The 60,463-nt window shown below is 41.5% G+C and overlaps 4 protein-coding genes across 5 annotated transcripts in view; all 4 read left to right on the top strand.

The window, feature by feature from the left end:
- Positions 1-4,133, top strand: part of calhm3 (calcium homeostasis modulator 3) — a 6,247-nt gene extending 2,114 nt beyond the window's left edge. The window contains exons 2-3 of the mRNA XM_060924774.1: positions 867-1,122; positions 3,259-4,133. Of these exons, the coding sequence (XP_060780757.1) occupies positions 867-1,122; positions 3,259-3,708 (706 nt within the window). The 3' untranslated portion in view covers positions 3,709-4,133. The remainder of the gene's footprint in view (positions 1-866; positions 1,123-3,258) is intronic.
- Positions 4,134-6,793: 2,660 nt separating this feature from the next.
- On the top strand, positions 6,794-22,696 carry calhm1a (calcium homeostasis modulator 1a). The gene is made up of 3 exons (XM_060924773.1): positions 6,794-6,836; positions 6,983-7,545; positions 22,132-22,696. The coding sequence occupies exons 2-3, from the start codon at positions 6,997-6,999 to the stop codon at positions 22,618-22,620; spliced, it is 1,038 nt and encodes a 345-aa protein (XP_060780756.1). The 5' UTR covers positions 6,794-6,836; positions 6,983-6,996; the 3' UTR covers positions 22,621-22,696.
- Positions 22,697-30,138: 7,442 nt separating this feature from the next.
- Positions 30,139-59,515, top strand: si:dkey-51a16.9 (RING finger protein 122). Of its 2 annotated transcripts, none has more exons than XM_060926101.1 (6): positions 30,139-30,385; positions 45,665-45,815; positions 46,027-46,069; positions 46,561-46,602; positions 46,828-46,910; positions 49,614-59,515. In XM_060926101.1, exons 2-6 carry the CDS (start codon positions 45,706-45,708, stop codon positions 49,732-49,734), a joined length of 399 nt encoding a protein of 132 aa, XP_060782084.1. In that variant the 5' UTR covers positions 30,139-30,385; positions 45,665-45,705; the 3' UTR covers positions 49,735-59,515. The 2 variants fall into 2 exon arrangements, with proteins under 2 accessions (XP_060782084.1, XP_060782083.1); XM_060926100.1 differs by lacking the exon at positions 30,139-30,385 and adding an exon at positions 40,398-41,480.
- LOC132889511 (calcium homeostasis modulator protein 2-like) lies at positions 31,381-36,218 on the top strand. Its single transcript, XM_060926099.1, has 2 exons — positions 31,381-31,926; positions 35,177-36,218. Exons 1-2 carry the CDS (start codon positions 31,381-31,383, stop codon positions 35,585-35,587), a joined length of 957 nt encoding a protein of 318 aa, XP_060782082.1. The 3' UTR covers positions 35,588-36,218.
- Positions 59,516-60,463: the final 948 nt, after the last annotated feature.

Below are 60,463 nucleotides of genomic sequence, written 5' to 3'. Positions count from 1 at the left end.
CAAGAAGGCCCGGGTTCGAGCCCCGTGGCCGGCGAGGGCCTTTCTGTGTGGAGTTTGCATGTCCTCCCCGTGTCCGCGTGGGTTTCCTCTGGGTGCTCCGGTTTCCTCCAAAGACATGCAGGTTAGGTTAACTGGTGACTCTAAATTGACCGTAGGTGTGAATGGTTGTCTGTGTCTATGTGTCAGCCCTGTGATGACCTGGCGACTTGTCCAGGGTGTACCCCACCTTTCACCCGTAGTCAGCTGGGATAGGCTCCAGCTTGCCTGCGAACCTGTAGAACAGGATAAAGCGGCTACAGATAATGAGATGAGACTTCTACGTTATCGAGTCAGCACAATTTTATTTTTAAAGTTCCAATTGTTTGTTTTCCAGCACAAAATTAAATGTTACAGAAAAAAATGTTTGCATCTGAGCAGTGTATTACATCAGAGAGCACTTTTCAGATTAAAAAAGAAAGCATAATGAAGGCTGCTGGGTTTTGGGGCAAAATTAAGAAACAAGTGTGGCACTCAAAGTGTCCAGAAGAACTGTGGCTGGTTCTGTAAGATGCTCAGTAAAACCTACAGCTCATTTCCTTATAAAACTGCACTCATTGTACCTGAGACTACTTTTTTTTTAAAGCAAAGGGTCGTCTCACACCAAATATTGACTTTGTTTCATTTATTATGGCTTACTGCTGTTTATAGTATTTTTTTTTTTTTTAAATGTTGAAATATTTCATTTCATTATTTTTAAGTCATTTTTGGTCATTAGCATTTCTTTACATGTACTTAAGACTTTTGCACAGCACTGTATATGAAACTGTTTTAGTCCGGTAGCCTATTCCCATACCTGTTTTGTTTTTAAACAAGCAACTCTCCTATAGGTATTTGTTTTCAGCTATGATGCAGCGGGCCCTGTTGGCACCCATGGTGTGGATCCTGGTATCCTTACTGGATGGGAAGTGTTTTATTTGTGCCTTCAGCATGAGTGTGGACCCTAAACACTTCAGCGGGTTCCCCAATAACACTGGTCTGGATGTGATCAGGATCATGGCTAAGGTGCCCTGCAAGGAAGACAGCATCTTCAAAGACAGCACTTTCCGGAAAGCTGTCTCACGTTACGTGCGTTGTTACTCTCAAGTAAGTGGATGTTTTCACTTCATTTTCACTGCCTACAAAAACTGCACAGACATAGTCTAAGCATTTTCTTTCCATTACTCTTTGGACTGAACCGAAATGGTCTGATGAAATAGTAATCTATTATAACTTGAAAAAGTTGATATACCACTTGGGGAAAATACAAATGCTTGATTGGAAATATATAGAGGATATCTTCGAGTGGTGAATGTATACATCACGAGTGAGCGAAGTGAACGATACGAATGGTATATTGTATTTTTCATACGAGCTACATCCGGGACATGGAGAACCAAAACCATGATGTAAATCTCTATATGTCACTCATGAGGAAATTGATGAATTGTTTTGATAAATTTTGGTACTTTTTGTTTGTGAATGTGTCTGTATAATAAAAAGAACATCACACGTTGGCTTGAAGATATGAAGTTTATCTTCTCATGTTGAGAAACTCGCATTTTTCATATGAAATACATCGCAGATCTGAGTGACATATTTCCCGGTATTTCACTCCGACGATGTCACTCCCAGTGTTTTCCCGCTGACATGACATGCATTGTCAAAATGGCGAACTGGTTCAAAATTAAAATTCTTCTGATGAACTTGCGTATTTTTTTGTGTGTGGATGTGTCTATATATAATATAAAGAACATTACATGGTTGCATGAAGATATGAAGTTTATCTTCTCGTGCTGAAAATATTTTCACTCATTTGCTTTGCTCACTCGTGAATACTGTATGTTCACCACTCAAAGGTAAACTTTATATCTTCACGCAACTGTGTAATGTTCTTTATATTATACACTCACCAGCCACTTTATCAGGTACACCTGTTCAGCTGCTCGTCACTGCAAATATCTAATCAGCCAATCACATGACAGCAACTCAATGCATTTAGGCATGTAGGCATGGTCAAGATGACCTTCTGAAGTTCAAACCAAGCATCAGAATGAGGAACAAAGGTGATTTAAGTGACTTTGAACGTAGCATGGTTGTTGGTGCCAGGTGGGTTGGTCTGAGTATTTCAGAAACTGTTGATCTACTGGACAACCCTCTCTAGGGTTTATAGAGAATGGTCCAAAATGGAGAAAACATCCAGCGAGCAGCAGTTCTCTGAGCAAAAATGCCTTATTGATGCCAGAGGCCAGAGGAGAATAGCCAGGCTGGTTTGAGATGATAGAAAAGCAACAGTAGCTCAAATAAGCACTTGTTACAACCAAGGCATGCAGTGGACCATCTCTGAACGCACAACACATCGAACCTTGAAGCAGATGGACTACAGCAACAGAAGAACACACCAGGTGGTCTTCCATTATTTTTGAAGGCATCTTTGCTCTGTAGCATTCCTTAGCATGTGCCTAAGACTTTTACACACTACCGTACATGATAGTCAATATGATTTGTCTGTTACTTATTCTTACTTCCGGTCATTATCAAATTGACAGTGGGAAAGACAACGCCATGTTTTTCAATTTTGCATGCATGTTTCTAATTCCTCAACATTGTGAATGTTGGTATCTCGGAGAAGTGTATCAACAAAAGTTGTTTGAGATCTTTTTTTTCCGCTTGACTATCCAAATAATAATTTGATGTGCGGGTGAGGTTTTATCTCTGAATGTGTGCCCTTCATGTTTCAAACACCGCTGCTTGATGATGTTTGATCAAACCTCCGTATAGTTCTTCATCGGTAACTCTATCAGACCAACTCAAATTTGCACAGCATGTGAGTGTATGTTCCATTTAAGGATCTTTCTTCTTGAGCAGTGAGAGACCACAGGGCACTTCCATAAAGCAGAATTGCTTCAGTAGTTGCTCTGAAGAGCTGCAACTTGATTGTTTTAGAGAGGTTGCTCTTCCATATTTTCAACAGATTTGGTAGTGACTTCCAGACAAGTGCTTTCCTTGTATGAATATCTCTATTCTTGTCACACCAGGACCCCAAATACTTGAAATCCTGGTCACCAGAGTCAGTTAATGCTTGCTTAATTTCATTGTCATTTAGAATGTGCAGTGGCTCCATCACCACATTGAAAAACATAGCTTTTGTCTTTTCCATATTTATTATCAGTCCTACTTTCCTGCACTCCATTTGTCTGTATGATGATGTAAATATTAGTCATTGCTTCTGCTTTCTTTCAGGCAATAGGTTGGTCCATCCTTCTCTGCCTCATTTTTCTGGGTGCAGTGGCTCGAATTATTAAACCATGCTTCAATCATGCCACCTTTCTTCAAACACGCTACTGGAGCAATTACTTGGACGTTGAGGCAAAGCTTTTTGATGAGACATGTGTCCATCATGCCAGAGAGTTTGCCAGAAAATGTGTAGTGCATTTCTTTGAGAGTATGGAGGATGATGCTGTTCTCAGGATGCCACTCACCCCGAACCTCAGATTTAACAATATCAATGATGAGACTGAGGAAGAAGATGAGCATCTCCATGGTGTGACCAGGAAGGATCAGGTGGATCACTTGCTCCAAACTTGGTTCCAGTGCAGACCTGAGCTGGATGTGACCAAGATGGTGTATAGACCCACTAAATGTATTACTTGGGAAGACCCTAATGGACATATACTTTACTCAGATGTATGACATGACACTAAAATAACATACTAGTGCATATATGTGAACATGGGCGTCGCCACCATTGAATGTGAAGGGGGCGTGTATATATACATATATAATAATTCTTCATTTGGAAACCCCCCCCCCCCCCAACATAAAATATTAGTTCACCCAGCGCCATTTATTGCTTCGTGAAAGAATCCATTCCACTTGATCGATAAGAGAATACACATACCACTGAAAATCCACTCTGGGTTTTCCGGGCGTTACCTACAACAACTCACCGCACACAAGTGAAGTGAATCTCAGTGCAAGCAGAGACATTTTGGTGCAGCTACTCGAAAGTGGAGGAGGTAACGTCAGCCCCATTGCCACCTCACAATGTCTAGCTTTTGCTAAAACCTTATTCTTTTGTTATATGCCCTCAAAATTAACCCTAGGCCACGTTAAATTAATGTTCAACTAAACAATGAAATAAGCTTAGCCTAATGGGGTATTCTTGGTTGATGATGAATTGTTTGCAATATTTGCTCCCTCCCCAGACACAATGGACATAAGGAAATTCTTTACAAAGAAGAGGAAAGTAAGTCAAAATTTCCCCACAGGACAGGTTTTTTTTTTTTTGTCCCAATGGAAATGTTAGTGCAGTTAGCTGGCTAGTCAATGTTAGGCGATGTATCAGCTAGCTTAATGTTAGCTATCATTTAATTCAAACCCGGTAGGCCTGCCTTACTGTAATGCCAAGAATGAGGTCAAGTCTGCTCTGGTGATATTTATTGATTCCCTGTTGTGATTTGAAGAACTTGTTTTGTCTGGTCTTTGCCAGTTTTCTGGAAAGTAACATGGGAAATCAGTGTATGGGGAAGGAATAGTAGAAAGGAATAGTAGAAAGGAAAGCAATGGAGAGAGATGGATGTTATTCCAGGTGGACTGTGAAGGAAAGGGGGATAAAAGTTATGAAGTGGTAGAAATTGTGGTGGCACCAATGTAAGAAGGAGTTATAGCTATAAATCTATTTGTTATACTAATCTGTAAATGTTACTGTAGTACCACCATTGCATGTAGGTTGACAAAACTGCACTTGTTCATTGTGTGAAGTTATTTTTTTATGTGTCACCGTTGCTTGACATTGTAATTTTGTGTTATGAAGTTTGCATGATGCCATGTCATGCCTGTTCATTGTGTGAAATTATGAATATTCTTATTTTTAAACATACAGTTGAGTGTCGCTATTGCTTGGCACAGTGGCATGTTGTGTTACATCTAAAACTAAATAAAAAAGAAAACACAAAATAGAAAGTAAAATGCACCCATAAAGTCGTTGTTGGTGATAAATTGTGTCACATTCACCTCATTATCTTAGGCATAGCAGTGGGTTTAAAAACAGGCCGATGAATATATGGACTAGTTGAATGAGGACGTATTGTTGAGTCTCTAAAATAGTCATTGAATTAAGTGACTTTTGTAGATAAAATTAGGTGTTTAACAACCTGTTAAAAGTACACCAGAATGCAGTAAATGGCATCTAATTAATTAAAAATGTTCTGGGGGAGAACCCCCAGACCCCCCGCCAGTGTGTCCCCCCCACATTAAAAATGCTTCTGACGCCCCTGTATGTGAAAGACCAAATGTAAAATATAAAGCTTATAAAACTGAAAGAATGTAAACATAAGGAAAACAACTGTATTAGACTTGAAATGGATTTAATTCTTACTTGTGTGCCTCTTGTTCTAAGGGAAATTTCACAGTCATCCCAGACGACCAAGTTCATGTAATAACTTTATCTTAAATAAAATAAGTTTTATATTTCTTTATATTGGGCAGCATGGCAGTGTAGTGGTTAGCACTATTGCCTCACAGCAAGAAGGTCTTGGGTTTGAGCCCAGTGGCCGCCGAGGGCCTTTCTGTGTGGAGTTTACATGCTCTCCCCGTGTCCGCATGGGTTTCCCCCACAGTCCAAAGGTATGCAGGTTAGGTTAATTGGTGGTTCTAAATTGAGTGTGAATGGTTGTCTGTGTCTCTGTGCCAGCCCTGTGATGACCTGGCAACTTGTCCAGGGTGTACCCCGCCTCTTGCCCATAGTCAGCTGGGATAGACTCCAGCTTGCCTGCGACCCTGTAGGACAGGATAAAGCGGCTACATATAATGGATGGATGGATTTCTTTGTATTTTTAAATGTTCCACAAAGCCTCAAGTAAAACAGTTATGCTACCTCTTTATTACAACAGTTGTAAAAAAAAAAAAAACGTTACATATAATAAAGATGTCACATTGCGGGCACTCTTATCCAACATACCCAAAGTGGGGAGCAGTTGGGGGTTAGGTGCATTGCTCAATGGCATTTCAGCCATTCCTGTTGGTCTAGGGAATTGAACCAGCAACCTTGAGGTCATAAAACTGCTTCTTTAATCATTAAGCCATGGTTTCCCTGAAAGCAATATGGATATAGAAACAACAATGAATTTTCTACATCTGACAATTGTATGTACTGGAAGGTTTGCACCAGACTTTTAGCCAGTCATGTAAGAAATCTTGCATGCTGAGATTTGCCTGGGCCAGGACTGGATTTGTTTAGGTTTGCATAGCTCTCCCTACACACATTAGTCAGCAGTGGGATGCATATGAATATGATGCAAATGTAGTAGGGATTCATATGTCAGTATGTACAATAAAGAACGCTTACTGATCTCGATATCAGTGGTTTTCTTGTATTGCATGTAGCAGATGGGCTATTACTGGTTATAAACATGTGCTTGATCGTTTAACTCTCACAATAGCCTATACTGATTTAAGGAAAATCCGAGCTGAGCTCCAAGTACATAGTGCAACATATGTAAAGCTCAAAGTACATAGCTCAACACTGCAAACGTTCACACAATGTTTAAGGAATTCAAGGAGGCGAAAAATTCATCGAGTGCGCAATGACCGGTAAGGAGTGGCCAAAGTTGTACTTCAGCACGGCTCTGTTCCAAACCACATACGAGCCTCCTAAGTAGCATGTCAAATCTGTTGGCCAGCTGACGTAATGTTCTGACATGAGCCTACAGTTCAATGGGGTGGTGCGCTGTTTGGGACGAAGCCCAGGTGTGCGCTCCTGCATGCGCAAAGGCGACTCTTCCGTTGCACGCGTAAAGAGACTCGACTCATCTATTCTGGTAAATAATGCATCTTTTTTTTTTTGAGAAAAATGGTACTGATATCGTAGTTCGTATAAAAAGAATCGCATTTAGGATTAAAAAAAACCAGTTACCGATTTAAAATAATTCTGTGTATCGTTCCCACCTTCCCTTTGTTCCCAAAGGAAATTTTCTCAACATGGATAAGTTTCGGATGATGTTCCAGTTCTTGCAGGCGAACCAGGAGTCCTTTATGAACGGTATATGCGGTATCATGGCTCTGGCGAGCGCACAGCTTTACTCCACGTTTGAGTTCACCTGTCCGTGTCTGCCGGAGTATAATTACGCGTACGGGGTCGGCATTCTGATCGTTCCTCCACTATGGTTCTTCATGCTCGGCTTCGTACTGAATAATAACATCTCGGTGCTGACCGAGGAGTGGAAGAGACCCACGGGTCAGCGGCAGAAGGAGTCCGCTGTGCTGCGCTACATGCTGTGCTCCATGACGCAGCGCGCACTCATCGCTCCTGCCGTGTGGATCGCCGTCACGCTCATGGACGGCAAGAGCTTCTTATGCGCCTACAGCACTAGGATCGATCTGAGCCACTTCCTAAACCGCAGCCACGAGCTTGTGCCCGAGAAAGATATGGAGAGGCTTCTGGCGACAATTCCCTGCAAAACCATCTTCAACGCAGAACATATCATCAACAGAGAGGCAGCATCCAGGTATATTCGGGTTATGTCCCAGGTAATGTTTCCACACATACACACACACACACACGTTAGAGAAGCAGCAGGACCAAAAGGTTTCTGGTTCGATTCCCTAGGCCAGCTGAAGTGTCCTTGAGCAAGGCACAGAACCCCCAATTGCTCCCTGGGCTGTTCTGGGTGTGTTGTATGTCACTCTGGATAAGAATGTCTATATACACAAGACCCAAATATTTATACTTGATCTACTATTAAAATGTTATAGGTTCAATATTATTTTTATTTTTTATTTTGCAAACAAATACACCCATCCATTATCTGTAGCCACTCATCCTGTACAGGGTTGCAGGAGCCTATCCCAGCTGACAAAAGCCAAGAGTACACCCTGGACAAGTCACCACAGGGCTGACACATAGAGACAAACAACCATTCACACCTACAGTCAGTTTAGAACTACCAATTAGCCTAACCTGCATGTCTTTGGGGGAAACCAGAGCAAACCCACACAGAAAGGCCCTCGTTAGCCACTGGGTTCAAACCCAGGACCTTTTGGCTGTGAGACGACAGTGCTAACCACACCACCAAAGATCCTAATTTCAACAAAATGAGATACATGCATATCTAACTAGAGTCTCATTATCTCTAGCCGCTTTATCCTGTTCTACAGGGTTGTAGGCAAGCTGGGGCCTATCCCAGCTGACTATCCCAGCCTATCCCTGTGATGACCTGGTGACTTGTACCCTGCCTTTCCCTGCAGGCGAAAGGCAGGGTACACCCTGGACAAGTCACCAGGTCATCACAGGGCTGACACATAGACACACACAACCATTCACACTCACATTCACACCTACGGTCAATTTAGAGTCACCAGTTAACCTAACCTGCATGTCTTTGGACTGTGGGGGAAACTGAAGCACCCGGAGGAAACCCACGTGGACACGGGGAGAACATGCACAGAAAGGCCCTCGTCGGCCACGGGGCTCGCACCCAGACTTTCTTGCTGTGAGGCGACAGCACTAACCACTACACCACCGTGCCACCCTAACTAGAGTCATCCAACTTTATTTTAAACTTATGTGACTTTTTTCTTTTTTTTGCTAAAATATGAGTAATTCCCATATGAGGAGCTCAAATGTGAGTGTCAGACTTAATATGAATAAATCATACACAAACAACAGTTGCTAACAAGGGTTGAACATTGAGTGGTTGAGGTCTGTATTCATTTATAGTATTCCAGGGGCATGATGCCAAAAAAAAAAAAAATCCCAATAATTACTTGATATACCTTAAAAATAATCATAATCATCTCATACATACCTCATACTATCTAGTAACTATGATAAAAGTGGTCCAATTCTATCCTGGCTAGTCTAGCTAGTTTACTGTTCACCTAACACAATGAAACCACAGTAGAAAATAAGACTTTAATTCAATTATTTGACTCTTGAGGGGTAGAGATGAGAATGGGTTGGGCACAATCAATTCTTAAAAGGGGAAGGGGGAGTGTTGAAAAAAATGTTCATGTTTGGTTACTAATTAAATTAGAAATGAGAAAACCAACCACAACAATTAATATTTTTCATTCATCATGAAGAATGATTATTTGTGGAAGGTGGCGTGGGGATTCTATTGGCTAGCTTTGATTATTCGGAGGGTTAGAACCCCCCAACCCCCTGATAATTTATGCCCATTGTTGCTAGTCAGTAGTCTACCTGTCAGGGCATACTTCACCCACAATCAACCTGCTCCTTGATTTACATCGTTTTGGAGCCAACTGACTGTAGTCTACAATGTAACTGTGGTTAAACATACGGACATACAACATTTCAATCCAGTGTGGTATTACACTAACAAAGACAAGCAGGAGCTACAAGACCATGCTGAATAGCGATGAATACAAAGGCTTTGTGTAAAGCTTACTTAAATCTCAGTAGAGCAAAGATTTAAAATATAGATCTCTCTCTCTCTCTCACACACACACACACACACATGAAACATGAAAAGGTTCACAGGACACATAGATGCGTGGGGCATCTGAAAGAGAAGGCAGCTGACAAAGAATAAAAGAATGCTTTGAAGGTTTCTAATTGGGGAAGCCATAGCCTAGAGGTTAGAGAAGTAGCTTTGGGCCCAAAACGAAATGCCCTTGAGCAAGATACTAAACCCCCAACTGCTTCCCAGGCTGCTCTGGGTATTTTGAATGTTGCTCTGGATAGGAGTGTCTGCTAAATGCCTGTAATATAATGTAATTATTTGTTGGATAATTAAGGGTTCTTAGCTTCAAAAAATGAGTTGTACGTAGATAGGGGCAACTGAAGAACCCCAACAGCTATACTTTGTAAGCATGTAGAAAAAATTAGGAGCAGTTCGAGAAATTTGAGATAGGCTCATAAAGTATTAATTTGTCACGGGTTTACTTAGGTACTGAGAGCTAACGTGGTTTTACTGGCACCTGTGATCTCATCTCATCTCATTATCTCTAGCTGCTTTATCCTGTTCTACAGGGTCGCAGGCAAGCTGGAGCCTATCCCAGCTGACTACGGGCGAAAGGCGGGGTACACCCTGGACAAGTCGCCAGGTCATCACAGGGCTGACACATAGACACAGACAACTATTCACACTCACATTCACACCTACGGTCAATTTAGAGTCACCAGTTAACCTAACCTGCATGTCTTTGGACTGTGGGGGAAACCGGAGCACCCAGAGGAAACCCACGCGGACACGGGGAGAACATGCAAACTTTGCGCAGAAAGGCCCTCGCCGGCCACGGGGCTCAAATCCAGACCTTCTTGCTGTGAGGCGACAGCGCTAACCACTACACCACCGTGCCGCCCCACCTGGTCATCATTTTCAATAATGTCAGCAATTTTGCATGAAAAGCATCCATCCATCACCTGTAGCCACTTATCCTGTTCCACAGGGTCGCAGGCAAGCTGGAGCCTATCCCAGCTGACTATGGGCAAAAGGCAAGGTACACCCTGGACAAGTCACCAGCTTATCACAGGACTGACACAGAGACAAACAACCATTCACACCTACAGTCAATTTAGAGCCACAAATTAACCTAACCTGCATGTCTTTGGGGGAAACCAGACCACCCAAAGGAAACCCATGCAGAACATACAAACTCCATACTAAAAGGCCCTCACCGGCCACTGGGCTCAAACCCAGGACCTTCTTGCTGTGAGGCGACAGTGCTAACCACTACACCACCGTGCCACCACTTGAAAAGCATATACGTTTCAAAACAAAAGCACTGAAATTATGTTAATACAGTAGAGCAAACAGAGTATTAAGATATAATACATATTAATTTAAAAATAAAATAGGCTAAACACAAAAACTGGTACGCTTTGTGCACCTGGTTTCACCTGACCACAACAGAACACATTAGCAGGACTGAGGGATATTACCTGCTGAAACATCCAGCTTGGTCTGACCAACTACCAGCAGTCAATACACACGCCAAGCTGGTCAAACTAGTAGACCATCTTCACTAGCTGGTGCATGCTGGCAGAAAGGAAACTGTTTCTGAATTCCAGATACTAATGCAACACTGCGGACAACAACTTATTTTAAAGAAAATAACACAGCAGTGAGACAGAAGATGTCAAACATTTAGTGTTTAAACCACTTAAGTAATAATGAAGTTGGAAAATGACTTATACAAGCTGGAAAAAATAGTCTACCAGCTTGTGTGTTTTGGTAACTGGTACAGTGGTATGCAAAAGTTTGGGCACCCCTGGTCAAAATTGCTGTTACTGTGACAAGTTAAGCAAGTGAATGATGAAATTATCTCCAAAAGCCATAAAGTTAAAGATGACTCATTCCCTTTATTTTAAGCAAAATTTTTTTTTTTTAATTTTCATCTTTTACATTTTCAAAATTACAAAAAAGGAAAAGGGCCCAAAGCAAAAGTTTGGGCACCCTGCATGGTTAGTACCTATTAACACCCTCTTTGGCAAGTATCACAGCTTGTAAACACTTTTTGTAGCCAGCTAATAATCTTTCAGTTCTTACCTGGGGGATTTTCACACATTCATCCTTGCAAAAGGCTTCCAGTTCTACAAGTTTCTTGGGCTGTCTTGCATGCACTGCTCTTTTGAGATCTATCCACAGATTTTCAATGATGTTTAGGTCAGGGGACTGTGAGGGCCAGGGCAAAACCTTCAGCTTGTGCCTCTTGAGGTATTCCATTGTAGATTTTGAGGTGTGTTTTGGCTCATCGTCTTATTGTAGGACCCATCCTCTTTTTAACTTCAACTTTTTTACAGATGGTGTGATGTTTGCTTCCAGAATTTGCTGGTATTTATTTGAATCCATGCTTCCCTCGACCAATGAAATGTCCCCTGTGCCACTGGCTGCAACACAACCCCAAAGCATGATTGATCCACACCCATGCTTCAGAGTTGGAGAGGTGTTCTTTTCCTGGAATTTGGCACTCTTTTTTCTCCAAACATATCTTTGCACATTGTGGCCAAAAAGTTCTATTTTGATTTCATCAGTCCACAGGACTTGTTTCCAAATTGCATCAGGCTTATTTAGATGTTCATTTGCAAACTTCAGACACTGAATTTTTTGGCTAGGACGCAGGAAAGGTTTTCTTCTGATGACTCTCCCATGAAGGTCATATTTGTTCAGGTGTCGCTGCATAGTAGAACAGTACACCATCACTCCAGGGTCTGCTAAATCTTTCTGAAGGTCTTTTGCAGTCAAACGGGTTTTTATTTGCCTTTCTAGCAATCCAATGAGCAGTTCTTTCAGAAAGTTTTCTTCATCTTCCAGACCTCACCTTGATCTCCACTGTTTGTGTTAACTGCCATTTCTTAATAACATTACAATCTGAGGAAACAGCTACCTGAAAACACTTTGCTACGTTCTTGTAGCCTTCTCCTGCTTTGTGAGTATCAATTATTTTATTATTCAGAATGCGAGGGAGTTGCTTAGAGGAGCCCATGGCTGTTGATTTTAGGGACAAGTTTGAGGAGTCAGAGAATTTATACAGCTTTGAAATCTGCATTATCTGACCTTTCCTAATGAAGAATTTGAACAAACCACAGCTCAATAAGCTAATTAAGGTTGTGACGCCCACCTGTGCCCCCTTCAGGTTTGGCCCTGCCAGTGCACGGGCATGGGCTGAACCTGAGCCTAAGTGCTTTATTGTCTGCACCTATATTTAGGGTGGGGCTATAAAAGGGTTTCTGTCTCTCTCTCAGGAGGACTGGAAGAACTTCTGTTTGGTTCTTGTAGGCACTATTTTTGATATTCTCTCTGATGCAGGCACTTTGACTCCTTTCTCAATCTGTCCCCCTTTACATTTCTTTAGCTCTCACTTTCTCATTTATTTACTTAATATACTGATGCATTCATTCACCCACTCATGCACGACATCGACCATTATCTTTTTCATACCCTTATTTGATTTGATTATTAATACTGGTAATAATAAATTTTTATTATTGATTTGAACCATTTTGTGTCTTGTCCCTCATTATGTGATGGTAAACGGGTCTGCCGTTTACATAATTTGGAGGCTTGTCCGGGAGGCCTGTTGAAAATCCGGATCATAGACTTTCGTGGGTTCAGGTGAGAACGTCTGTTGTTTGCATTGGCTATTAGTTAATTTCGTGCAGTCTCTGGCTAAGGAAGAGTGTTCCAGCTGGGCCTTTCCTTTCCTTTGGAGCACTGTTTATTGTTTTTTTCTTTATTGTTTTAGGTTGTTATTTTGAGACAATCCTGGTCTGAAGTTGTTATAACTTCTGTCAGGGGCACGCTTCGTGCAGCTTGTCTGTACAGTAGCGAGTTCAGCGTTATCCAGTTGCCTCAAGGCCGGCATGTCTCAGAAGAGCTAGCTAGGACAGTTAGCTTCTTTGGTTAGGTATTTAGGATGCCAGTGGACTGCCTTATAGGATACACCAGCAATCAATGGACGATTTCACCTGGATGCATGGGAGTATTTTGGTTCGTGGATGTGGTGAGTGTTCTTTTTTTGTTGTCGTTAGTTTATAAATTAGTTTACTGCTGTCTGCGTTTGCTGTGCAAGTTGTTTAACTTTGTTAAACAAGTGCACATTTGTAGAATGTGAACTGGTCTATTTTTAGACTGATGTTCATTGTGATTTGCGTAGCCTATCTTTGCTATTTTTAGGCTGCGCATGTGAATGGGTATGCAGGTTATTTAAAGTTACTGTGTTATGGAGGTATTATCTCCGTTGGTTTATTTGTTTGCTCTCAGTAAACTTAGCCTTTTGGGAAGCAGTTTAAAACTGAGTGAGTGCTTGTTGCTTGTTTGAACTTTAACGTTCTTGCTGTTTAGCTAAGCTAAATATTGATAAACAATTAGCTGTTTGTAGATTTTTGTCTACTTGGTTCTGGTTAGTTACCAGTTCATTTGTGTGGTGCACTGTGTTGTGTATCAGTTTGTTTGCCATTGTGTGTAGCCTGCATGTGTGAAAGAGAACTAGTGGCCTAGCCTGTAATTTTCTTTGTGCCTCAAATTTTGTTTTTGTAGCTGCTTGTGGCCGCTTGGTAGTTCTTTGCTATGCATGGTATTTTAGCTTGCTTCTTTAAACCCCTATTGTGGCAGAATAGGTAACACATAGCTATACTTTTGTGTGAACTGGGCATAGTGTTTGTACTGGTTTGTGAGTTTGAGTGAGTTAAAATGGCAACCCCTGAAGATTTTATTGCTAAGCCGTTTGAGGAAGTGTTGTCTAGTTTAACCAAGGTGCAACTCTGTGCAGTGGCTGAGCATTATCAACTGGCCTTAACTACTCGAGAAAAGCTTGAGACAATGACTACGTTTACATGCACATCCAAATCGAGCTGCTGTCGGTAATCGAGCTGAAGGTCCCAGCAGGGTGCCAGAGAAATCCAATTCTACATGCACACAATGAAATCGGGCTATTGTGTGAGGTGCATTGTGCACCCGAGCCACAGGTGGCGCAACACGCCCCATCGTGTTGGTACACTTCCGGTTGTCGTCATGAAGAAGAGCTATTCAAGAGTGTAAACAAAGTTATCAGTTCCGTGTTCCCCATTGCGCGTTTTTCTCCCGTCCATGAATTTTAATATATTCAACTCCTTAAGCTGAATGAGCATGAACTCTGTCTCCTCATTGCTCCAGAAGTGCACGTTTCTGCTTGCCTGTGGCAGTGGGGGCGTGGTCAAGCGCTGGTCTGTGACAGGAGGGCGGAGCCAGGGAAGGTGAGTGGCAGAATCACTTCACCTGACGGTAATTAACCTGTGTTTGTGTGTCTTCCCAGTAACCGTGCCCTATTTAAGGAGGCAGAGGGGAGAGCTCATCCCGGGACTAGAACACAGCGCGCGCGTGTGTGTTTTTCTCTCAAGAATAAAAGTAGGCTGTTAAACTGAAAAGTCTGACAATAAAAAGCCTATTAGTACCAGAAGCTTTGTCCTGCCGTCCTCTGTGCTCCACCCACACTTCAGAGAGCTCTACATTGCCATTTTCTCTTCTTCGTTTGTTCCTCCTGACCTCTTCTGCTGCTCGCTACTACTGTTGTCATGCCGACCGAGGCTGTTGTGTTTCCCGCTTGTGGTCTCGTCACTCGTCACTTCCGGAAGTAGCTCGACAACTAGCTCGATAGGGTATACATGCACAAAGTAGCTCGGCAGAAATCGCATAAACTAGGTCGTGTAGCTCGATTCCGAGAAATCAAGTTCAGTTCAATTTCAGCCGAATTAAGGTGTATACATGGCATTTTGAACTTCGATTTCAGTCGAGCAACGGCAGAAATTCGATTCTCTCTATGTGCATGTAAACGTAGTGATTGTTTCAGTCTATAAGGAGCCAGCTTATACTTAAAGGAGTGTTGGAATCAGAGGCTCCTCCTTCAGACCAGTTACAATTTGAGAAATTGAAGGCTGAGAGGGAGGCTAGGGTTCTTAGAGAGAAAGAGATTGACTGACTCAAAGAGGGCTTTAGAGGTTCGCAAACTTGAGCATGAGCTTGAGTTGAAGCGTATGGAGAATGAGGAGCGTGAGCGAGAGTATTCTTTGACCTTGAAGAAGCTTGAGCTTGAACTGAAACAACCCATTCCTCCAGCCCGTCTGCAACCTGGTTTTGACGTCACTAAGAATATTTGCCTTGTTCCACCCTTCATAGAGAAAGATGTTGAAATATTTTTCTCACTTTGAGAGAGTAGCAACCACTCTTAAATGGCCCGAGGAGGTGTGGCCTCTGTTGCTTCAATACGTTTTTATAGGGAAGGCGCAGGAGGTGTTCTCTGCTCCAAGTTTAGAACAGGCTATGAAGTATGAGGATGTGAAAACGGCCATCCTCCACGCTTATGAGCTTGTCCCTGAGGCTTATCGCCAAAGGTTTAGGAAGACCAGGAAGATAGAACAGCAAACGTTTGTAGAATTTGCATGTGAGAAAGAGTATCTGTGTGCTGTTCACAAAAAGCGGATTCCAGGGAAGACCTACAACAACTTGTCCTCATAGAGGATTTCATGAATTGTCTCCCTGAGACTGTGGCTGTCCACCTGTCTGAACAGGAAGTGCAAAAGTTGAACGAGGCTGCTGTTCTTGCTGATAAGTTTGTTCTTGCGCATAAGTGTGTACCTGGTAGTGGCTGGGTAAGACATCAGAACAGAACACGACCCCCTCCTAAAGGCCAATTTATGCTGACAACCCAGTCCTCACAGATGGCGTCTGCAAAGCCCCCCCCCTTCGCAGATGCTCTGCGCGCACCTCCCAAAAATTGTGACCATCGCAGACAAGAGGGCTCTGATTGGTCCACTCTACATCCACTGTACACGCACTTCCGCTTCCCTACTTTCCCGGTTTGGTTTGTTTTCACGACCGCCATTTTTAAAAACACGAGCGAAGATGGAGCAGCACAAAGAGCGGTTGATCGAGGAAGTACGTACATCTATACGACTCCAGTTCTAGTCATTATAAGGACAGCGGAGGATAAACACTTATAGTGGAGGATAAACATTCCACTAACCACACCCACCAACTACTCCTAGCGACTTCGCACCCCCTTGCATTGTGGCGGTGAATAACATCGCGCACACCTATTTACTCCCCGCTCAACGATAAATTACAACTGTCTGCGAAAAGCTATCTGCGAAAGCCTTGTCGCAAGAGCATGCAGAGCTCCTAAGAGTCAGCAACAGTCTGGAGGTGGAAATGATGCTCCGCGCTCATCTCCCCCTGCTAATGCTAACCATCTTACTACTAACCACACAGAGGTCATTTGCAACTATTGCAAGAAGGTAGGCCATATGAAATATGATTGTGTAGAACTTCGTAAGAGGAAAGAGAAGGCCAAGAGTTTTGGCCTGGTGGCTTCCTGTGGAAGCGCCCTGTCTTCTTTAAATAATGCTGAGTGTTGGGCCTATGGTTGCTTCTAAGCAAGATAAATGTGAAGTTGATGCAGAGTACACTCCCTTTGTCACCAAAGGCTCTGTGTCTTTGTCTGATGGGCATTGTAGTGTGCCAGTACATATACTAAGACACTGGGGCAGCTCAGTCTTTTATGCTGTCTGGGGTTTTGCCTTTGTCTGACAGTACTTCCACTGGAACACATGTTCTAGTCAGGGGTTTTGAAATGACTCCTGTTCAGGTGCTGTTACATCGAGTTTGTCTCTCTTCAAAACTGGTCAAAGGTGATGTGGTGGTGGGAGTTTGTCAATGTCTCCCTGTACCAGGTATTTCATTTATCTTGGGCAATGATCTAGCTGGGGGGAAGGTTTGGGGTAACACCGAGGCTGTCTCACCACCTGTTGTCTTTGATTCGGTGCCTGAAGTACCACCAAAGCCTGATCAGTGCTCACGGTGGCATCCTGATGTGTTTCCTAGTTGTGCTGTCACTCGTGCCATGGTAAAACATGGCCTTGATTCTGATTTGGTGTCTCTAAATGACACTTTCCTTACTAAACCTGATGTTGTGTGTAGTTCTTCACAATCACCTGTAGGGGAGCTAGAGACTACCAAGACTAACTTGGATGACTCCACTGGAGGTGGTGATGACCCAGATGTTGAGAGTAAGTCTGTGAAAGTAGCCCCTCCTTTGGGAGTGATTAATGGTGAGTCAGAAGTCACAACTTTTGAGTTTGAATGAGCTTGAGTGCTGTTCTTTGCCTGACTTGTTCAAGGTTTCACGTGAAGATTTGATTAGAGAGCAGTTGATTGACTCTTCTCTTAAACCTTTATTTGTTTTAGCATCTCAAGAGAAACCTGAGGATGAATCCTCCTACTTTGTACAAGATGGCTTGTTGTGTAGAAGGTATGTGTTCCAGAAAGAGACTTTTACCAACTCTTGTACAGGTAGTAGTTCCTTGTAAGTTCAGGAAAGCGGTGCTAGATCTAGCTCACAACGAAGTAGCTGGACACACTGGGGTGCGGAAGACATATGACAGGATTGTGTGTTGGTTTTATTGGCCTAAGTTGAGGAAAGATGTTGCCTCTTATGTAAAATCATGTCATGTGTGCCAGTTAACGGGCAAACCTAATCAACAGATTCCTGTCATGCCATTGCAGCCCATTCCTGCAGTGTCCAATCCTTTTGAACCCCTCATAGTTGATTGTGTGGGTCCATTGCCTTGCTCTAAGGCTGGACATCTTTATCTATTGACAGTGATGTGTCAATCTGTGCGCTATCCTGTAGCATATCCACTTAGGTCAATGATGACTAAGTCTGTGTTGAAGGCTCTTACCAATTTCATGTCAATTTTTGGTATTCCAAAAGTCCTTCAAAGTGACAGAGGGTCTAATTTCATGTCAAAACAGTTTGCTAGGGCATTGTCAATTGAAAGCCAAACAGAACATCTCAAGTGCTTACCATCCCCAAAGTCAGGATGCTCTCGAATGTTTCCATCAGACGCTCAAGTCTCTGTTACGGTCTTACTGTGTAGAACTTGGGTCTGACTGGGAGGAGGGTCTCCCTTGGCTTCTCCTAGTAATTAGGGAGGTTGTTCAGGAGAGCACGGGCTTTAGCCCTAATGAACTAGTATTTGGACATGCTGTGAGAGGGCCAACCGCTGTCTTAGCTGAGGAGTGGTGTACAGCTGAGACACCCATGAACGTGTTGGATTATGTTAGTGGATTTCGCTATCGTTCGTACGAAGCTAGAGCTGCTGCTAGACGTAAACTGGGTAAAACTCAGTCCAAGATGCAATGTCTTTATAACTGCAGGGCGAAACAACGTAGTTTTAACCTTGGGGATAAAGTTTTAGCTTTGTTGCCTCTTTTGAATAGTCCCTTTCAAGCTAAATTCAGTGGCCCGTACGAAATTGTGAAATGTTTCAATTATGTTCTTAGTACACCAGATCGGCGGAAAAAGGTGCAGGTTTGTCATATTAATCTTTTGAAACCTTATTTTTCTCCCTTACCAGTTGTACCTGTTGGATTAATTGCCATTATGCCTCTAGGGACTCTAGTGATCCAGATCATGTGATCTCTTTGGTGGATAATGGTTCTGAAAGTCTTGATTTTGTCAGTGAGGAGTCCAGTGAGGGCGTGAGAGGTCCATCACAGGTGATCGTGGAGGGTCGTCTGCGAAATTCTGAGTTCCTGGCATAGTTAACTTTACATCTTTCCCATTTGAATGATGTGGAGAAAACAGATATCATTGGGTTGACTGAGTCTTTTCCTGCTCTGTTCCCTGATGTTCCGACCCATACATCTGTGATTGAACATGATTTTGATGTTGGTGGAGCTTTGCCAATTAAACAGCATGCTTATCGTGTCAATCCTAGGAAGAGGGAATTGTTGCAGAAAGTAGACTATCTGTTAGCCCATAATCTTGCTGAACCTAGTTTTAGTGCATGGAGTTCACCCTGCTTGTTAGTGAACAAACCAGATGGGACCTTTTGTTTTTGCACTGACTATCGTAGACTGAATTTAGTTACAAAGCCAGACTGTTATCCATTACCCCGATGTGATGATTGCATAGACCATGTTGGCTCAGCCAAATTTGTGAGCAAATTTGACCTTCTAAAAGGATATTGGCAGGTCCCTTTAACAGCCAGGGCTAAAGAATTATCTGCTTTTGTAACATCTGATTATTTCCTGCAGTATCGTGTTATGCCATTTGGGGTCAGAAATGCTCCTGCCACTTTTCAAAGGCTTGTCAACCGGGTCTTGGCAGGGATGCAGGGTTGTGATGCATACCTTGATGTGGTTCTTTATAGTACCAACTGGACTCATCATTTAGACCAGATCAATGAACTTTTTACTCATCTTGCTACCGCTAACCTAACTATAAACCTTGCCAAGTGTGAGTTTGGTAAGGCTAGTGTTACTTATCTTGGTAAGATAGTTGGTGGAGGACAAGTTCGACCTGTAGGAGCGAAGATTGAAGCCATATGTAATTTTACTATACCTGAGAACCGCCAGGAACTCCGGAGGTTTCTTGGTATGGCAGGTTACTATAGGGCCTTCTGTAAGAATTTTTCTTCTGTCGTTACACCTTTGACAAACCTTCTTAGTCCTAAAGTTTGATTTCATTGGTCTTCCAGATGTCAAGAAGCATTTGATAATGTTAAGCTTTTGCTTGTTTCTTCCCCTGTGCTATCTGCTCCAAATCTTGACCGTCCTTTCAGTGTTGTTGTTGATGCCAGTGAGAGTGGCGCCGGAGCAGTTCTGTTACAGGTAGGATTAGATGGGGTAGGACACCCGGTAGGATACTTTTTCAAAGAAATTTAATCGCCATCAGCAAGTCTAATCCACAGTGGAGAGAGAAGCGCTAGCTTTAATCCTTGCGGTACAACATTTTGAGGTCTATTTGGGCTCATCTTTGAGTCCAATAGACATTTTCACTGACCATAACCCATTGGTCTTCATTGATCGTATGCAGAACCATAATCAGCGCATTATGCGTTGGAGCTTAATTTTACAACAATATACGTTAAGTCAGCATATCAGAGGCAAGGACAACATTGTGGCAGATGCGTTGTCCAGAGTCTAAAATTATGTGGGTTTTTTTTTTAATTTTTTTATTTTCACTATGGTTATGTAAAGTTCTGTAGTATGGGTGTTGGTTAGTATGGGTACTGATGTGTTGCATTTCCCTAGTCCTAGGGGGCCCCAGGATTTAAGGTGATGTGGCACAGGAGGTCTTTTTTGTTGTTGTTGTTTTGTTTATTTGCTTGAGGTTTATTTATAGCAAACTTCTTAGGGAGGGAGGTGTGACGCCCACCTGTGCCCCCTTCAGGTTTGGCCCTGCCAGTGCATGGGCATGGACTGAACCTGAGCCCAAGTGCTTTATTGTCTGCACCTGTATTTAGGGTGGGGCTATAAAAGGGTTTCTGTCTCTCTCTCAGGAGGACTGGAAGCGCTTCTTTTTGGTTCTGGTAGGCACTATTTTTGATATTCTCTCTGAAGGCCAATTTATGCTGACAACCCAGTCCTCGAAGATGGCATCGCAGATGGCGTCTGCGAAGCCCCCCCCCTTCGCAGACGCTCTGCGCGCACCTCCCAAAAATTGTGACCACCGCAGACAGCCTCGCAGACAGCGTCGCAGACAAGAGGGCTCTGATTGGTCCACTCTACATCCGCTGTACACGCACTTCCGCTTCCCTACTTTCCCGGTTTGGTTTGTTTTCACGACCGCCATTTTTAAAAACACGAGCGAAGATGGAGCAGCACGAAGAGCGGTTGATCGAGGAAGTGAGGAAGTATGTACATCTATACGACTCCAGTTCTAGTCATTATAAGGACATCTAGGTAAACACTCTATCATAGATAAACACTCCACTAACCACACCCACCAACTACTCCTAGCGATTTTGCGACTTCGTGCCCCCTTGCGTTGTGGCGGTGAATAACATCGCGCACACCTATTACTCCCCGCTCAACGATAAATTACAACTGTCTACGAAAAGCTATCTGCGAAAGCCTTGTCACAAGAGCATGCAGAGGCCCTGACACAGGCACTTTGACTCCTTTCTCAATCTGTCCCCCTTTACATTTCTTTAGCTCTCACTTTCTTATTTATTTACTTAATATACTGATGCATTCATTCACCCACTCATGCACGACATCGACCATTATCTTTTTCATACCCTTATTTGATTAATACTGGTAATAAATTTTTATTATTGATTTGAACCATTTTGTGTCTTGTCCCTCATTGTGATGGTAAACGAGTCTGCCATTACAAGGTCTGGAACCTTGGTAAAAGTTACCTGAGAACTCCAATGTATTAGGGTGCCCAAACTTTCGCATGGTGTTCCTTTTCTTTTTTCACTCTCCAATTGTACAAAACAAAAATAATACACAAATCTTGCAGAAAATGCTGAAAAGAAATGTCATCTTTACCTTTATGCCTTTTGGTGATCAGTTCATCTTCTGCTCACTTAACTATTCACAGTAACAGACGTTTTCAGTAAGGGTGCCCAAACTTTTGCATGCCACTGTAGCTGGTCAAACCAAGCTGGAGTTTTTAATGGCTTGCTAGCTAAAGTTAAATACATTTATGTTGTCTTTAAAAAATTAACCATTAGCCAGTATTTTATGCAAGCAAGCTTTATAATTATTCATGCTAATCCGTATTTTGTGATGCATGTGATCATTTGATTGTAATCAGGATGCCACAACAGGGATATCTGAGCGTGAAAAGAGATTATTTAATATTTTCTGTTTGTTTCCTCAGGCCTGTGGATGGGCATTTCTGATGCTGACAACTTTTGTAGCCTTTCTGATAAGAGCAATCAGACCTTGTTTCACTCAAGCCATCTTCCTCAAAACCAAATACTGGTCCCATTACATTGATACAGAACGGAGGCTCTTCGATGAGACGTGCAAAGAGCATGCCAAAAGTTTTGCCAAGGTCTGCATTCAACAATATTTTGAGAGTATCAGTGGTGAGATGGTGCTTCAAAAACTGCATGTGAAGGAAAGGGATGGAAAAGGCAATGAAGAAGAAACACCCTTGAGTGAAGAAGAGAAACTCCTAGGCATCCGTGAAAAGGAGGACATGAACAAAGTTCTTTGGAACTGGCATACCTGTAAACCTGCACTTAGCATTCATAAATATGGAAAAGATGAAAACACTAAAGAGAACTCAAATACTCCTGTACAGGCTAAGGGTTATCACAGGTCGAAGTCCATGAATGGTGCAGCGTATTATTCCAAGGTCTGACTTTTAAAGAGATTTTTACATGTACAATTATTGCAGCTATTTTAAAGCCATATATGTACCTAAATGTAACCCCAATCTTTACCTCAGTAACCAAAAGGAAACCTTTTGGATTTTTTTTATTTAAAGTGTACCTTCACTCCCAGTTCTGAGCCTAACCTAACTCCACCCACTACATAATTTTGAAAAATGCCAAATATGGGCAAGGGGTGGGCAGAGAGGAATGTTGGGGTGGTGATGGGGGGCTAAGGAGGGGCCTGGGTGGGTAAATAGTCTTGATCAGCATATGTTTGAAAACAAGCATGGTTTCAGACTCCCACTCAAGAGCAGTGGCTGGGAAGGTGGACCATCCACCTCTGATTAGAGGGTGTTAAAATTTTTTGTGATATAAAATTAATGATGTAGATAGGCTAAGTCCCAAACGGTTGTCTCTACATCAGCCTTGCAAGGTTCAGGATGATTTTAACCTGTAGATGGTGTTTTGAACCATTATCATCCCACAGAATGCCAATTTTATCAATCTTAATGTCAGCATTGATGTGTTTCATCACAGTTGTCATCATTGCCAAACCCAATCCAGGTTTGAGGCAAACCATGTTTGGTTGACTTGACCAGAATTGCACTAGTAGGGTGGCCAGTTCTTTGCTGTGTACTCACACACACATTCACACCTAGGGGCAACTTGGAGTAGCCAGTTAACCTAACATGTCTTTGGACTGTGGGGGAAACCGGAGCACCCGGAGGAAACCCACGCTGACACGGGGAGAACATGCAAATTCCACACAGAAAGGTCTCTGTCGGCCACTGGGCTCAAACCCAGAACCTTCTTGCTGTAAGGTGACAGTGCTAACCACTACACCACCGTGCCACCCTTCAGCGCAGTACAGTCATATTTAGTATACAGCTCAAAAACATAAGTATGCAGTACCTCAAAATAAAGGTTACAGTTTTGAATGAATAAATAAATACAATTTTTTTTTTTGCGGTCCGGTTTCCATCAAATCCTGCGCTCTGATTGGCTGGTGAGCGGGTCCGTATCCTACGGTACGGACCCCGGTTACGGACCCCAGTTACAGACCTCTGGCAACTTGCTCGTTCACAACAACAACAAACATAGTAGCAATTTTTGTCAACATTTATTTTAGCATTTCTCAGGAGAATAGCATTAATTTTACATCATGGATAGCGGTAACAACAGTGTTCACAGCGAAAGCGAGTTTTACTGCCCTGAGGAAGAAGAAATAAAAGAAAACATTTCAGGAGAAAGCTAAAAACCTGTAACTGTTGCTAACGCCAAGCAAAAGAATGACTCAATTTTGTATAAATAGGGGACTACATAGGCGGCAAAATGTAGTTTTTTTCCTGCCATGGAAGTGCACTTGTATACCGAGGAGAAAGCAATTTGCATTACAGCCGTGAATGAGGATTCAAAATGGCAGCTCGCCTCAGCTCGGCTTGGTTTTCCCTTTCGGGCGCTCTCGTTTTCTGTTAGAATTTGGTAAAGAAAAAAAAAAATATATTATTTACCAGCTTAAGGTCGGTCCGTATGGTGAAATACCGTGACCTCGGCCCAGAGGGCCTCACTCAGTACTTTCAAGACCTCGGTGACGGTATTTCGCGATACGGACCTCCCAGCTGGCAAATAACATATATATATATTAAAGCCCAGGCAGCTTGTTTGCTAATTGAGAAAATGTCAGTGCAATGTTGTGATGGATCACTGTTAATGGATGTTCTTAATATACCTCTTTTAGACTTTTTTTGGTGGAATATTTACACAGCGGGCGGCACGGTGGTGTAGTGGTTAGCGCTGTCGCCTCACAGCAAGAAGGTCCTGGGTTCGAGCCCTGGGGCCGGCGAGGGCCTTTCTGTGTGGAGTTTGCATGTTCTCCCCGTGTCCGCGTGGGTTTCCTCCGGGTGCTCCGGTTTCCCCCACAGTCCAAAGACATGCAGGTTAGGTTAACTGGTGACTCTAAATTGACCATAGGTGTGAATGTGAGTGTGAATGGTTGTCTGTGTCTATGTGTCAGCCCTGTGATGACCTGGCGACTTGTCCAGGGTGTACCATGCCTTTCGCCCGTAGTCAGCTGGGATAGGCTCCAGCTTGCCTGCGACCCTGTAGAAGGATAAAGCGGCTAGAGATAATGAGATGAGATGAGATTTACACAGCGGCTGGTTGTAGTCTGTTGTGTTTCCAGTGAAATACTGTAGATTACGCTGAATAATCATGGAAGCATGAATAGACATCACAACTCTCCTGGAAGTTCCAGGAGTCTCCTACATATTGATAGCGGCTCCCTGACGCCCACAAATTAGATACAATATTTCGGAACTGAGGGAGAATCCTGATTGCTCTGCCTTGTTCAGTAGACCAATCAGTGTTCTGTGTGGGCTGAGATTCCATTAGTTCAGTGTATCCAGGAGCGTCATGGCAGAGTGCCCCAAAAACAGAAATACAAAACCCACTTCACCTCAGACTACATGAAAGTGTCCCCTTGCCTAATGGGGTAAAAAATAATGACGGTGTTGCGCACTGTGCTGTTTGCAGCAGTGACTTTAGCATTGCCCATAGTGAGGTAAACAACTGTAAAAGACATGTTGAGGTGAGTTTAACAGTGTCATTTTTTCAGGTGCATATTATTTATACTTGCTGGCTAGCTGCCAAGGCTACATGATAAGGCCAAAGTCCTTGAAGACTTATTTAAAGTTGCAATAGAATATAAAAATGATTTAAATAATAGTAATAAGCAGTTTACATAAATAATATAAGTAGTCTACATATTGTCACATTTTCTACATCTAGGCCGATCTAATTTGGTGCTGCCAAATTCGAACTGTGATGTAAAAAGGGCTTTCAGCATGGTGCATCACATCAGGACAGAATTCAGGAGTCAGCTGTCTCACCAAACACTTGTGAATCTGATGTCTTGCACGATGAACAAGTTCATTGACACAAAGTTCCATGAGGTTGAGGTGTCTGGCAAATTGCCCAAATCTGCAAAGCAAGCCACATCACAATACAATGAAAGTTTGCAAAACAAATAGGAACGCTAGTACTTGTGTTGATGGAATACTAATTTCATGAAAGCTATTTGATGTATTTCTGTTCATGTAAATAGTCTCTGGAAAAAAAACACCCCTTTTTGTTCTATTCATGTTTATTTCAGTATCTAATTAAAGTAATTTTCTGTTGTGCAACGTGTCCTGTTCATCCTTGTGTCCGACAGGGGTTGGGACTACCTCCCTGAAATGACTTTTTGCAGGTTGGGATGTCTGTGTGAAGGTTGTATGAAAACAAACAAATGAACAAACAAACAACAAAACCCTTGAAATGAATCTATTTATCACATGGTGAGTGTGACTGTTAAATAAATTTTCACCACGAGGGGTGCTGTTTCACAATGTTAACGGGTTTAAATCATATACAGTCGTGCTTGAAAGTTTGTGAACCCTTTAGAATTTTCTATATTTCTGCATAAATATGCCTAAAACATCATCAAATTTTCACACAAGTCTTAAAAGTAGATAAAGAGAACCCAGTTAAACAAATGAGACAAAAATATTCTACTTGGTCATTTATTTATTGAGGAAAATGATTCAATATTACATATCTGTGAGTGGCAAAAGTATGTGAACCTCTAGTATGAGCAGTTAACATAAAGACTTTAAGTGCACCTACCTCATTAAGGTTCACATCTTACATTTTGACTCCACTTAACTCTACTCCATGTCTTTTCACTCCATTTCGTGGCTGCTCACATGAGAGACAACTGTGATTGCCTAAAGCTTATGTTGTAGAATCAAGGAAAACAAGTAAAGAGGAAAAATATACTGTATGTATATTCAATTTCATATCAAATAATCCAGTGTTCATTTAATGCAATTTTAAATACATTAGATAATGTTCCTTACAGATAAGGCCATCTATTGTTAAGTCCAAAAAACTTGGGACTGGCCTAAATCTGAGTCAACTCAAGTAAAGAAACGTACAGTGGTGCTTGAAAGTTTGTGAACCCTTTAGAATTTTCTATATTTCTCCATAAAGATGACCTAAAACATCATCAGATTTTCACACAAGTCCTAAAAGTAGATAAAGAGAACCCAGTTAAACAAATAAGACAAAAATATTGTACTCGGTCATTTATTTATTGAGGAAAATGATCCAATATTACATATCTGTGAGTGGCAAAAGTATGTGAACCTCTAGGATTAGCAGTTAATTTGAAGGTGAAATTAGACTCAGGTGTTTTCAATCAATGGGATGACAATCAGGTGTGAGTGGGCACCCTGTTTTATTTAAAGAACAGGGATCTGTCAGAGTCTGATCTTCACAACACATGTTTGTGGAAGTGTATCATGGCACGAATAAAGGAGATTTCTGAGGACCTCAGAAAAAGTGTTGCTGATGCTCATCAGGCTGGAAAAGGTTACAAAACCATCTCTAAAGAGTTTGGACTCCACCAATCCAAAGTCAGACAGATTGTGTACAAATGGAGGAAATTCAAGACCATTGTTACCCTCCCCAGGAGTGGTCAACCAACAAAGATCACTCCAAGAGCAAGGCGTGTAATAGTCAGTGAGGTCACAAAGGACCCCAGGGTAGCTTCTAAGGCTACATCCACATGACAACGGCAACGAGATGTTATTTAAAAATATATCGCATCCAAATGGGCAACAATCAGTAAAATATCAGGTCCATATGGCAACGCAACGCTTGCTGAAAACGATGCAATACACATGCCACACCTCTAGGGGCGCTATAAGACGGCCCCTTCGGAGACACCAGAACAATAGAAGAAGTAAGGACGCATGCGCATAAACTATTATGCGCGAGACTTCATATTAGCCACAAAGTCAGGAAAATCTGTTTGTAAAATTACATTATAATGACCAAATACAATGAAAAGTATTTTTCCAGTCTCACCTGTGAAAGGTAATCCCATGTGATCTCGTTTGGACGGCAAACCTGTTGGTACAGTTAAACGCAGCTAATCTTTATTCTCCGCTTTGACCTCTCCAAAATGGCGGCGAGGATGACCTATGATTCTACGCGGAAGCCGGCGTCTTTAATGGTCCGGAATAAATTGAATGATACACGTTGATGGATTAATTTGTTGTTTCTCACCTGTGAAAGGTAATCCCATATGATCTCGTTTGGACGGTAAACCTGTTGGTACAGTTAAACGCAGCACATGAATCTTTATTCTCCGCTTTGACCTATCCAATATGGCGACGAGGATGATGTATGATTCTACGCGGAAGGCGGCGTCTTTAGTGGTCCGGAATAAATTGAATGATACACATTGATGGATTAATTTCTTCTACGCCCTTTTTGAGGAATGTATTGTAGGACTTAAACCCACATCTGAAGAGGTGAGATCGCTCCTTTTTTTTTCCCTATTTTTGCTGGCGGGATTGACTCTGCCCTAAGGGCAGAGTCTCTCTCTCTCTCACTTTGCACCATTACACAATAAATATTCACAGTGAAAATATTTTGTAAGCGCGTTTCATGAACCAAGTTATAGGATTTGTTGACAACTCGCATCGAGTTCGTTACACTTCTACCCGGCGTGAAGCACTCACAGTCATGTGGTTGTGACGTCATCGTAAACAAATCCGTTCTACTCATCCAGACGACTTCGCAACGGCAACGTTGCCAGATCTTTCCACTCTGGAACCCGTTCTCAAAAAGATTGCGTTTTGGGCACCCAAAACGCCGGTGCCGTGTGGACGCCAGGCCTAAACGATAAGCAATTGTATCGGAGTCACCTGAATCCGTTGCCGTGTGGACAGGGCCTAAGTAACTGAAGACCTCTCTCACATTGGCTAATGTTAATGTTCATGAGTCCACCATCAGGAGAACACTGAACAACAATGGTGTGCATGGCAGGGTTGCAAGGAGAAAGCCACTGCTCTCCAAAAAAAACATTGCTGCTCATCTGCAGTTTGCTAAAGATCACATGGACAAGCCAGAAGGCTATTGGAAAAATGTTTTGTAGATGGATGAAACCAAAATAGAACTTTTTGGTTTCAATGAGAAGCGTTATGTTTGGAAGAAGGAAACCACTGCATTCCAGCATAAGAACCTTATCCCATCTGTGAAACATGGTGGTGGTAGTATCATGGTTTGGGCCTGTTTTGCTGCATCTGGGCCAGGACGGCTTGCCATCACTAATGGAACAATGAATTCTGAATTATACCAGCAGATTCTAAAGGAAAATGTCAGGACATCTGTCCATGAACTGAATCTCAAGAGAAGGTGGGTCATGCAGCAAGACAACGACCCGAAGCACACAAGTCGTTCTACCAAAGAATGGTTAAAGAAGAATAAAGTTAATGTTTTGGAATGGCCAAGTCAAAGTCCTGACCTTAATCCAATCGAAATGTTGTGGAAGGACCTAAAGCGAGCAGCTCATGTGAGGAAACCCTCCAACATCCCAGAGTTGAAGCTGTTCTGTACGGAGGAATGGGCTAAAATTCCACCAAGCCGGTGTGCAGGACTGATCAACAGTTACCAGAAACGTTTAGTTGCAGTTATTGCTGCACAAGGGGGTCACACCAGATACTGAAAGCAAAGGTTCACATACTTTTGCCACTCACAGATATGTAATATTGGATCATTTTCCTAAATAAATAAATGACCAAGTATAACATTTTGTCTCATTTGTTTAATTGGGTTCTATTTATCTACTTTTAGGACTTGTGTGAAAATGTGATGATGTTTTAGGTCATATTTATGCAGAAATATAGAAAATTCTAAAGGGTTCACAAACTTTCAAGCACCACTGTAGCTTTATAGTTAGCAACGAGCTCATTGTTACCCCTTTTCCACCAAATCAGTTCCAAGGCTGTTTCGGGGCCAGTGCTGGTGCTGGTTCACAACTCGTTCAACTTGCGAACCAGCTGAGAACCAGTTTGCTTTTCCATAGCTTGGGGTGCTAAGGGGAGCCATGTCATTACGTCACTGTATACATCAGTTACGTCGCTGCGTTTGCATAAACCTTGGCGCGAACATCGAAGCAACAACAACACAGAGAAGAAGAAGAAGCAGCAGCAACAACAACAATAATGGATGACTTCGTGTTTGTACAGCTGCTGCTTCATTCAAAATGGCGCCCTCTCGCAGTCTTGCTATTGTTGTTGGTCTTAACAACACCGCCCCCCCGCTGACGTAAGCAGTTCTTTCCTCTAGCCCAGCAAAGAGCTGGTGCTACCCTGGAACCGGTTTTTCTGGCCCAGAGCCAGTTCTTTGTCAGTGGAAACAGAAAATCCGGTTCCAAACTAAGCACTGGCCCTGAACCAGCCCTGGAACTGATTTGGTGGAAAAGGGCTATGTGTGTGCTATCTGGGTTAGAGAAATCACCAGTTCCTTTTTTTTGTCCTTTCATTATCTTTAATCTGCCCAGTTTTTGCTTTACCAGATTTCTATGCAGCATTCCTGCCTTTCCACACTGATTTAGTGTTAGCACTGTTTCGCCCTCTACTGGTTTTGTTTCCTCTCAGACCATATGTTTTCAATTCTTCAGGCTTTCCACTGGGTTTGAAACCAGGCACCAGTCTGACTCACAGGCTATTTCTGCTAAAGACTGACCTATAAAAGACCTGTTGCTCTCATTTTCTTTTGGGTACTGTTTTATAGAGATGAAAATACGAAATGTGATTTTCTGCTTGTGACTCCTTTTATTTCACGGTTGAGCTTGTTATTATTCTTTTTAAAAATCTTCTCGGATCTTTGGAAAAAATTGCATTCCTTAGCAGTGGAGTGTAGGTTTGTATGACTTTTTCCATTATTAATGCTACTGGGTTGTTGTATTTTTCTTCTACACATGGCTATACAAACTCGTATTGTAACTGTGGTACTTTGACTTTAAACTTTATATGTTATGTGTGTTGTGTTACATAAATCAGACTATGTCTTATTGAAACCTGTGCTGCATACACCAATACTCTGAACAAAGAAATAGTTAAATAATATACATACAAAGTAATACAAATAAAAATGTAGTGTTTATTCTTTTACTTCTGTATTCTTTTTTTTCAGTAATAGTTTTGAAGAGTAACTATCGCCTACACCTTACTCTTTTTCTCAGACACTCCTGATAACATCAGGATTAACCAGATTTTGTCTTGTACCATTTATGTTATCTGTGTCCTTGTTTGCCTTAAAGTTTTCGTGTTGCGATTTGTCTAGTGTGGTTTCCTGGGCATGTCTAAACCATTCCAATTCAACCATATTCCCAATCTGTATTGCTTACATTACAGGAGCCTGCAAAGTTTAGTCCAAAGCTCAGTTTTTAAGGAGATAATCCTTCAAAAACCTTTACCATCAGCACACAACCACCAAGAGGTAGGACCAAACAGGAAGTAGGATTACATCTCATCTCATCTCATTATCTCTAGCCGCTTTATCCTTCTACAGGGTCGCAGGCAAGCTGGAGCCTATCCCAGCTGACTACGGGCGAAAGGCGGGGTACACCCTGGACAAGTCGCCAGGTCATCACAGGGCTGACACATAGACACAGACAACCATTCACACTCACATTCACACCTACGGTCAATTTAGAGTCACCGGTTAACCTAACCTGCATGTCTTTGGACTGTGGGGGAAACCGGAGCACCCGGAGGAAACCCACGCGGACACGGGGAGAACATGCAAACTCCACACAGAAAGGCCCTCGCCGGCCCCGGGGCTCGAACCCAGGACCTTCTTGCTGTGAGGCGACAGCGCTAACCACTACACCACCGTGCCGCCCGTAGGATTACATGGCTGCACTTATTTCTGAAAATTTTAAATTTGCCGCTCTTTTCTTTAAGAGTAAGGATGTAATGATCTTCAATGGGCTGATAGCCCTGGGGACAGTGGCTAGTCAAACAGCATACAACATATTTGCCTTTGATTGCCCATGTTCTACACAGAGAAATTATCTGTATGGGTTAGCTGCTATTGGCGTACCTGCCCTAGTTTTATTTTTAATTGGAGTAATGCTCAACCGTAACACCTGGGACCTTGTTTCGGAGTGTCGCATCAGAAAATGCCGGAAGCTCTCTGGGGCTGCTGCCTTTGCTCTGCTGGGTTCAATAGTGGGCCGTGCATCAGTGGCTCCAGTAACCTGGTCTGTCATCTCACTCCTCAGAGGAGAGGCCTATGTTTGTGCACTTAGTGAATTTGTGGACCCCCAGTCTTTGGAAAACTTTCCTTCCACTACCCTGAGCCCAGTTCAAATGGCCCAATTTCCCTGTAAGGATGTACCTGCAGAGCTGCTACACTTTTGGCAGCACATTGAACGCCAACTCAAGTATGAATCTCAGGTAACAAATCCAAACTACATTGACTATAATAGTGTTTTGTTTTCCTGTAGGAACTCAGATTTACCGTAGGAACTCAGATTTAGGAAAGGCAAAATAATCATTTGATGCATCCTTTTTAGATCTCATCCATTACTGTACCAACTCTAAACATTTAGGGTTTTACTGTTCATATTGTTATTCTGTTAACAGGCCCTTGGATATCTAATTAGCCAATCATGGTAGCAATGCAGTGTCAAACATCATGCAGATAGAGGTCAAGAGCTTCAGTTTAGGTTCAAATCAGACATTTAAAAAAAAAAATATATATATATATATATATATATATATATATATATATATATATACACAGTGGGGCTTGAAAGTTTGTGAACCCTTTCGAATTTTCTATATTTCTGCATAAATATGACCTAAAACATCATCAGATTTTCACACAAGTCCTAAAAGTAGATAAAGAGAACCTGGTTAAACAAATGAGACAAAAATATTATGCTTGGTCATTTATTTATTGAGGAAAATGATCCAATATTACATATCTGTGAGTGGCAAAAGTATGTGAACCTTTGTTTTCAGTATCTGGTGTGACCCCCTTGTGCAGCAATAACTGCAACTAAACGTTTCCGGTAACTGTTGATCAGTCCTGCACACCGGCTTGGAGGAATTTTAGCCCATTCCTCCGTACAGAACAGCTTCAACTCTGGGATGTTGGTGGGTTTCCTCACATGAACTGCTTGCTTCAGGTCCTTCCACAACATTTCAATTGGATTAAGGTCAGGAGTTTGACTTGGCCGTTCCAAAACATTAACTTTATTCTTCTTTAACCATTCTTTGGTAGAACGACTTGTGTGCTTCGGGTCGTTGTCTTGCTGCATGGCCCACCTTCTCTTGAGCTTCAGTTCATGGACAGATGTCCTGACATTTTCCTTTAGAATTCGCTGGTATAATTCAGAATTCATTGTTCCATCAACAATGGCAAGCTGTCCTGGCCCAGATGCAGCAAAACAGGCCCAAACCATGATACTACCACCACCATGTTTCACAGATGGGATAAGGTTCTTATGCTGGAATGCAGTGTTTTATTTTCTCCAAACATAACGCTTCTCATTTAAACCAAAAAGTTCTATTTTGGTCTCATCCATCCACAAAACATTTTTCCAATAGCCTTCTGGCTTCTCCACGTGATCTTTAGCAAACTGCAAACGAGCAGTAATGTTCTTTTTGGAGAGCAGTGGCTTTCTCCTTGCAACCCTGCCATACAAACCATTGTTGTTCAGTGTTCTCCTGATGGTGGACTCATGAACATTAACATTAGCCAATGTGAGAGAGGCCTTCAGTTGCTTAGAAGTTACCCTGGGGTCCTTTGTGACCTCGCCGAGTATTGCATGCCTTGCTTTTGGAGTGATCTTTATTGGTCGACCACTCCTGGGGAGGGTAACAATGGTCTTGAATTTCCTCCATTTGTACTCAATCTGTCTGACTGTGGATTGGTGGAATCCAAACTCTTTAGAGATGGTTTTGTAACCTTTTCCAGCCTGATGAGCATCAACAACGCTTTTTCTGAGGTCCTCAGAAATCTCCTTTGTTCGTGCCATGATACACTTCCACAAACATGTGTTGTGAAGATCAGACTTTGATAGATCCCTGTTCTTTAAATAAAACAGGGTGCCCACTCATACCTGATTGTCATCCCATTGATTGAAAACACCTGACTCTAATTTCACCTTCAAATTAACTGCCAATTCTAGAGGTTCACATACTTTTGCCACTCACAGATATGTAATATTGGATCATTTTCCTCAATAAATAAATGACCAAGTATAATATTTTTGTCTCATTTGCTTCACTGGGTTCTCTTTATCTACTTTTAGGACTTGTGTGAAAATCTGATGATGTTTTAGGTCATATTTATGCAGAAATATAGAAAATCCGAAAGGGTTCACAAACTTTCAAGCACCACTGTATATACACTACCGTTCAAAAGTTTGGGGTCATTTTGAAATTTCCTTATTTTTGAAAGAAAAGCACCGTTCTTTTCAATGAAATTCACTTTAAACTAATAAGAAATCCACTCTATACATTGCTAATGTGGTAAATGACTATTCTAGCTAAATTCTACTAAATGTCTGGTTTTTGGTGCAATATCTCCATAGGTGTATAGAGGCCCATTTCCAGCAACTATCACTCCAGTGTTCTAATGGTACAATGTGTTTGCTCATTGCCTCAGAAGGCTAATGGATGATTAGAAAACCCTTGTACAATCATGTTAGCACAGCTGAAAACAGTTTAGCTCTTTAGAGAAGCTATAAAACTGACCTTCCTTTGAGCAGATTGAGTTTCTGGAGCATCACATTTGTGGGGTCGATTAAATGCTCAAAATGGCCAGAAAAATGTCTTGACTATATTTTCTATTCATTTTACAACTTATGGTGGTAAATAAAAGTGTGACTTTTCATGGAAAACACAAAATTGTCTGGGTGACCCCAAACTTTTGAACGGTAGTGTATATATATCTCAGTGACTTTAACCATGGCATGGTTGATGCCAGATGGGTTTGTTTGAGTATTTCAGAAACTACTGATCTCCTGTGATATTCACACACAACAGTCTGTAGAGTTTACACAAAATGGTGCGAAAAACCAAGCACAGGGTCTGCAGGCTGAAATACTTTGTTGAAAAGAGAGATCAGAGGAGAATGACCAGACTGGTTTGAGCTGACACAAAGTCAGTAGTCAAAACTTATATGATCAATCTTTCCACTCCTGTCAGCCATGAACAAGAATCTGACACTATCATGGGCACAGACTTACTGAACCTGGACAATCAAAGTCTGGAAAAAGACCAGCTGGGGTTTTTTTTGTGTGTGTGTGTCCCCCCAATCTTCAACTGTCCAGTTTGGGTGAACCAGTGTCCAGGATAGCCTCAGATTCCTGTTCTTGGCTGACAGGATTGGAACCCAATGTGCCCTTCTGCTGTTGTAGACCATTCACCTCAAAGTCTGATGTTTTGTGCATGCCAAAATGTTTTTCTGCTCACCGTGGTTGTAAAGAATGATTATGTGAGTTACTATATCCTTCCTGGCAGCTCAAACCCTTTGTTTGTAATTGGCTGTCCATAAAAAGCAATGAACAGCTTTTATCTTATCAACAGCATTATCACTGGCACACCCTCAGTAGTTTCCTTAAGGTAGATGTTTTGGATGTTTTGCCACCGGTGTATTTATAACTTGTATTCTCATTTTGTTGTTTGTCTCAAGCTGCTGGGCTGGATGTTGGTGGCTATCGTCTCTTTCACTGTGTTCCTGGTGATGTGTGGAAAGCGCTGCTGCTCCCCCCTGGGGTACCAGCAGGAGGCATACTGGTCCACCTATCGGGCCAACGAGCGCGAACTTTTCCAGCGTACTGTTGAGGCTCATGCCAAGTTCCGTGCTGCCAACAGCATCAGGACCTTCTTTGGGTTTGTAGCCCTGGAGGAGCAAGATGTGGCACTACTGACAAAATGTCAGGATGCCAAGCTGGCAATTTCCAGTCTGGAGTGGAACCAGATAACAGGAGTTTACTTATACAGAGAGAATAAAGGGACTCCCCTGTACAGTCGCCTCAATAAATGGGCCAATTACACACTTGGGAACAACCCAGAGGCCATTGAGATGGAAATGTTAGGCTAAGATGTGAATGGTCATTGACAGTAATTGACTGCTTTATGGTAATGTCTTGTGGATAAGAGCTGTATTCACTTATAAGGTATAGTGCAGTATGAGGTACTCAAGTTTCTTTTTTTTTGTTAGTTCCTGATGTGCAAATCTGAAGTGTTTGCTTTTTTCCTTTATTTTGCTTAAATATGTCAGTATAATCATTTGTAACTTGAGATGCAAACATATATTTTAAAATCTTTTTTAGCTTGAGGTTGGCATGAATTGTGACATTGTTAGTTCATCAAAAATATATATTAATACATAAATCAGCTTTTTTCCATGCCTAAAGCCATGGAAACTTAAATATATATGGGCTATTTGTAATTGTTTTTTTTTTGTTTGTTTTTTTTACATATGATGATATGTGCTGTATATTGATCTTTTTTAATTATTTATTACTTACTAATGGGGCGGCACGGTGGTGTAGTGGTTAGCGCTGTCGCCTCACAGCAAGAAGGTCCGGGTTTGAGCCCCGTGGCCAGCGAGGGCCTTTCTGTGTGGAGTTTGCACGTTCTCCCCGTGTCCGCGTGGGTTTCCTCCGGGTGCTCCGGTTTCCCCCACAGTCCAAAGACATGCAGGTTAGGTTAACTGGTGACTCTAAATTGACCGTAGGTGTGAATGTGAGTGTGAATGGTTGTCTGTGTCTATGTGTCAGCCCTGTGATGACCTGGCGACTTGTCCAGGGTGTACCCCGCCTTTCGCCCGTAGTCAGCTGGGATAGGCTCCAGCTTGCCTGCGACCCTGTAGAACAGGATAAAGCGGCTACAGATAATGAGATGAGATGAGATGAGATGACTTACTAATTAATAATGCCAACATTTGTTATGATAAGTGAAGATTTAGAAAAAAACAAATTGTACTAAAAATTAAGGAAAAGAGCACAATGTTTCAGTGCCGCTCAGACACCATTATCAAGCGAGTGTTTGTAAGCTACAGTGGTGCTTGAAAGTTTGTGAACCCTTTAGAATTTTCTATATTTCTGCATAAATATGACCTAAAACATCATCAGATTTTCACACAAGTCCTAAAAGTAGATAAAGAGAACCCAGTTAAACAAATGAGACAAAAATATTATACTTGGTCATTTATTTATTGAGGAAAATGATCCAATATTACATATCTGTGAGGGGCAAAAGTATGTGAACCTTTGCTTTCAGTATCTGGTGTGACCCCCTTGTGCAGCAATAACTGCAACTAAACGTTTCCGATAACTGTTGATCAGTCCTGCACACTGGCTTGGAAGAATTTTAGCCCATTCCTCCATACAGAACAGCTTCAACTCTGGGATGTTGGTGGGTTTCCTCACATGAACTGCTCGCTTCAGGTCCTTCGACAACATTTCAATTGGATTAAAGTCAGGACTTTGACTTGGCCATTCCAAAACATTACCTTTATTCATCTTTAACCATTCTTTGGTAGAACGAATTGTGTGCTTCGGGTCGTTGTCTTGCTGCATGACCCACCTTCTTTTGAAATTCAGTTCATGGACAGATGTTCTGACATTTTCCTTTAGAATTCGCTGGTATAATTCAGAATTCATTGCTCCATCAATGATGGCAAGCCGTCCTGGCCCAGATGCAGCAAAACAGGCCCAAACCATGATACTACCACCACCATGTTTCACAGATGGGATGAGGTTCTTATGCTGGAATGCAGTGTTTTCCTTTCTCCAAACATAATGCTTTTCATTTAAACCAAAAAGTTCTATTTTGGTCTCATCCATCCACAAAACATTTTTCCAATAGCCTTCTGGCTTGTCCATGTGATCTTTAGCAAACTGTAGACAAGCAGCAAGTTTTTTAGAGAGCAGTGGCTTTCTCCTTACAACCCTGCCATGCACACCATTGTTGTTCAGTGTTCTCCTGATGGTGGACTCATGAACATTAACGTTAGCCAATGTGAGAGAGGCCTTCAGTTGCTTAGAAGTTACCCTGGGTTCCTTTGTGACCTTGCCGACTGTTACACCCTTGCTCTTGGAATGATCTTTGTTGGTCGACCACTCCTGGGGAGGGTAACAATGGTCTTGAATTTCCTCCATTTGTACACAATCTGTCTGACTGTGGATTGGTGGAGTCCAAACTCTTTTGAGATGGTTTTGTAATGTTTTCCAGCCTGATAAGCATCAACAACACTTTTTTCTGAGGTCCTCAGAAATCTCCTTTGTTTGTGCCATGATACACTTCCACAAATGTGTTGTGAAGATCAGACTTTGATAGATCCCTGTTCTTTAAATAAAACAGGGTGCCCACTCACACCTGATTGTCATTCCATTGATTGAAAACACCTGACTCTAATTACGCCTTCAAATTAACTGCTAATCCTAGAGGTTCACATACTTTTGCCACTCACAGATATGTAATATTGGATTTATTTTCTTCAATAGATAAATGACCAAGTATAATATTTTTGTCTCATTTGTTTAACTGGGTTCTCTTTATCTACTTTTAGGACTTGTGTGAAAATCTGATAATGTTTTGGGTCATATTTATGCAGAAATATAGAAAATTCTAAAGGGTTCACAAACTTTCAAGCACCACTGTAAGTCAATGTCAAAACATATAAAAATAGATTAGCATAATGCTAAACAAAAAGTTTGGCCTGTAAGGAGTCTGACTGCACGTTGAGAGTTGGTCTTCTTTCTCTGATGTAGAGCATTTCATACAACAAGCAGTCGAATTTGTTTTCTTAAGAAAGGGTCAGAGTAAATTTTGACTGCTTGTTGTATGAAATGGTCTACATTAGAGAACGAAAACCAACTCTCAATGTGCAATTGGACTCCTTACAGGCCAAACATTTTTTTTAGCATTATGCTAATCTATTTTTGTATGTTTTGACATTGACTTAGCTTATGAACACTCGCTTGATAATGATGTCTGAGTGACACCGAAACGTCGCACTCTATTCCTTCATTTTTAGTAGAATTTGTTATGATGCCTTATCATTAGTTTCCAAGAATGTATGTTATCTCAGGTGGCCTGCGTGGTGGTACAGTGGGTAGCATTGCTACCTCACAGCTCTAGGGTCCTGGATTCAATCTTGAGCTCAGTATTCACAGTGGTGTTTCTTGTGTTTGCATGGTTTCCTTCCACTATCCCCCAAAAACATGTAGGTAGATGGTTTGGCTACACTCTGTATGTGTGTGTGTGTGTGTGTGTGTGTGTGTGTGTGTGTGTGTGTGTGTGTGTGAGAGAGAGAGAGAGAGAGAGGTGCTCTGTGATGGATTTGCATCTCATCTGTGGTAAATTGTCCTGCCATGTACTCGGTGTTGCAGAGACTGGCTCCAGATTCACCATAAGACTAACCATTATAAAGCCGTTACTGAAGATGAATGAATCAGTGTTATCTCAGGTAGGCCCTGTGTTAGATCATGGTAGTGTGCTGTCCAGACAACTATTGTTAAACATTGTACAATATGTTTATATTACATTATATTTTATTATAATTTTTTGTGCATTTGTTTTTTCTTGGGTTTGGGTTAAGTTTGGGTTTAAAACTGTTAATTAGGTTTTCCATGCACATTGCTAATAGCAGCTCCAGATGGTTCTTGCATTCCCTGTATTAACACTTGCAGGGGCAGCTGTGACAAACATAACATTAGGCTTCTGCTAAAAATAGCGGCCTCACATTAACCTTTAGCTGATACTTTTCAAACATGTAGGCTTCTTGTTTGAATATGTGTATTGGTTTTACTTTGAGGTAAAGCACCTGAGTCAACCTGTAAATTATGTAATACACAATTACACACAAGGACACAGTTTAAGTGTTTGTATGTTGAAGCATCAGCAATAACAACAACAAAAATATGTATTATTATTATTATTATTAGTAGTAGTAGTAGTAGTTCATATATACTGTCTTAAAATGTGAGATAAATTTAACTATATTGTTTGAATCTCAGACAATACATTTCAGCTTATCTCTCCTCTTCTTGGCCATCTTAATTTTTTTTATGATTTTTACCTCCACCAACTTTGTTGGAGGTGGTTATGTTTTTGCCTCCATTTGTTTGTTTGTTTGTTTGTTTGTCTGTTCCCAAGGCAACTCAAAAAGTAGTGAATGGATTTTGATGAAATTTTGAGGAAAGGAGTCATGGGCCAAGGATCAATTGATTACATTTTGACACAAAACCGGATATGTACAGTATGTGGATCCAGGATTGTTCTGTCTGTTCCCAACGTAACTCAAAAATACTGAACAGATTTTGATGAAATTTGGTGTACAGCTTTAGTATTATCCTAGGTTCAAGTGATTTGATTTTGGTGTCGATAATATGTGGCTTGGCGGAGATATGCACTCTACTGAGTGCCCTTCTAATTGCTCTTAATTTCACTGACTACTGAACCTAGCAAGAAATAGTTAAGCTATTTTCTTTTCAGGTTTTGAGTGTTAAACCTCCATGTTAAAACCAATACAATCAGTGGCAGATGGCATTGCAATGATAAAACATTAAATACTATGGTATAATACAATAAAAATATTTTGTCCCACATTATGTGTACAGAACCATTTTACCATCCCACATTCTCTCTCCCACCCTCGTTTCTTTCTGCTTCTTTCAGAGTGTGTCCAAGCTCTGTTTATTTTTCTGTGTAGGTCACTAGAGGAGCTAAATGACTCCCATTCCTCTTAGAACCTTGCAGAATGCAGCCGCCTGGCTGCTGTCACCTCTTAATACCCTGCAGCTGCAGAGGGCAGGAGGCTGAGAGACCATGAGTCAGAGAGAGAGAGAGAGAGAATGAATATGTGCAGCACAGGGAGAAAGGAGGGGGCGGGTGAAAGGAGAGCTGTGATGCAGACGGCAAATCACATGAGCAGAGATCTGTTTACAAACTGAGCAGGCAAGAAGTGTTCGGCACCATTATGAGCACCCAGCACTGGAGGAGAAGATCAGGAAAACGCTGGACCTGAGCATACATACACACACGTATACAAGGTGGACTCCTTTTCCCAAAACTGTCATCTTTGCTGTTCCTCTTCTCTTGCATGCTTATGGAGGGTAGAGAGCAAGACATACTGTATGGTGAAGAGGGAGCGAGCCACCACCAGCACAAAGCCACTCTAAGCTTTTGAAGCAGGTAAATTCACGCAGGAAATCAGACTGACTACGTCTGCTTCTTTGTGATCAGGACAGGAAGACTGTCCTTGGGAAAAGGACAAGAAAAGCAGGTGGAGCATGAGAAAGGTGGGAGAAGGCAACATCTGGACAAATGAATCTTTTGACCGTGTTTTGAAGGTAGACAAAGCAAAGTAGTGCCATAAGTTTAGACTTTGTACATGTGCTCACTCAGAAGAACACTGAGCACTTGGTGTTATTGTATGCGTATTCCAATGAGAAGAACGATAAAAAGCCAACATTAAACATCTCACCTCACACTACAGTCTAACTTGCCTTAAAAAATCGAGCTACCAAAGGGACTGCTTGATGTACCAAAGCTTGATGCTTGGTTTTGGAAAATGACACAGGAGCACAGTGAAAGTGAACTATGTGTTAAGTACCACATTGCATGTTTTTTCCTGGAAGAGAAGAAGTGAACATTTTAATCAGTGCCAATTTTTTAACTGGAAAAGTGTGTGACTCGACTTCAACCAAGAAAACACACTCATCCTGCCTCCATGCAAACGGGCAAGGGAATGTGGTGGGTGCTCATAATGTGTTAACCAGAGAGAGTGAGGATTTCATGAGCTGTTGCTTTGTTGTGGGAGTTTCTGCAAGCCAGAGTCCAGATTGTCGATCCGATTTTTTAAGGGGATAAATCTAACTTCCTGGCTCATTTCAACACTGTCTTTCTGGAACCCATTATTGATTGGCTGGATCAACTGAAACAACCTGGCCTCTTGTTCATGAACCTATTCCAGTGGTATAACAGTAAGTATGAATCATAACAACCCTGTCACCCCATAACACACCCCAATTCCTGTGACTTTATGTATTGTGCTAGCTGTTAGGCAAAGCATGTTATTAACAGCATCTCCAGACATGTGCTTGCTATCAATGATTTACTAACATCCTCTAATATGATTAGAAGTGAAAGCCATTTCTTGTATGACCTGAACTTGTGCACAGACTGCAGAGAGGCTCGTTGTCCCTGTATCACTCTGTGTTTTTTGTATCAAATGAATGAATGTTGTTTGGCAGCCTGTGACCTCTGATGTCAGCCACCATTGTTTCCCAAATGGTGATTCCTGCTCAGGTTGGTGAGTCCCTAAAGTGCACAGCATGCATTGAAAGTGCCCCATGTGTTTTTCTCCTCCTTTCTCCCCCATTAAACAGAGCAGATGGTGGCTTCATGGCAGACGGGGGCTGTGTCTACAGCCACTCGTATTTGCCTTTGTGTATGTACAATTGCCCAGGCTTTATCTAAGCTCTGCCAACTGGCCCACCATTCCTTCCATACATTATACTTAAGAAAAGTATAATCTGTCGCACTCTGTTTCTGTTTGTGATTTTCTTATCAGTATTGCATTCATGTTTTTTTATAAGCCCAGAGGATTTTGCAATTAATTTATGATATATGCTGTAGTGTAAATGAAGTGCTCTTTTGTCAACAGCATGATTTTATTTTTAGCTTTTTGTGTGAAGAAGCTAAAGTGGGGATGTGTAAAAAGTTAGCTTGTTCATCTTTTGTATTTGCATTATAAAAATGGATACACAGATTTGGTTAGAAAATTGATAATACAGTGACACTTCTGTAAGCTTGGTAATATTGGGAGTTAAATACTGTTGGTCTACGGTCTTCCATCTGTTAAAGTCATTTGAACGTTACTAATTGCTCCACATCTTCAACCGTAACAATCTGATCAATCTTAACAAGATTGCTGTACTAGATTGGCCGGGTTAGCGTCCAAGCACATCTAACCTGTGCTTACTGAATTTTGAAACTATAAGCTAAAATTTTAATGTGTTCATTCTCAGCATATCACTGTCCCTGTCAAATGTGTGCTAGGATAACTTCTTAGAGAGAATATACTGTGTGTCAGTAGCAACTAAGAGTCTTTTAAAAGAACTTTGACTGGAACATAAACCATGCACTCTTCATGAACGTACAATAGGATATGTAGAATCTGTAATGGTCATTGTTTTGGGGACAAAGCCAATGTCTCTGCTTCGTCTTTTACAGTCCATTCAGTAGATAATGTGAAACAGTTTATAACACATACTGTATATTGTATAGTAGGAGTCAGGCAGGACTGAGGATTTCATTCTGACTGAATCCTTTATATCTTCCCACAGTAGAGGATTTCTGTTCTGTCTTTGTCCCACCCACATGCAGAATGCATGATATATAGCCAGGGCTGATGTGGACTATTACTATATTCACAATTGGAATTTTACAGTATAGATAGATAGATAGATAGATAGATAGATAGATAGATAGATAGATAGATAGATAGATAGATAGATAGATAGATAGATAGATAGAATTAAATCCAAAGATGGCATGTGCTGATTTCTTTTGTGCTAAAATTTCAATTTTACAGTTAAAAAAATTTATAAGCTCATAAGCTACTCTTCTAAGCACCTTTTCTGTTGTGGTTATTGTACTGTATTTGCACTACTGCTATTTTGTACATTGTTTGATTTTAGAGTGTATTTTTACCCATATTATCTATCTATCTATCTATCTATCTATCTATCTATCTATCTATCTATCTATCTATCTATCCACACACACTACCAGTCAAAAGTTTTAGAACACTCCAAATTTTCCAGTTTTTTATTGAAAACTATTCAGTTTAATGTCTCATTGCACTCTGAAATGAAAGCATAGTACAAATAAGCAATTGGAGTTAAAAAAGAAATCATGGAATCAATTTATAGACCAAAATGTATTCTAAACTTTTGACTCATCAAAGTAGCCACCTTTGGCAGATATAACAGCTGAACACACTCGTGGCATTCTTTCTACAATAGAAATCAAATATTCATCAGAAAGTTCTTCCTAAATCTGTTGCAGAAGTTCCCAGAAATGTGTGGCACTTTGTGTGTGTGTGTGTGTGTGTGTGTGTGTGTGTGTGTGTGTGTGTGTGTGTGTGTGTGTGTGATTTTACACGTAAGGTGAGAGAGAAACGGCATTTCGATTCTCCTATATGTCCTGGATATATAGTGAATTGACAATAAAAATCTTTGACTTTTGAATCTTGAAAAAAAAAACAATACAGCATGCATGGCTTTCTTTTTTTTATATAAATGCTGTGATTGCTGGAGTATTTCAGTGCTGGCTATAATAAAGGCTTTAGGTCACAGTACTGCTGATCTGATTTGCCCACTTTCTACATACATCACACAGGTGATTATGAATTAAATGTATCTAAATAGAAGCTACCTCATATACACAGTGATGTTAGGATCAGTATTACACTTATCAGGACAGATCAACTGTGAAACCATTTTGTTAATGTGCATCAGCATGCCTGAATTCTATGAGTTTCCAAATCCTTAATGTAATAATTACTTGGCTCTATATACTGATGACACTTTGTCCATATGCACCCCACTCTTAATGTCATGCATAGAACCATAGGTTTCTGTGTGGGAACTGCTACAAAATACAAAGAACCCTTTCTTAGAGAGTTCAAGATCCAACCAAAAAAAGTTCAATGTGCCATTAAAGGCTCATTTCTCAGATTGCTTTACAGGCTGCAACTTTTCTTTATATATACAAGGACAGAAGCATTTCTTTTTGGTCTCACTGTATAAATCCACTAACTATAATATGAATGCATTGACATTTATATTTAACAAAGTTTATTTGAAACGAGCAGTAGATATTACATTAATATTCTACCCAAATGGGTATACCCACAGCTTGTTGTTTCCAAACAGGTTTTTCACATGTTGTGCCAGATTCTTCAAAATCTTTTGAATGTGATTTGTTTTCTGAAAATATGACTGTAGCTATGGGTATGAGATTCGAGTTCGAGTTGTGCCCCTAAGATTCAGTGTGTGGCAGTAATTACTTATTACAAGCACAGAATCACATCTTGTATCAACCCATTTAATGATGCTTACTTATACAGTAAATGAGCAAGCAGCTATGGTTGTAACAGGCGGAGCATCAGAATTAGAAAGAATTGCATTGGCCAAATACGATTTCACTTACAAGGAATGTGACTGTGCAGTTGCTCCATTTAGACAGATTAAAACACGTAAAGAGAAAAAAAGGATAAAACCAAAATAATGAAATAAAAATCAAATCAAGATGAGTATATATTTGTACATCTTTAGTGTGTGCAATCTGCAATAAGAGCAGTATATATAGAATAGATCCATAGTTCAGGAATAAAACCTCTGTGAATCCAATGCTTAACCCAAATACTATTGTGTAAAAGGGGCCTTGCTTGCAAAATAATTTGAGAACTGATGGGACAGACAGTTCTGAACATGTCAGTATGTGCAAAGTATGCAGGGTGAACCATTGTCTCAGGAAAGAAAAAAAAGGCTTTTCAATCATGAGTGTCCAGAAAGAAATGCTTACTCATTCAAGCAATTTTTTTTTTTTAGTCACCGTTCAACCAGACTCATTAGGGACACGTCTGTTTTCAGTGTGAGTGTATGTATTACAGTGAAAAGTTCATGCAACTCTCAGAAGTCCAACAGTGAGTTACAGTGTTACAGTGATATGAGAAACACAAGGACACACCGCTCCGCAGTTTATACAATATGCATGTTGGGGCCAGAGTGAACTGTACACATGAGAGCTTCAGTGCTGTGTGTGGTCAGCCAAGGGCCTTGCAGAAGCAAATACATGAGCCGCATAGTACCTATTAGCTCAGAAACAAATACTAATTTGTCATTAATACTCACAGTGAAACTGGCAAAGATTATGAAGTTCTTTTAGAATTAAAGTCTTTAAAGCTCCAATCAGGATCACTGCTAAAGCCACTTGAGTATTAGCCATGAAATTATTAAAAACAGCCAATCGGGTGTCTTTGTTATTCGCCAAAATCTTTGGTAATGCTAAAAACTAGCCGATACTATAAGTTAGTATGAATATTAACTTTAGCTATGAATTGGCTAAAAACAGAATGTGTTTGTTTGTGGCCTTGCAGGATGTTTGTGTGACTGAAGCCTACGCATTTTAGACAGCAAAATGAGCACAGATGTCACATACCCCCTCCCCCTGAACGTCTATATCATCATTCTTGGCATTGGTCTCTTCATCTTTATGTTGAGCCTCATCTTCTGTTGTTATCTGTTCAGGTAATCTTGTAGTGTTTAGTCAGTTTCACCAAATGTTCCACTTTGGCAATATTGTTTTTTCATAGACTTCAGTATAGATAAATTGCTTGCTTGCTTGCTTGTGCGCTATAGCAGGTATTTAATCTCAGTGTATCTTACTCAAGTGTAGAAAATTGCTGTGTATTTTTAAACCTTGTCATGTAATGTAAAAACATACTGTATTTATTCACAGCCTGAGACGACAGGTCACACAGGAGCAGTTTGGATACAATGAGGTACGATTTATTTTTTAGATTAATTCTCATTCTCATCTCATTATCTCTAGCCGCTTTATCCTTCTACAGGGTCGCAGGCAAGCTGGAGCCTATCCCAGCTGACTACGGGCGAAAGGCGGGGTACACCCTGGACAAGTCGCCAGGTCATCACAGGGCTGACACATAGACACAGACAACCATTCACACTCGCATTCACACCTACGGTCAATTTAGAGTCACCAGTTAACCTAACCTGCATGTCTTTGGACTGTGGGGGAAACCGGAGCACCCGGAAGAAACCCACGCGGACACGGGGAGAACATGCAAACTCCACACAGAAAGGCCCTCGCCGGCCCCGGGGCTCGAACCCAGGACCATCTTGCTGTGAGGCGACAGCGCTAACCACTACACCACCGTGCCGCCCTTTAGATTAATTTATTTTCATTATTATTTATTTTATTACTTGAGTTGTTTCAAGAATAATTAGCTTTTTTTCCCCCTTCCCTTCATAGGTTGTTCTAAAAGGATCAGAGAAGAAGTTAAGCCTCCTTGGTGTAAGTAAACACTCATAAGAACAACAACAAAAAAGATCATTACAACAAAATGAATGATGGATGTTTTGACAGAGGCCACACCTAAGCTCTGCAGTTATGCAAAATGAAGATGAAGCAAGTTAATGACTCTGGTTTATTCAAGCTTTAGGCAATTTGCAAAATTTGCAACAAAACACACTCTCTCTCTCTCCCTCTCTCTCTCTCTCTCTCTCTCTCACCCTGCAGCAGACCTGTGCTGTTTGTCTGGAAGAGTTCAGGAGCAGGGAGGAGCTCGGTGTTTGTCCCTGCTCACATGCTTTTCACAAGAAGTAAGAAAACTTCCCATGCTGCTGCACCACACAAGCCCATTCACATATCTCTCACATCTCACATATTGTTGTTTTAACTGCAGTTTTAGCTAGTTCCGGTTGTGTTCTAAATGGTTCACTTAAAATACACTATTGCCGCTTTTCCACTACCAACGCGGCTGAGTTGGGCTGAGCCGTGCCGTGCTGAGTTGGGCTGAGTCGAGCTGAGCGGGGCTATTGAAGTTGCATTTCGACTACAACCGCGCTGAACCGTGCTGGCTGGAAGTGGGTGGACACATTGGTTGGAGTTAGCGAAAGTGGGTGGACGTCACGTGCTGTCGTTAAGCAGCGCAAACAGTGACATCAGTGAGCTTTTAAGCGGTAGTCTCACGACCCGAATAGTAAACAATAAACATGGAGGACATGGAGTCGTTAGTGTTGCTGGTCTTGGTGCTGTGGCTTGTTGTCACCGACAACGCCAACAGGTACTGGCAAGAGCGTATAGATGAGGCGAGGCGCATAAGGCTTCAGAAATTCTCGTAATTCGTAATTATTCTTCTTCTGGGTTTACGGTGTTTACAGATCCCAGCGTGCTCGCGGGGCGTGTGTGGGCGTGTGAGGACACTCCTCCTCACCAATCAGTGCACAGGGGAGTGTCTGCTCACGCCCCCAGCCTCACTCGGCTCGCTTTGGCTCGCTTCAGCCCCACTCCAAAACCGTGTGAGTTTTAGGGGCTAAGCAGGGCTGAAGCGAGCCGAGTCGTGCTGTTCTTTGGTAGTCGAAACGCGAGCCGTGTCGGGCTGAAGTGAGCTGAAGCGAGCTGAAGTGAGCTGAAAAAGGGTAGTGGAAAAGGGCCATAACAGATGAACAGAGGTGGACAGTAACGAAGTACCGTACATATACTTGAGTACTGTACTTCAGTACACTTTTTGAGTATCTGTACTTTACTTGAGTATTTTTTTTTTTTTGGAAACTTATGAATTTAACTTGACTACATTTGAAAGACAAATATCGTACTTTTCACTCCACTACATTTCTATCAAGCTCCTTGCTACTCGTTACTATGAAGCAGCTTTGAAAGTGGATGTTTTTTGTTTTCTTTTATAAAACACAATTGGTTTTATTTCACAGGTGACACTGAGACAGCCGATCAATAATCACTAGGGTCACGTCACATCCATAGACTGTATAAAATCAAGTTCAGTGATTTTCTCAGCAGTATTATTTGAACACAATCAGTTGATGGCAGAACGGAAGGAGGCGGTTTTTCTGGAGAATGCACGCACTCATGGACATACCTAGAACCCAGTTTTCAGAAAGGATCAAAGATTTGTTTCAAATGTTTGCTTTGTTTGCATAAAACGAACCACATCACGGCCTACAAAAACTCGCCGTCCAACCTGCGGAAGCATATTGAGGTATATAAACGTTTAATTCCAAGAGAAAGCTTGTAATGAAGTTGTCTGTGCTTTTAGAGCTAGCGATAACGTTGCAATAGCTATGCAGTCTGTTTAGTCAAATTACTTTCTATGGATTTGCCCGCCAAGTTGCCATCGCCTTGTCCACGGCTAACGCTAACACACAGCTAGTTAACTTGGACACTGTTAGTTAGCATGTAAAAATGGAGTTACGCTAACATGAATAACATTAACTTTAGCATAATCTTGCCAAATAAACAATGTAGAAATCTTTTTTTTCTTGTAACGTTAGCTACCCAATATGATTTCGAGTTTGAAAAGAGTTTGCTAGCATGTCAGGTGGAGCTTCAGCTCTACAGGTTCTACAAGTTAGTCAGTAAATCCAGTCGGTTGCTTCAGAGTCATTAGGTTTTGTAAGCGTTGTGACAATAATACAACAATGCATTGACAGAAAATGTACTTTTAATACTTAAGTATTTTTAAAAGCAAGTACTTCAGTACTTTAACTTAAGTAAAAATTTGACTGGACAACTTTCACTTGTATTGAAGTAACATTTGACCAGTGGGATCTGTACTTTGACTTAAGTAATAAACTTGGGTACTTTGTCCATCTCTGCAGATGAAACCATAGAGGAAAAAATATTGTGTTGTTATAATTCAAACTGTTACTATTGACTATATCAGAAAAAAAAATCTGTGATCCTGTATAACTGTCTCATCATAACCGTCATCTCATCATCTCTAGCCGCTTTATCCTGTTCTACAGGGTCGCAGGCAAGCTGGAGCCTATCCCAGCTGACTACGGGCGAAAGACGGGGTACACCCTGGACAAGTCGCCAGGTCATCACAGGGCTGACACATAGACACAGACAACCATTCACACTCACATTCACACCTACGGTCAATTTAGAGTCACCAGTTAACCTAACCTGCATGTCTTTGGACTGTGGGGGAAACCGAAGCACCCGGAGGAAACCCACACGGACACGGGGAGAACATGCAAACTCCACACAGAAAGGCCCTGACCGGCCGCTGGGCTCGAACCCAGACCTTCTTGCCGTGAGGCGACAGCGCTAACCACTACACCACCGTGCCGCCTCATCATAACCCTGCTGAATATTATGAAAAACTAGGCCTGGGAATGCAAAACAACTTAAAACAAACAGAAATGCATATCAGTAAATTAAAAGGGGAAAATTACTGCAAACATCATACCTGAAGTGCCATAACACAGAGTAACTTTAGGCTATGTTACAAAGTGAAAGAAAAATAATTCTCTCTCTCTCTCTCCTCATCTCCTCTCCAGGTGTTTAGTAAAGTGGCTGGAAATCCGACGTGTCTGCCCCATGTGTAATAAACCCATCTGCAGGCTACATCCTGACCCTCCGCAGGAGGCTGAGGGCGTACAGAACCCCCTGCAAGTGTGACAGAAGAGGCACGGTGTTGGGAAGAGAAAGATAGAAGAGTCTTTCATCACATAGCACTTGTTCAGCTTCAATCAAGAACGATGTTTAAAAAATCGGTGTCACATGATATCATGGAGCCCAGTCCAATATCAACTGACATCCTTTCTACCACTTCCAAAAAAAAAACCTACTCTGCTATCCAATGTCAGTGCTTTTCACACTGAGACGAAGACGTCTTGAAAGTCTGAAAAATTTAGCCATGCAGCTAGCCTTAATTAACTTCAGGTCATATGGATGGGTGAAGAGAGAAGGATTTAAAGTTGAAATAAGTTAATAAGTTGCAAAGTACAGGGATGCAATGACAAGCATGGCACAACATAGTGTGTGTGTGTGTGTGTTTATATATATATATAGATTTTTTTTTTCCACATAACTGCCAGAGACAGAGGACACTATATTACCACAGACAAATAAGCAACCATTATTTGAACAAATTTGTCAAAACAAAGTATTTTAGTGTCCCAACCCTGGTCCAGAGGGCAATGATCTCGTAACATTTTTCATTTATTCATTCATTCATCTTCACTAACCTCATCCTAGTCAAGGTCATGGTGGCTCCAGAGTCTATCCCAGGAACATTAGCTGTGAGGTATGAATGCACCCTGGATGTTTTGCCAGGCCCATCATAATCAATCACAGGGCTCCATGCACACACATTAACACAATTATTCACTTAAAATATTTTATCTCGCCAAAATGTGTTTGTGAAATAAAACAGTGGTTCACCAAGAACCTACTGAATATGAATAACCTAATTATTACTCCTTTTTTTTTAAATGCCTGTCACTCCAGATTCAGGACCAGGTTTGGGTGAGCAGGAGTTTTTGGGCTGTCTTTAAGTTATTTTGAAGTAGTTATTTTATATTGTATACATTCCTCAATAGAGTGAAAAATTTCAGTGATGGATCAGAGCTGGTGTTTCTTATTTGTTTGCTAAAGCATGGGTTTCGTTATAGAATTAAGGGGAAATAGGACATAGTACTTGCATAGTGCTGTTTGTAATTCTGTTTAGGTTATAATGACGTATAATTTGTCTTCCATTTAATTGTATTATCAAAGCAGAAATATGGGTTCTTTTTATATAAGGTTGAATTACAAATCGAAAAAAAAAAACACTTTTCGCAGTCAAATTCAACAAATTCCTGTGGTAATTCTCACTATTTTCACAGCAATGCTCATTGTTTGTGTTAATGTGTGAACCTTGTGACTGTTGTCAACAGGACATTCCATACTGTTTATTTCAGTGAGGTCTCTGTAAGACTCCATCATATATGGGCTTCCTGACAAAACATTGATATCCTTTCTTCAAAATTAATAATAGATTTTTGTGAGAGAAGCTCACAAACAGTACAGAGCTGCCAGGGTCATTCTGTGTGGAATATTGTGCAACATTGTGTATTGTGAAGATACACACTGCTCTCAACATGCACCATGAAAAAGCAGACACACTCTTCACTTAGGAGCCCAAACAATAACTGACTGGTGGAAATAACAATCAGCTATTCAGTGAAGTTAATAGTTGGCACCATACATTATATCTGCAGTTGCAAAACTGAAAGCACAAAAGAGTTAGGTTACAAAATATCAGTGCTCAGTCAGCGTTTTAGATTTATGGAATATTCTTTATGAAATACAGATGGGTGATGAATCTGTCGGAGGTATTTTGCTATCACGGTTTTGACCCATTTGTCCCCTTAGAGGGAAAAGTCTTTGTAAATCAATACAAAGTTTGATTTGATTTTGAGACCACAAAGACAGTGGGCGTGACGGCACACTGAATGATTTGATAAATATGAAAATTATTTAAATCGCATGTTATGGCCTTCACAATCACAAGATCCCAACCCAACTGAACACCAACACCAGCTGACAGAGTATCTTGTTCATCCCTTCCGCACAGTTCCAAAAACTTGTAGAATCTGTGCCACGGTACACGAAGCTGTTGTGATGGTTTCTCGTGGGGTAACACCCTACACCCTAAGACACTTCATGTTGTTTGCTTCTTGTTTTTTTGAAAATAACAGACAAAAAATAATCCAGCATAGTACACCTTTAATATTTCGCTCTGTTACGTCGAATCACTAGCTCTTCTTTGGTAGCATGTTACTTAAATGCAGTGTTCACAGGGCTACACAACATCTTACATAAATGTAGCTAAACATCCATCCATCCATTATCTGTAGTCGCTTATCCTGTACAGGGTCACAGGCAAGCTGGAGCCTATCCCAGCTGACTATGGGCAAGAGGCAGGGTACACCCTGGACAAGTCGCCTGGTCATTGCAGGGCTAACACATGTAGCAAAACATATATTTAACAATTATTCCACGAAATCGACTCAGCTATAAGCCATGTACAACAAGATTGAGTGGAATAACTGTTTTATTCTATCCACATTCACTGGATTTTGAGAAACAGAACATTTTTATTTTTTGCAAATTCAATAAATAAAAACTTTATACAAAATATCCGACAAAATCATTTCCACTTAGAATGTAAACAAACAGGCAAAATGACAGAAGTAATTTGTGAAAAATGCTATAATAATAATTCTTGAAAAATAAAAAAGGTATGTTTTACCATGAAATAGTTTTATTCCATATTTTGTTGCTTTTTTTGTATTTTTTTTTTTTTTTGGGGGGGGGGGTTGTTTTCAAGTAGAGTTTTTATTTTGTCCTCGGTTCGTTCAGCAACATGCTCCGCCATTTTCTTCTTCTTTCAGGTTTTTTTGGTCTTAAAGGTGCATTACTGCCACTGACTGGGCTAGAGTGTGGAACAAGAGATATTTTGTGTGTTGGGGGGGACTGTATTCTTTTAGCTATTTCTGTTTCTTTTAAATACTTGATAACAAAATGATATATCTGACTTGATGTGCTCCGCCATTTAATTTTTCTCTGCTCACAGTATATGAGCTGATAGCCTAGGAGTAGAGTAGCCAATCAGAGTGTGTGATTGCTCCTATCCAGTGAATGTGTCTAGAATAAAAAGGATTATTCTGTTAGGCATAAGCTGTTTGTTTTTTGTTTTTTTCAATTTTGATGTCAAGTTAACAAATGACATTACACCAAACATAGTAAAGTGCTATAATTTTTTGTTGAACTTAGCTATGCATTATGGCTCATTCCTGGGTGCACTCACTCACTCACTCACTCACCGTTTTGAGTCAGTTGACACGTCAGACGTGTATATGACTTACAGTCTTCAGTAGAGCTCTCCATTCAGCATGGTCTTGAGTGGCCTCTTCTGCAATATTCCATAGCTTCAAGTCAGCAGAGACAGATTCCTTCCAGCTTTTTCGAGGTCGGCTACGGTTGTTCGCTCCTTCAACTTCCAGGATAGTACATCTGTTAATCCAAGAATTACTGCGTTAGACATGTCCAAACTAATGGAGACAATTGCATCTGAGGATAGTGTCAAGGCGACAGAGGTTCAGCATCCGCAGAACAGAAGACATGCTAATTCATATTCCTCTTTTGACATTGCACATCCATAAAAGCATGGCTCTTTCATTATGCTCAAGCCATTTTTGGTCATCTCTTCGGAGTGCCCAACATTCAGAACTGTATAACATGGTGCTACGCACACAACTGCTGTATAGTTGACCACGAATATGAAGTGAGATAGCTTTGCAGGTTAACAATGGCAGCAGCTCTCTAAACTTTCCCCAAGCAGAACGAGTTCTGATAATCGTTGCCAGTTCACAACCACCTCCTGGGCAGATACCATCACCAAGGTATACAAAGCTATCGACGACTTCTAGTTTCCTACCTGCCAACATTACCTCACTGCATGGTCAATTGGCTGAGCTCCTCCAAGACAACGCTAACACTTGTAACCTGGGTTTTCCATTAACCTCCCCTGCACACCGGAACATCTTTTGTGTACCCACATTTTGCAACCACTACAGAAAATTGAATTCTGGCCAACCCTTTTTCTGCACACACCACAAGGGTATTTTCCAGAGATTCTCAGTGTGTTTAGGTCATTACCAGAGATCATGACTTTGGTCTTCCTCATGTTGACTTTCAGGCCTTTTTCCTCAAGACCAACCTTCCAGCGGTTCAGCTTCTCAAGTAGTTCATCCAAGGATTCTGCGATTATGACAAAGTTATCTGCATAAAGCATCTCCCAAGGACAACCAACTCAAAACTCTCTTGATAAGGCCTCTAACACAATTATAAACAACAGGGGGCTCAAAACAGATCCTTGATGGACCCCAACCTTCACCTCGAACTCTTCACTGAGTGAGTTGTTGACCCGCACCCGACTCTTTGCACCACTGTACATGGCTTGTACCAGTTTGATAATCCATTCAGGCACCCCAACCACCCGCATTGCCCACCACAGCACTCTTCAGGGAACCCTGTCAAACGCCTTTTCAAGGTCTACAAATGCCAAGTACAAATGTTTTTGCTTGGCCAAATACTTTTCTTGTAGCTGCCTGAGGATGAAAATAGCATCAGTGGTACCTCGTCCTGGGCAAAACCCAAACTGCATTTCATTGATGTTGACATAACCTCTGATGATTTTCTCCAGCACTCTGTCAATGATCTTAAGTACCTGTTCTGTAAGCTTCAGGCCTCTGTAGTTGCCTCGAATCAATGCATCACCTTTACCTTTAAACAGACTAAGGATTATGCTTTCGTCCCAGTCTGTAGGGATCTTTTCCTCTCTCACAATAGCATTGGCCAAATTAGCTATCACACTTAGTGAGTCGGCAGAAAGAGTTTGTGCCTAAAAGGCGTATCTGGAAGCTGAAAGAGGACAACATACGCAATGAGTTTAAGACCTGTTTGCAGGAGTGTGTTAACAACATGGTAGGCGATGTTGAACGTATATGAATGTATATGCATTACATGAAAATGTCATAAAATCTGTAGATCAGTGTATACTTCCGATGTGTCACATAATGAGGATGTGGCATGCATAAAATCAAAATCCAGCACTATTATAGGATTTCATAAATATGTCCCAGCATAACAATGCCCCTGTGCACAAAGCGAGAGCCATAAAGATATGGTTTGCCAAGGTTGGAGTGGAAGAACTAGATTGGCCTGAACAGAGCCCTGACCTCAACCCCACTGAACACATTTAGGATGAATTATCCTCACCTAACATCAGTGCCTGACTTCACTACTGCTCTTGTGGCTGAGTGAACTTGACTCTTCAAAAAGCACATATGGGTGTGATTGGTTGTGTCAACATACTTTTGGCCATATAGTGTATGTTACTTTAGAAAAAAGACACAAATTGAGTTCTAATGACATCTAATGCAAGTCAGCCTGGAAAAGCAGAACTGATAAATCAGCCTTTATGACAGCTTATGCCTGTTCAAATAAGGCCTTATAAGTATTTATAGGCATGTCAGTTGTTATGAAGGAGTTTGAGATGTCATGTAGCCCTAAGTATGTAAAGTATTTCCCTTCAATTCTTAATACATAACAGTATATTGTGAGAGCCTTTTTTGAATATCAGCTTCACAAAAAACCTCAGAGGTCCAGATGTTTACATGAGCTCAAACTAGCTAATAGGAGACAGAACTTCTGTCGGTGATCCTGTTTCCATGTGATCTCTAATTGTAAAATATCAGCGCTTATTTAATTGTATGTTCAGAAAAAAATCTGCACAGGAGTTTTGAGTAATTATTTTTTACATTTTAAATGAATTCTGAACATGTTACTAATACTGTTGTTATACTCAGAGTTCTGAATTTCACAATGAATGTTTATTTACTAGCAGCATGGTGGTGTAGTGGTTAGCACTGTCGCCTCACAGCAAGAAGGTCCTGGGTTCGAGCCCAGCGGCCGACGGGGGCCTTTCTGTGTGGGGTTTGTATGTTCTCCCCGTGGCTGTGTGGGTTTCCTCCAGGTGCTTCGGTTTCCCCCACAGTCCAAAGACATGGAGGTTAGGCTAATTGGTGGCTCTAAATTGACCAATGTGTGAGTGTGAATGGTTGTTTATGTGTCAGCCCTGAGATGACCTGCCAACTTGTCCAGGGTGTACCCTGCCTCTCGCCCATAGTCAGCTGGGATAGGCTCCAGCTTGCCTGCGACCCTGTAGGACAGGATAAGCGGTTACAGATAATGGATGGATGAATTCTGAACATGTTACTAATACTGTTGTTATACTCAGAGCTCTGAAATTCACAATGAATGTTTATTTACTGGCAGCATGGTGGTGTAGTGGTTAGCACTGTTGCCTCACAGCAAGAAGGTCCTGGGTTAAAGCCCAGTGGCTGACGAGGCCCTATCTGTGTGGAGTTTGCATGTTCTCCCCATGTCTGCGTGGGTTTCCTCTGGTTTCCCCCACAGTCCAGAGACATGCAGGTTAGGTTAACTGGTGGCTCTATATTGACTGTAGGTGTGAGTGTGAATGGTTGTTTGTCTCTATGTGTCAGCCCTGTGATGACCTGGCGACTTGTCCAGGGTGTACTCCGCCTCTCGCCCATAGTCAGCTGGGATAGGCTCCAGCTTGCCTGCAACCCTGTAGAACAGGATAAGCAGCTACAGATGATGGATGGATGGAGGTTTATTTACTGTACACTACCGTTCAAAAGTTTGGGGTCACCCAGACAATTTTGTGTTTTCCATGGAAAGTCACACTTTTATTTACCAGCATAAGTTGTAAAATGAATAGAAAATATAGTCAAGACATTTTTCTGGCCATTTTGAGCATTTAATCGACCCCACAAATGTGATGCTCCAGAAACTCAATCTGCTCAAAGGAAGGTCAGTTTTATAGCTTCTCTAAAGAGCTCAACTGTTTTCAGTTGTGCTAACATGATTGTACAAGGGTTTTCTAATCATCCATTAGCCTTCTGAGGCAATGAGCAAACACATTGTACCATTAGAACACTGGAGTGAGAGTTGCTGGAAATGGGCCTCTATACTAGTCTGGCTAACGCGACTTCAAAGCTCTGCGAGCATTTGGTCTGGCAAAGATATTAAGCCCAACCGTTTCCCAAAGTGCGTGGTTGACCCGCCTCCCTGAAATGCCTCAGTTTGCTACTGGTCGAAGCCAGAAAAGGCTGTGACGAAGCTTAAACCAATCACTTCACTCTTTCCTCTGACGTATGTGACGCGACGGGGCTAACTGGTAGATTAAACTCTTACCGAAGCCAGTCGGGAGCAAGGCGAAAACGTCCTTCCTTTCAATAAATACCTCCAGGGCTGCTCTTTGCTCCGTTTTCAATGAGAACTTGCTCCATGTTCATAATGTTTCTAGTGAATGAAGCGCTTCCGGCATAGATTCTGTAAACAATCTATGGCTTCCGGTCGCAGTTCTACTACGTCACTGCCTTGAACACGCCTCTACCCAGGGCCGTTGGAGATGCTCAAAGTTGATTGACTCCCGATTTTTCGGGAGCTTGGAAGAGCTGTAGATAGCTTGCTGAGCTCGCAACAGGCCCTCGTGTTGTGTCACGCTTAGGATGGGCGGGCCCAGGCTACCTCTATACACCTATGTAGATATTGCACCAAAAACCAGACATTTGCAGCTAGAATAGTCATTTACCACATTAGCAATGTATAGAGTGTATTTCTGATTAGTTTAAAGTGATCTTCATTGAAAAGAACAGTGCTTTTCTTTCAAAAATAAGGAAATTTCAAAATGACCCCAAACTTTTGAACGGTAGTGTACATCTAAATAGCTCAGTAGAAACTGTGAACATGTCATTTCCTGCCAGACTGATTTCTTTTTAATGGCACAGTCATGGTCTGTGTGAACACACTGAAACTGAGTCAGAATTATAGTAGATTAGGATCTCTGTATTGTTGCATGCTTACCGTCCATCTGAATGAGAACACTGCACATACTCTACATTAAACACAACACGAAATGGTCTGACTCTTGTACCCATGTGTTCTTTGTGGCAATGGCAGACAGAAGTGAGATTTTTGTGTGCTTTGTTCTACACAGAGGAAGTGAGCATATGCCTGAACTACACAGATCTGTGGGGAGATATGGCAATGCTGCTCGCTACAGCATGTTGCAGCTCATCTCATGTACAGAAGGTGCCAGGCTGTAAGTGTAACAAGAGAGAAGGGTGACAAGACCACAGACATGTTCAACCAAGAGTGTCTAAACTGTACTAACATTACTTTCATTGTACTGTATAAGTTATACTTCATAGGTTTTTATTTGTACTTACGCACATAAGTGATCTTGATTCAAACTGAATTTTAGGGTTAGATTAGCTCTGTGAGATATTATGAAAGACATTTTGAAAATCAAATCAGACTTTAAATCTGTTTACTTGCTTTGTCTGAATGATGTTCATTAACTAAAAAAAGTTATATGTGCCCTCGGAGCGGCACGGTGGTATAGTGGTTAGCGCTGTCGCCTCACAGCAAGAAGGTCTGGGTTCGAGCCCCATGGCCGGCGAGGGCCTTTCTGTGTGGAGTTTGCATGTTCTCCCTGTGTCCGCGTGGGTTTCCTCCGGGTGCTCCGGTTTCCCCCACAGTCCAAAGACATGCAGGTTAGGTTAACTGGTGACTCTAAATTGACCGTAGGTGTGAATGTGAGTGTGAATGGTTGCCTGTGTCTATGTGTCAGCCCTGTGATGACCTGGTGACTTGTCCAGGGTGTACCCCACCTTTCGCCCGTAGTCAGCTGGGATAGGCTCCAGCTTGCCTGCGACCCTGTAGAACAGGATAAAGCGGCTAGAGATAATGAGATGAGATGAGATATGTGCCCTCTGCTGACCAGAATCATTCCCTACAGCTACACTGTGCCTGGGAAAAGCTAAATTAAAATCATCTGGGAGCCATTGAGAACTACTTGAGCAATTTTTTCCATAGTGAGAAAGAAGTTGGAGAAAGCCTTTTCTTAGCTTCATTTGTGAATCATTTGGAATTAAAGTTGTAGCCAAATAAATAAATCTAATTAAAATAAAATGTCAACAAAATTTTTGTTATATTTCATCATAGGGTAAAGACGATGATTCAGAATAACCTTGTATTGGTTTCCAGTGAATCTTCCATCTAAGGGGATAAATAAACCCAAACCATGGTAGCAAATTACCTTTCACTGCACAAAAGAGCCACCCATTTTCTTTTAATTTGTCTCTTAATTTGTGAATTGCAATGTGCTATAACATATACGCTGATCAACCATAACATTATGACCCCTGATAGGTGAAGTGAATAACATTGATTATCTCATTACAATGGTATCTGTCAAGAGGTGGGATATACAAGAGGTGTATTAGGCAGCAAGAGAAAAGTCAGTTCTCAAAGTTGATGTGTTGGAAGCAGGAAAAACAGGCAAGCATAAAGAGCTGAATGACTTGGACAAGGGCCAAATTGTGATGGCTAGATGACTGGGTCTGAGCATCTCCAAAATGGTACATCTTGTGAGGTGTTCCTGGTATGTAGTGGTTAGTACTGACCAAAAGTGGTCCAAGGAAGGACAACTGGTGAACTGGGGACAGGGTCATGGGTGTCGAAGGCTCACTGATTCACATGGGGCATTAAGGCTAGTCCATATGGTCCAGTCCCACAGAAGAGCTACTGTACTGTAGCACAAACTGCTGAAAAACTTAATGCTGACACCTTTCTGTTTTAGCCAGCATTAACTTTTTCAGCAGTTTGTACTTCTGTACACAGCAAAATATTTGCAAGGGGACAAAATCAACCTGAATAGAATAATATTATATAGCATATGAACCATCAAATTGTGTAATGTAGTGTATTTTGCATCAATAAATTGGTGCATTGTCTTGTGACAGTGATACCAATAATGAGATATGCTATGAATATGTGTTTATTCCTTTCTTTGACACTGTTAAGATTAATCTTTGGGGCACACCTGTTACTTTGTTTTTCATCACACACAGGGTGTTCCAACTAGCACACAAAACTCTTATTGTGTATTTTTCTACACCCAAGGTCAACTTCTAACTTGGCAGCGCTCTGAACTCTTGTTTCTGTTTCTATGCACGTCATTTGTCTGCTGGTATATCTCAACCAGTTGTAGAAGAATATGTGTTTCTTTATTTGAATTAACCAATTATGTTCAACTCACCACACCCTTATATGTGAATATATACTCATGTTTGACTTAGAATAAACCAAGAAACATCTCTGGACTGGTCTCTGTGTCAGTGATGTCACTCCCGTATCCGTGAGGAAACCAGTCACTGAGCGGCAGACACACATGCATTATTAATTAATTTAATCTTCTATTCTTAAAACTTGGATGCACACAATTACGGAACCTAACAGACACTGCATGCCATGCACCAGAAACAACACCACAACATTTATTATGGTGTGACTCTGTTGGGTGCCTGATGGACAGCAGTGAACCAGCCCTTTCACTTTGCATCATTACTATATAGTTCTCATCTCATTATCTCTAGCCACTTTATCCAGTTCTACAGGGTCACAGGCAAGCTGGAGCCTATCCCAGCTGACTACGGGCGAAAGGCAGGGTACACCCTGGACAAGCCGCCAGGTCATCACAGGGCTGACACATATAGACACAGACAACCATTCACACTCACATTCACACCTACGGTCAATTTAGAGTCACCAGTTAACCTAACCTGCATGTCTTTGGACTGTGGGGGAAACCGGAGCACCCGGAGGAAACCCACGCGAACACAGGGAGAACATGCAAACTCCGCACAGAAAGGCCCTCGCCGGCCACGGGGCTCGAACCCAGACCTTCTTGCTGTGAGGCGACAGTGCT

This window comes from Neoarius graeffei, chromosome 7 (assembly GCF_027579695.1).
Source record: "Neoarius graeffei isolate fNeoGra1 chromosome 7, fNeoGra1.pri, whole genome shotgun sequence".
NCBI classification, from domain to species: Eukaryota; Metazoa; Chordata; class Actinopteri; order Siluriformes; family Ariidae; genus Neoarius; species Neoarius graeffei.
Note: the sequence above shows the minus strand (reverse complement) of the source record. Positions and strands in the feature narration are given on the sequence as shown.

Excerpts from the sequence above, each read along its gene's own strand:
- LOC132889511 (XM_060926099.1), top strand. The coding sequence starts at position 31,381 with ATGGCTGCACTTATTTCTGAAAATTTTAAATTTGCCGCTCTTTTCTTT. Across the intron at positions 31,927-35,176 it reads AACTCAAGTATGAATCTCAG|CTGCTGGGCTGGATGTTGGT; the intron begins GTAACAAATCCA and ends GTTTGTCTCAAG.
- si:dkey-51a16.9 (XM_060926101.1), top strand. The coding sequence starts at position 45,706 with ATGAGCACAGATGTCACATACCCCCTCCCCCTGAACGTCTATATCATC. Across the intron at positions 46,070-46,560 it reads AGCAGTTTGGATACAATGAG|GTTGTTCTAAAAGGATCAGA; the intron begins GTACGATTTATT and ends TTCCCTTCATAG. Across the intron at positions 46,911-49,613 it reads TCACATGCTTTTCACAAGAA|GTGTTTAGTAAAGTGGCTGG; the intron begins GTAAGAAAACTT and ends TCTCCTCTCCAG.
- calhm1a (XM_060924773.1), top strand. The coding sequence starts at position 6,997 with ATGGATAAGTTTCGGATGATGTTCCAGTTCTTGCAGGCGAACCAGGAG. Across the intron at positions 7,546-22,131 it reads ATATTCGGGTTATGTCCCAG|GCCTGTGGATGGGCATTTCT; the intron begins GTAATGTTTCCA and ends TTGTTTCCTCAG.